The sequence below is a fragment of the Glycine max genome, chromosome 9 (genome assembly GCF_000004515.6).
Source record: "Glycine max cultivar Williams 82 chromosome 9, Glycine_max_v4.0, whole genome shotgun sequence".
Taxonomy (NCBI): domain Eukaryota; kingdom Viridiplantae; phylum Streptophyta; class Magnoliopsida; order Fabales; family Fabaceae; genus Glycine; species Glycine max.
Genome location: NC_038245.2, coordinates 43,143,350 through 43,214,451, shown reverse-complemented (window position 1 = coordinate 43,214,451; position 71,102 = coordinate 43,143,350). Strand labels below are relative to the sequence as shown.

Genomic DNA, 71,102 nt, shown 5'->3' with positions numbered 1-71,102 from the left:
ATGTATGATGAAATTAGTCTTATTTTGCACCACAATAGTAAATTCATACAAAATGTAAATGAGACACTCGAGTATGTCGACGGTGAATTATGGGAAGAAGTTGAAACAAATTTGGTTAATGTATGGACACCCCAAGAATTATGCAAAGCTTGCCGCAATTATGTGAAATTACTGACATTGTAGTAAAAAATTGGTAACTATTTTCATCCAAATGACCAAAATATATCACAAAATTGACATTTTGTTCCAAAAGAAGACACTGACATTTAAGTCCAAGTAAAATTACTAACAAATTTCTCCAACAAAAAAATACTGACAATTTGATCCATAAAATTTTTATTGACGTTTACGTCCAAAAATGATTTCTTATTGATATTTTTGTCCAATCTAGTCAGCAGACCACGTTGGCAATCAATATTGTGACAATTTGTCCATCTGTGCCACGTAGGCAACTTTTTTAACGGTAACGGAAGAAAGTTGACTACGGAATATTTTTGTCACACTCTTAACATTTTCGAGGACTAAATTTTGCATTTAAATCTTTAGGGACACATTTGTCAACAAAGTATACTTTCAGAATAAAAATGATTATCTACGCATTCCTTAATACTATATTTGATTTTCTACATGCAACCAGTCAGTCAAAGATTTAAACATTAGAAGCTTTGTTTCATCACGTGCACCCAAATTGAAGGAAAGAAAATTTTGATTAGGCAATAAAATAAAATTAATCATGATTTATCTTCTATTATTTGTAGTTTTTACAAATCAAATATGAAACCACTTTCCCTTTTACTCAATATCTCATCGTTCTACTATTTACTGCTAATCCAAACTAATCTTAATAAATATTTAACTTTTTTTTTCAAATACAATTACTAACAAAATATGAATAAACATTTTAAAAAAAAGAAAGAAGAAAAAACAAGGCATGAATAAAACCTATTTTTTTATACATGTATTTTAAGGAGAGAAATTGATGCCTATTTCGCGATTGAGAAAACTTTTCTAATACTATTGTATATATGTAAAATTTGGATTTGCTTTTTTAAAGTGACTAAAACACTTCAAAAAATCAGTCAAAAAATCACTTTAAAAATAAAATAATAAATCTCAATTATTAATAGCAAAATTAACTATTGGTATTATTATTACTCCACTGGGCTAATCACTTAAAATTTATCTGAGATAAACGTTAGCGTGTAGAAAAAATCGTAATTATGATCAACTACCCCTCGTAAAACTTGCATTTAAAAGTCTGTCCACGTCTACTTTTTAAAAAATGTGAATTAAGGTCAGATGTGATTTTCAAAAGTGAGTATAACCATGCAAACCAGTTTAGTGGTGAATCAGAAAACAATGACAAAATTCAAAGTTGCCCACTCTTAACAGTAATATATAATTCAAATGTGTTGACTAAGAAAAGGAAATTCTATTACGAAACTTTGATCATCCTCTAAAATAATCAATTTGTTAGAGACTGAAATAAGTAATTTTAATCAAGCTTAAATAACCTTCTTATCCCTATAAAACAGGATTTTTTTTATCTAGTCCTTTTATTATTTTTTTATAATTTAATCCTTTAAAGATTTTTTTAGTTCATATATATTGTTAAGTAACATCATATGATATACTAACAACCAATTTTTATTAATTTATCATGTCATCAAGAAGTTTAATAGATTAATCATGTATAATTTTTTTTGGATAAAATGTGTTTTAAATTTATAATCAACTAGTTTGACGTTGTAAACTAGTTTGAATAAATGAAGATTTAAAAATATTTTTTTTCTTCAAAAAAACATAATTTAAAAAAGTTAAATACGGTTATCCTATCAAACTCATTAATCTCATTAATGACCTGGTAAGTCAATAAACAGCCAATATCCTTATTATTTGATAATAAAAATTAAAATAAAATTAAAATCTTTGAAGAATTAAAATCAAAACAAAAATATTTAAAATAAATAAAACATTCTACCTTATAAGGACCAAAAAGATTATTTAAGTCTTTTAATTATTTATATTTAAGACAATGTATAACTAAAAAATGTGAGACTCTTGCCTTTCATAATATCACTAAATTACAGCACATCATTGATCAATATTTTACACATTGCTTTTAAAAAACAATTTGTTAATCATTTATAATAATTGTTGATCCAATCCATCTATTCCATTAAGTTTTATTCTTATAATTAGTCAAATTGGTTTGATTTATGATAGTGAAAAAATAGATGCAATTATCACCGCTATTTTAAAAAGAGTAAATTACAATTTCCATTAAAAGGGGAGGGTACAAAATCCTTTCAATACATATTAATTAATATTAGCTACCTTTTAGACGAATGGTGTGAAAACTACGACCTAAAAATTGGATGATCGTCTGGATGACACTTTTCTACATTTTTATGGGGGGAAATGCTGCAGAATGCCAATTTTGACCAAAGTTTAATTTCACATATAAGAGGGGTGACAACACTAATCTGAATAGACCCGAGTGTTTGTTTGTTTTGCTTTTCTTGCATACTTTCACATCCAATGCAAACTTGAGTTCATAAATCATAACAGGAACAATGATGGTGGCCAGAGCGTGTAAATTACTCGTTTGTGTCAGATTCAGATAAAATTCAAAACACACAAGCTTCAAATGGTTGGTAAAGTAGCCGAAATAAAAACAGCAATAAAAATAGCTTAATTTTATATATTATCAGTATAAAAAAATATATATTAATAAGAAAATATAATTTTTAAAATAATTATTATAAAATCAATAAATTAATCTTATATAATAATTTTAATTAGATAACAATGTAAAAAATGTCTTATATTATGAGTGTGAATATTATATTTTTAATTTACACCAAGGATATCTTCTCAGCTGAGGGTGGAAAACTCCCATCCAATAATCTGAGATTAATTTCTTTTAAAGTGTAAAAAATCATCAAAATAAATTTTGTTCCTCCGGACAAATTCTTCCATTCACATCATGAGAAATGGAACATTTTTGTAACATACTTATCAAACTCATCTATTTAATAACTGTACTGGATGGTGGATGTATATGCCATTTATACACAGAAAAAGAGTTAATCGTAAATATGAAATGACATAGAATGGGTTTGTCTATCCCATTCCCATTCCCATTCCCACAAAAAGACGGATGAAAAAAATGAAACTCAACTTTATCTCTATTGAATTTTATTAAGTTTAAAGAAATCCGCGAACAACCTATTTCACAATTGTTTTAAAAATTATTTGTTCATATACTTTAATAAATCATAGATTAAGTTATTAATTATATTTTAATAAATTATTATATATAATTTAATAAAAAAATAAGTAAACGTGATTAAGAATTATATTATATTTTCAGTTAAATATATAATTTTTAATTTTGTTATAATTACTAATATAATTATCATATTATTTATTTAACTATTAAAATAATTACATAATTAACAATTATATATAATATATAAAGAAAAATTATATAAATATATGATTATATTATTAATAATTATAAAAATATATGTAGTGGATGCGGAACAGGAAATAACACCCAAATTTAATCCTGATTCTGTTTTTCCAAGTCGGAAAAAATTCAACCCCAATCCCAATTAAATCGAATTTTTTCCATCAAAATCAGAACGGAATAGAACGGATATTCATAGGTTGATTTTTATTGCCATGCCTAGTCTTGGGTGTCCAGCGTGAGCATATGAAGTAGTATAAAATATGTAATACTTTTAATAAAATATCTTAAAAAATCATAATTTAATACTGTATCTTAAAATATTTTAAATGATCAAGTATAATTTTCATATTTATAGTGCATTCTATCTGATAAGACATCATTGCACAACACATCAATATTACATATTTATAGTTTCAACAACTCTTTTTATAAAAAAAGAAGAAGCAAAAATTAGTCTTTTTTAAATAAAGAAAAAGAAATTGTCATCACATGAACTACACTCAAAATTTTGGCCAATAAGGATACAATTAAAACTGTTTCTTTTTCTTTTCCAAATAAAAATGGTGTCTCTGAAAATTCAATACTGCCCAGACCAAGTGTCTTAGGCCTATTTCAGGCCAAAGTGCAGTTGGCGCATACAAAGGGCAGGTACTAGTCTGCCAAAGAAGAAAATTGCTGAGTCGAGCCTCTCCAGAAGTTCGGATCAAGATGTCTGGGTCAGGTGCCACTGCCATGTACATGTGCTTCTCAATATCCACCAGTTTTATTAAAGGAACATCACCCTGCTTATACTTCCTCTCTTCAGTCATTTCAAACAGTTCATTGCATAATGTGATTTCAGCTTCACTATTGTTTTCGCTATGTTTCTCTACGGTATGCTCCAACATGCCATCTTTCTCTCCAGCACCTTGCACTCCTTTAGGTACACTGCTACAAGCTTTGGTTACATTTTGATAGTCTTTACTTGAATCTTGAAAAAGCAAATCAAAACCATTTCCTTTCAGGCCCTGATCAATTCTTGCAAATGCACCATTTGTTAGCTTTGCTTCTTTTGATGCTTGAACTTCATTCCATTTTTCCTTGCAGCATTCTTGAACGGCATGCACAATCTCGTGACGAGAAGTATAGGCTACGCAAATCAAAAGAACTCTCTGGTTGTTGTGAGCAGTAACTCTCATTGCTTTTTCCACAGAAGCCCTGACAGGCTCAGTCAATAGTTGCAAGTCTCCAATGAAATGTAATCTAACACCGTATTCATTGATAAGACTTTCTTGTAGAAGTAACTCTTCAATCTTTTCCCGCATCAATTCCATCAAGGACTGAACCTCGTTAGGCTTCCTTTTGAAGTTATCAATGCTGAATGCATAGACAGTGACATACTTCACTCCCAATTCATAACAGTATCTAAGGATGGACATGAGAGCAGTAAATCCAGCCTTATGGCCATCACCTTCTTCCATGTTTCTCTTCTTTGCATACCTTCGATTCCCATCCATGATGAAAGCAATATGACTTGGCACAGGACCCACAGATAAAATGGCAAACATGCATCTTCTTAGATAATAATATAAACCTCCAAGAAAATGGCCTATAATATTTCCAGAAGTTTTCTGCATTGAACTGTTCAGTTATGAGACTTTAAGAGTCTAATATTAACCTGTTTAAGAAGAAATTTTCATTAAAAGTTAGCACTAGGAAGAGTTAAAGCAACAATAGTTGAACATCAATATACATGCTCAACAAAAACCTCTGAAGTATTAAATCTGCATTGTTAAACAAGAACGTCAAACAGTACAGTAAATACTCCCACAACAAATTAAGCTTATATGATTAGTTGTCTCATGCCTGATCTAATTGTAAGAAGAAATTATGACCATATTGAGTCAATTCATGAATTTGTTAAAAACAGACCAAATAAAACTATAAAAAAAGGGTATCATAAATGGCATAGTTCATGCACTAAATGAAAATGGTGCTTCACTGCTACTACTTATATTCAGTAAATCAACGGTAATGCTTCCCCGTCAACAAATGATATCATCTTCTGTTGAGGGTTTAAGCGTCAATACTCCAAAATTGGATGGAACTATAAGAGCTAGGACTCCCAGCTACCTGTTCCTCCATCAGTTTGCAAAATTGCTGCTATAGAAAAATCAAAATTCTAAGGTGTTTCATGCATTATAGAAAGCAGAAAATATATATTGCTGTTTAAAAAATGTGTACAAGGTAACCCCTAAGAATAATCATATATGTTAACTTTCAAAGGCGGAAACTACTGTCAGCCAATAAAAATTCAAAACTCCTGTGTTTAGAATCATTGGCAAACAGGCAAAGTAGTACATGACAAGTTTGGCAGTGTTTTTAAGAAGGCAATCCAGGTCATTACAACGACAAAACTAGCAATCGCATTGCTTCCAACATTGTTGGTTTACAACCAATCACCCTAAGAAACTATAAATATATAGTAAAAAACCTTTTAAACCAGTACCAGTATACTGTACACTAATAAAAACCTATAAAAGGCTATTAAAAAAAATCTGCAGTCTACAACCAGACTATTAAAGAAAATCACTTTTTAGTTTCATTCATGCATTCCTTCGAACACTTGACAGGCGCAATAAAATCAACACCAAGTAGTTCCAAAGACGAAAATCAATCCCACAGGCTCTAGAAATATGTCTTAAGCAAATGCTAGTGACCTAATAATTGATATCATAGATCAAAACAGAAACAGCCCAATAATAAGAATATGCAAAGAAAACAGATCATAACATGCTATAGAAATTAAAAGGGAGAAAATGAAAAACCCATCATCAGACAAGAAAACATTTGAAATAATGTTTAGAAACTTGAAGGAGAGCAGTGGAAAATTCCTCACCTAAAATTAAAAAAGAAATAACAAAAAATAAAAATTATTGTCCCCTCTGTGTCATTTACGTGTGGTCTGAATTGAAGCAAAAGCCGAGAGATTTTGAGACCAATTGGCTCACTCCATCGTTTTAATTCCCAAAACGAAGTGAATAATTATCATAAGTGACGTGGCAATAAAAAAAAGTGTTTACGGTGGATCTTATTTGGTGAAAGGGAATAACATAAATTTGTTCAATGTGGAGTTGTTCGTTTGATAATATTAATATTAATAATACTAACAAAACCCCATCGGAAGTCAAATCAAATCCAACAGTGAAAGAATTATTAGATGTTGGTGTTTAGTTGACCCACCAAGCTGGTGTTTTTTTTATTAGATGTTTGGACAAATTATTTAGGTTATTTGGATAAAAGTAGTAGAAAAGTTAAATTAGTTTATTAAATTAAAAGTTAGACGGTGTTACGTGAAAGATGAAAAATTAATTTATTAAATGATTTTTTTAATAAAATTAACAATTAAAGTAGTTAAAAAATATAAAATGACAAAAAAATAATAATATCATGATTTAATAAAAAAAGATAATAAAAAATATATATATATTAAGAATAAGGGTAAAAGAAAATATAAAAAATTAGAAGTGAGAAACTAACATTTAAAAAAATTATGGCATTATTATTAAACATGTTTTCTAGTTTTTTATATTTTCTTCTATTTTTATTTTTAATATATTTATTCATTTTTCTTGTTATCTTTTTAAAACAAATTATAGTATTATTATTATTTTTTATCATTTTATAGTTTTTATTTATTTTAACCATTAATTTTATCGAACACTTCTAATTTAATAAACTAATTTTTTAGCTTTCAGATCATCTTTTATCTAATTTTACCAAACATAACTTTAACTAAATACCATTTTGTTGAACATGGTATTATGAATTTCATATTATTTTAATATTTTACTCTACATTTATTTAACTCATAGTTTTTTAAAAGAATTTGTGTTAAAGACAATTCAATAAGATAATATTCTTATATAAAAAGTAAGATATTATTCTTGTAATTGTATCATTGTGTTTAAAATTATTTATATTATATTTATCCTTTTTAATAGAAAAATTATTTTTTTAAAAGTTTTGGTGAGGCAACCCAATCCATAATTTATCATGGGTTGAGTTAGGTTGAGAATTTCAATCTTATTTTAAAATAGGCTCAACCCAATTCAATCCCTTTTTTAGGTTAAAGACAGCTTGAGTTGAATTTTATTGACCCATCTAACTTCTCTCTTTGTTTTATTTGCTCTTAGAAGATGATACCTCCATAAAAAGAAGAATAAGATTATCACATAAGTTATAAAGCATATCAAGAAAGCTTCGGATGTTTCATCCTTCAAGTTAACAAAGTCAAATATCTAGATTTACGTACTGCATCAACTGGCATGCAAATAAGATATTGAAAGCAACAGACAAGATAGCTTAAGCACTAAGTGATATTGAATTGTGTTTTGAAATAAGAGATATGCTCACGTACAGTTACATGTTGATACAAGAAAAGACAGCTTTAGCTTTTTTTAGTACAATAGTGAAACATAACCTCAATAGAAAGAAAATAAATATCGGATATCTAATTAACACAAGAAAAAGAAAGAAAAAATAGATAAACTTAAATATGGAAAGGGTGAGGAAAAGTTGAAGACTTGCCTGAACGGTTGAGGGAAGAGGAGTGAGGTGCCGAGCCGGAGAAACAGAGACCCATTCGGCAGTTGACTAACGAAATTGACCGCGAAAAAATGGATGTTGGACTGCTGGTACTGGTTATTGGTTAAAGTGTTAAACTTAAATAAATAAATGGAGAAAAATTTAGATAAATGAATGCTTGAAAAGTTAGCACTCAAAAAACACGACATATTTGTATAAAAATGCAAAAATTTAGAGGAAAAGAAAAATATTCACAAGTATAGTTCTTATTTCTCATACTGGCAATGGCCATTGGCCACACTACATTGCTTAGCACAATAGAACACTCATGCACTATGCAGGAAGTTGAGAACTGAGAAGAAAAAAATCAAATGTACTAACATGTATCATGACCTTGATAGACCACGATATTTTAGTTTTTGGCTAGGACTTTGGAAACAATTTTATACAAGACATTACACAAGGAGATGGGCCTCAGATTAAGCATAGCTGAGGGGTTGTCTTTTTTTGGTATTAAAACAACATCAATATTGTTCAAATTTGGAGGAACAATACCTTGATTAAGCCACATTGTTGTTGTTGAGAAAATGATGCAATCCTACCCCGCAAGGGCATTGGATAGAAAACTCCAAGTAGATTGGGCCAGAGATGCAAGAGAAGGCCCTAGGGTTCTTATGAGCCTTAGGGTAGATTTCGGGTCCATGTGCTAAGTACGAGCCCACTTATCTTTGTAAATATTATATTAAAGTTTCATTATTTTTGGGCCTTGTATTTAGGGCTCCATAATGTAGGTAGGGTACCCTAGAAATATAGGATTTTCAGCCCTTGTATTTTAGGGCACCTAGACTAGTTTTTGTATTAGGGGTAGTTTTGTAATTTCACATGCACTAAGTGGATGTTTGATGTGTGTGGTTGGAAATAAATTTAATTGAATTGGTAGAAGCCCAATCCAATTAAAATTTAGAGGGGGAGGTGAGCATTTGCTTACTACACCCCATTGCTACATCATATAGTCACATTTTGTGCATGTCCTTCATGCTTTTCATGCCTCATGACACCTAAGCACACTTAGTGGAGAATCTTGGAATTGATCTTGGATTAGTGGGCTGAACCATAACTAAAATTCACTAATCATAATTAGTGAAATTTTGGCTCCAAAGTTTGGCTCCACAAATTCAATTTCAAATTCAAGTGAAATTTGAATTTCCCTCCAATTTTGTGTGACACTTAGGCTATAAATAGAGGTCATGTGTGTGCATTTTTTTCAACTTTGATCATTTGAATATTAAACTTCAGATCTCAAAGCTCATTTAGAGCACAAAATTTCGTGCTCTTCTCTCCCTCTCCCTTCATTCATCTCCTTCTTCCTCCAAGCTCTTATCCATGGCCTCCTATGGTGGTGAGCTTCTTCTAGACTCATCTTCTCCTTGAAGTGGCGTCTCCTCTCTCTCTTCCTTTCTCCATTCCGCTGCCATTCATCTTCCAAGAAGCAAAGGAATCCATTGATGAAGAAGATCCTAGGCCTACAAGCTCCAATGGAGCTTGCATCATGTGGTATCAAGAGCATCTTCATCTAGGTGATGTTCTTTTGCTTCCTCTATCTTTTTGTTCGGTGAATTCTCTTTAATTCCTTGTTCTTCATCTTATTCTCCATGTATATCCTCCATTGTCTTGTGGTTTGGTGCTGTTTAGAGTATATTCAAAAAAATAAACCGATTAAATCTTAGATCTACAATTGTTCTTGCATTTCTATGGTTCAAATTTTGTAGATCTACTCTTGAATCTTGTTTTTGTGATTGATTTTAGGTTCTATCAATTTTCATTCATAATATTCTTGTGCTGAACCTTTAGATCTAAATTTTGTTCAAAAATATTGATTAGAAAAAAAAACACAAAAATCTAAGTGTAAATCACTTAATCCATGTTGTTTTAGAGTCATGTTTAGTCATAGTAATTGTCACATTATGTTCTAAGTTTGTGTTGAATTTTATTTTGTTGATTGAATTCTAGATACATTTGTTCATGTATTCTTGTCATTCTTAGCCTATCTTTTGAATTTTGAGTCTAATTCATGCATGTTATTTAGTTCATAACATGTTCTAAATCAATTCCTAGAGGTAGTCTTGTTCTTGAACTTTTTTTTTTGTTTTCTAAGTTTCCTACATGATGCCTATGATGAAGTTGAGTTGTGGTGCTGAGTTGTGGCTGGATTTGTGAATCAAAATAAGTCTTAAGCTCTCTTTAATTGTGTTACTCAAGATAATTGAGCATAAGCAAACACAAATTCTAACTATCCAAGCCTTAAGCAACATAAACACTACTCTTGATTTCTAGGTTGAAATCGCTGGTGCTGGCAGCTTGAACATACGAACTTGTATAAATTACTGGGAATTTGTCACTACGTTTTTTGAGCTGAAACTTTTACTGAATTTTCTAGACATCTGGAACAAAATTATAAAAAAAGAACCAAGCGATTTGGATTAAAGGAAAAAATAAGAAAAATATTACAAGTTGGCAGAAAAATCAGTGTCCAGGAAAAAAAAAGTGAAAGGAAAGTGTGCTTGTTGTTTTGACTCAAAATTTGTTCTATAATTGGTGCCTATTTTATATCAATCCTAGTTCTGAAATTTCAATTGAAAATTATTGTGAAAACAAGTGCCAAAACTAGAGGTTTCTTGAGTCTTTTTTTTTTTAGTTTTTCTACTCTACTCTAGAGTCATTCTAGGTTTCTCTTTGAGTCCTAGCTTGCTTTTTTGTACTTTTCATTGCTTTAATTGTTGAATAATCCTTGGAAATTTGTCTTGTTAAAACTCTATTGGTTTAGCTTTCATTTCATTTTTTTTTTGTCTTTGGTTATTGCTTGTCTCTTTGTTTCCTTGCTTGTGAGTTGCCATATAGGGAATTGGAAAGGAGGATTGGTGCCATATCTTGAAGAATTTGAGTCCAGAAGCAAGGGGCCAACCACCTTAAGAGCTATTGGACTAAGAAGCACTCCAAATTGAGTGAAATACTAAAGATATAATAGCCACCACAATTGAGGACTTTTTTTTTTTTGTAATTTTGTAATTGACAATTTGTTTTGCTTTCAAATTTTGTAACAAAAAGGCCTTTCATTGGAAGTAAGTTGGGAGCCTCCAATAGGTCACCCTACTTCCATTTGTGTGTAATAATTTTAGGCAATTTCCCCTTAGGATAGTGAGTGTTTTGTTGGAAACCTTAAATGAGGTCATCCAAACACTCTTAGGATCCGTCTAGTTTGCATTTCTTGCACTTTAATTTCTTGCTTATTTTCATAGCTTCTTTCCTTTACCCTCCATTGTCAAACCGCCTAGATAGCTTGCCTTTTACCAATTAGTTTTTACCTTATCTTTCACACCTCTTTTAGTGTTTATTTTGGCTAGTTTCAACCATAGTTTCTTTTAGCTTTTGTTTTCAAACCCCCAACAAGAAAGAACCATAACTTAGGAACCAACATGAGTCTTCATTCTTCATCTAGTGTTAATGGTGAGGGTTCTACTCCTAAGGACCCCTTGTATAAGATATTAGATGAGTTGAGATCCCTTAAGTTGTGGAAAGAAAAACAAGAGAGAAAAGAAAAAGGTAAAAAAAGAGTGGAAGAAATAAGTCAAGATGAAAGAGAGAAAATAAGAGAGGAAGAAAGAAGAAAAATAATGAAAGAAATGAAAAGAGAAAAACATGTCTCCTATAGTAGTCATAACTCTTGCAAGAGCCTAAGTGAAGAACTTCGTGACTATTATGAAGGAAGGCATAGGTCACATCTTAGACCTCACTCCCATAGGAGAGAAAATGAAAGAAAGCCTCAAGAGGTTAACATTAAACTCCCATACTTCCATGGGAAGGACAATGTAGAGGCTAATTTAGATTGGGAAATAAGGGTAGAGCAACAACTTAAAAGGAAGTCTACTTCAAAATCTTATGGCTCTCACTCTTATCCAAAGAAAGACCAAGGTCAAGGAATCTTAGGGGTGAGACCTTCTAAGCCCAAAGATGATAAGGGGAAGACAATAGAAAAGCAACCCCTTAAGGCTAGTATGCAAGAGAAGACTAGCTCCATGAAGTGCTTTAAATGTCTTGGAAGAGGACACATTACTTCTCAATGCCCCACCAAGAAAACCATGATTATGAGGGGCCAAGACATTTATAGTAGCCAAGATGAGGCTACTACTTCACCTTCCTCTAGTAAAAGTGAAGAACAAAAGGGGAAGAATCTAGTGAAGAGATCTACCCCCAAGAAGAAGGACAACCTTTAATGGTTAAGGAGGAGTGTAAGGAGGTAAGTGTTTCCTCCAAGAGGTTAGCTAAGAAGGAAAGACATTTTGAAATAAAGATAAATATTAAAGAAATTTCCCTTCTTAGACAACCTCCACATTTTCTCCTTTGTAAAAAGACACTTGTTAGCATTGCCACATCTCTTAGGCTTGAGTTTATTCCTCAAGTAAAGGAGTTGTTGGATGAGGGTTTGGTTCGCAAGAGATTAAATCCTTGTGCTTTGTTGGTGCCCAAAATAGGTATTATTAGGTACCAAATCCCAAAAATAGGTGGTGTGATGAATGCTTTGGGTGGTGCAACACTCTTTTGTAAAATCACTCGTGCACCCAACATCTTCATGATTTGTGTACATAGGGACTCGTTAGGTAGGATTGTTCTTATTTTTAGTTTCAATACAAACTTAGGCACTCATATGGGACACCTTAGGTTTGTCATATTTTTTTGTAGGAATAATCAACATGAAAATACAGAAAAATGTATGTTCTATTGCTTTACTTTTCTTAATTTTTTAAATTGTGATCAAGGGGTTCCCATGAACCCTAAGAGAATAAAGGTCATTCCTGAGTGGCCCGCTCCACCAAGTGTAAGAAAAATTTGGGGCTTCCAAGACTTAACAAACTTTTACAAAAGGTTTGCCCCGTATTTTTCTATACTTGTAGCACCACTCATTGAGTTGGTGAGGAACCATGTTCTTTCATGGGAAGATGCCCAGGAAATGAGTTTTCAGACCTTACCTTACTTCAACATACTAAACACCACTAATACATATGTTTTTGTTATTTTTACAGGTGTTGAAGGAAAAAGCCCAGAGTTTCAAGAACCTCGGGATTTGAGGTCAAATCCTTTTCAAGGGGGAGGGAATGATGCAATCCTACCCCGCAAGGGCATTGGATAGAAAACTCCAAGTAGATTGGGCCAGAGATGCAAGAGAAGACCCTAGGGTTCTTATGAGCCTTAGGGTATATTTCGGGCCCATGGGCTAAGTACGAGCCCACTTATCTTTGTAAATATTAGATTAAAGTTTCATTATTTTTGGGCCTTGTATTTAGGGCTCCATAATGTAGGTAGGGTACCCTAGAAATATAGGATTTTTCAGCCCTTGTATTTTAGGGCACCTAGATTAGTTTTTGTATTAGGGGTAGTTTTGTAATTTCACATGCACTAAGTGGATGTTTGATGTGTGTGGTTGGAAATAAATTTAATTGAATTGGTAGAAGCCCAATCCAATTAAAATTTAGAGGGGGAGGTGAGCATTTGCTTACTACACCCCATTGCTACATCATATAGTCACATTTTGTGCATGTCCTTCATGTTTTTCATGCCTCATGACACCTAAGCACACTTAGTGGAGAATCTTGAAATTGATCTTGGATTAGTGGGCTGAACCATAACTAAAATTCACTAATCATAATTAGTGAAATTTTGGCTCCAAAGTTTGGCTCCACAAATTCAATTTCAAATTCAAGTGAAATTTGAATTTCCCTCCAATTTTATGTGACACTTAGGCTATAAATAGAGGTCATGTGTGTGCATTTTTTTCAACTTTGATCATTTGAATATTAAACTTCAGATCTCAAAGCTCATTTAGAGCACAAAATTTCGTGCTCTTCTCTCCCTCTCCCTTCATTCATCTCCTTCTTCCTCCAAGCTCTTATCCATGGCCTCCTATGGTGGTGAGCTTCTTCTAAACTCATCTTCTCCTTGAAGTGGCGTCTCCTCTCTCTCTTCCTTTCTCCATTCCGCTGTCATTCATCTTCCAAGAAGCAAAGGAATCCATTGATGAAGAAGATCCTAGGCCTACAAGCTCCAATGGAGCTTGCATCAGAAAATTTCATCACCAAGAACATCCCAGATTTTTTTGTAAAATGCTGGGTTGAGTCCATCTGGACCTGCAGATTTGTCATTGTGCAACTGGGAGAGGGTTGTTCTGAACTCATCAATAACGAAAGGAGCCAATAGAGAAGAGTTGTCTTCGTCACTGATATTCCTCTCAATGTGTGAGATGGTGGCATGGGGTATCAATGTCTCCTTCGTTGGGGGAGCCCTTGCTTTTTGTCCAAGTGTAGGGATATCAACCATATTAGAGTCGTGCACTGCTTCTCTAAATACAATTATAAGAAAATTTGGGCTATGAAACACCTGCACGACACGTGGACATCTGTAATGTTCAAAATATAGAATGTAGTATGAGTGTCTGTCGGTGTCGAACATTGACACGGACGCGTGTCGAACATCGAACACGGCAAGGGACTGAAATGTTCGTGCTTCATAGAATTTGGGTGAGGGTTGAGACCTTTCTTTTCAACATGAAAGAGTAGGTCGTTGAAGTCACCCATGATACACCATGGGAGAGTGTTGTCACACGAGAGGGTTCTTAAAAGGTTCCAAGAGTCCCTCCGATGAGTTATGTCAAGATAACCGTAATAACCATTAAAGCGCCAACTAGGGCTACCAATCAAATGCTAAACTGTCGCTTCTGCCAAAACAATTTACAGAAAAGCAGTAATCGTAATTCAAAGATGATTTTATTTTTTCTATGTGACTGGAAAAAACAATAGTTTCATAAAAGAAAGATAATATCAGGACTAAAAGATCGGACAAGGTCACACAAAGAAAGAACTATCCGGGGGTTGCCCAGACTCCGACAGTTCCAAGCCATCAGACTCATGGTTCCTGGCAAGCCTGGATATCTAAGCTCTGGCAATAAAAAATGTTCATCAGACCCCCACTTTTTGTTCTCCTTTGTTTTGTTCCTTTTCTTAATAAATTGAGTGTTTGTTCGATGGTATCAACTTAGTTGAAATCATTCGACATATTATGATGTTGTTCAAACTCTTGCTTTATATATTAAAAAAAATCAAGGGATCTAACTTAATTGGTTAAATAGGATGCATGACTATTATAAAATTATTGATATCATGTTTAATTCATACCAATAAAAAAACTATATTAAAAAATAACTTGTATGATATATAACAATGCTCATATGACTCGTAACTATTCTAATATTAAAGATATACTTGAGCCGGCTAACTTTTCATTGATGAAAGAAAAAGAAGTCTCGAAAAAAAAGTGACATGTTAGCATCAAAACTATGTTCCCTTATGGCAGATAAAAAATATTTTCCTACTTTATAAAAATGTGAATAATTCAACAAAAAAATCATACATGTAAAAAGCCTGGTAAATCTCCCCTTCCAAGCAGCACAAGAAAAAAAAAATCACATTAGGTGACTGATCCAACACCCTATTCAATCTCAGATTCTAGTGGTATACAAATTTATTTATACTCTCACAACTCTCTGCCGAGGAGGTTGATAAGAATTGCAGGTTTTGGATTCCTTGGATTTTTCATGGATAGCTTCGATGGCTTCCAATCCCTCAAGCACTTCTTTCATAGAAGGACGTTGTTTGGGGTCATGTTCTAGGCATTTTAGAGTAAGTTGTGCTGCTTGAAACGCTGCCTTGGGTGAATATTGACCCACTATCTTAGCATCCATTATTGTTTTCAACTTTTTTTTGGAAGAGAGAAGAGGTTTGGTCCATTCAACTAGGTTCTGCTGCCCTGTTGGCCGTTTTGTGTCAAGTGCCCGCATGCCTGTCAGTATTTCAAGAAGCACTACACCAAATCCGTAGACATCACTCTTCACATACAAGTGACCTGTTGAAATATTGATACAATTCAAAGTCACGTTAGTCTATGGTCGGTTAAAGCATTATACTACATTATTCCATATTTTTAGTCCACCTTCCCATACTTCATCTTCCACAAACCATTGATTGCTTTAGAATTTTAAGGTCTGTTTGGTTTAAGGAAACTTTGTCTGTTTTCATTTCTTATTTTTACTGATAACTACAAAAATGTTGAGTATGATGTCTTATTTTCACTTTATTTCTAGCTTTTAGTAATAATAAGAACAACAGCACAATTTTTTTTTTCCTGTACAAGTCTTTGAAATCAAAAAGTCAAGTGCAGTTTTAGTAATTAGATATGAAAATAGAAAATAAAAACAAAAAATGTTTTCTCTAACCAAATAAGCCGTTCATTTTTTCCTACACTTTACTTCTATTTCCTTCTTAAATAGCATAGCATGTAAACCTTGGCTCCTATTATGTCTTGTGAGTCATTAAGAAAGTCAAAACATACATTTAAAGTTGCTTTAATTGTCAATTATGTGAAGATATAGTTACCTGTTGCTATGTATTCTGGAGCAGCATAACCATACGTGCCCATGACCCTGGTAGTTACATGTGATTGTCCTCCAGAAGGCCCCAATTTTGCCAAGCCAAAATCTGATATTTTTGCATTGAAATTCTGTAAGACACAAAACAAATTGGTTATCTAAATGATCTAAGGAATTTAGCAATAAATAAATATCAATTCTTACTTTAAAAACACATAACATCATGTAATAATATTCTTCAACTAGTCATCCAGTATTCGGGTCTATGTTGACAGCACTAAAAAAGAGACATTGCACTTTTCAGGTGATATTCAATTAACAGATAAAGTGAACCTTTTCAACAACAATGGGGTCCAAATTTGTAAACAGTCTGTTCATCCCTACTTGATACTACATTTGCTTTAGCTTCCATCTCTAAGGAAAAAGGGAAAAGGTAGACTAACAAATAACATAAGAAAATCAACTAAGAAAAAATAACTGACCACATCGAGAAGTATATTTGAGGCCTTGAAATCTCTGTATATGATTTGTTTTTCGGAGGCGTGCAAGAAAGCTAGTCCCCGAGCTGCACCGATAGCTATTTTAAACCGGGTGTTCCAAGAAAGTGGTTCTATGTTAGGATTTCCTGCTCAGGAAAATGACAAAAGAGAATGAATTAAACTCAAATTCACGAGGATGAGTTTTCTTATACTCATTTTAATGGTCTTTAATTTACATACTTCTGAATAGATGATTCTCCAAGCTTCCCTTTGGCAAGAATTCATACACTAGAAGAAGCTCATCATCGTCCCAACAATAACCCAACAACTTGACCAGATTTGGGTGAGAAAGTCTTCCTAAAAAGTTCACTTCTGACTGCATTTTCCAATCAACAGAAAAACATGTTAGATAATCAAATAACTATGCTGAATTTATCACATGGAAGGTACCATGTTGTGTTGATAGCAGTTACACTATAAATTTAAATGCAATATGCTAACTGAAATCACAACATGATAGAATGCCTTGTATTGATTTTGTAACAGAACGAGTTCATCTAATTTTGTATGTCCTTTAGAACAGAAAGAGTTATCTAATTTCAGATTCATTAGCATTGACTAATCCTGACAAAAAAATCTTCAACATAAATCCCAATTCACATCTCAGAGCAAACATACTATTATTAACTAGTTTTCATAAGAAATTGTTAGGCTGGATTACCTCGCGTATAAGAATTAAGAACTTAAGAAAAATAGTACCCTTTGCGAAATGGTAATGTGATGTCATGGCATCATACTTTTTCAAACATGATGCACGGAACATGAATAATTTTTTTCCCCTTATTTGAAGGGAAAAGTCAAGGGGAAAATAGCTAGCACAAACAGCCAAAACGATCCCAAATTTTTAAAGTGAAAGGTAAACGCCCGTTTTGAATAGTATATCATATCATGAGTCAAGCATTCAATAGTGTGGAATTTAAGGCACCGTATTTTAATAACCCATCTTCACTCGTGGATATCCAATGAATGGAAGAAAAACAGGTCATCTATGTGGGCCCCACAACAAAATTTCCAACACCCTCTTGCAGACTCGATTGTTTAATATTTAATAATTTTTTTTTTTGGGGGAATATCAAACCCCCAGCATCACCCACAGCTGTGACTCGACATTGCAGAATAAGATCCCCATCACCACCATCATATTAATTAACACTCCAATTCAAAACTACCTTCAAAACTAAGTCTTCAGTCAACAAAAAAAACACAGACCAGCAGATAATGATGTAAGGACATAGCATTACTAACTGTACAATATTGAACAGCATTAATTACTAACTAGAAAAACTTAAATTGGAAATTCTTCTTAATTTTTCTCAATTCTTCAACCACAAACAAAATTAAAAAATAAAGTACTACCAATTAGTCATAGAAAAAACAGAAAGACCCACAGATAATAATGTAATAACGTAGCATCACTGACAGTGCAATTAATATTAATTAATGAATAATGGTAACCCAGTTAATTATTAACTAGGTAAACTTCAATTGAAAAAAACAAAGATAAAAAAAATTACTACCGATAAGAAAAAAGATATAAGAATTTAATTAAAATATATCCATAAAAACTTTCAAGAAACATTTTCACTTTTAATCAATTAAAATGCAAAACTTTTGAGATATAACTTATAAAAGTCAATAAATTTATTATACGTATAATAATAATAATTTGTAACCAGATTGCAATCTTTAGAAGATCGATAGGAAAAGCAAATGAAAGAAAGTTGGAAAAGTTTGAATCAAAGGCGAAACATTTGAGTAATTTCCACCGATAACAGGTGTGGATTCACACCTCTTACAACTAAGCCATCATCTGTTATTGGGGCACAAACAATTTGTTTAGCTTTACATCTATCCTAAGAAATAATTTCTAATACATCTGTTGGGCAGGCTAAGATAGATAGAATACATCCAAGACACATGTATCATAAATTTGAGAGGATGAGATGAAAATATTCATACAATTGAGTACTGGGGTTTCTAAAACAGTGGAATATTTATTGTTGAAAAAAGAAAGTAAACGAAAGAGATGATGAAAAAAAAGTTATTATTACCTGCCACTCTTGGAAGCCTTGGGTGCTTTGGGGGTTCAACTTTTTGATGGCAACGACCATTCCGGAGCCAGCTTTAGCAGGGGAGAGGGTCTTCTCGTCCAACCATCCCTTGTAAACTCTTCCAAAGCCACCTTCGCCGAGTAATGTGTCGGACTTGAAACTCTTGGTGGCGGATTTCAGGTCTCCGAAGCTGAACACCTTGAGGTTCGGCCTTTCCAGAATCTGGCCATGAGGAGAAGGAAGAGGAAGAGAGCCTTGGCTGCTGTCGATGCTCCCGCTCGCGATCTCCGAGAATTGGCTCTTCCCGGCGCTGCTCGTGGTCGCGGAGAATCCCACGTTCTTGCTGTCAGTGCTCGCAGACCCTGAAAATAAAAATATAAGAAAAACGAAGCCAAGGAAAAGGAGAAGCTGCAGGAAGATGTGGCGTGTGTGTTTGGAGAAGACTTGCCTGAGTACTGCTGAGGAGGGTTGGGGGAAGAGGAAGAGAAGCAGAGACCCATGTGAGGAAGCTCTTCTCTTTGGCGTGGTTGCCACTTACTTGACCAACCAAAAAAGATGGGTTTTGGTTTTGTGTTGGTGGGTTGAATAAGAAACTAAAGAAAGAGAGATACAAGACAAGTGAATAATGAGTTAGTAGAAAGAGATAGAGAGAAGAGAAAGAACAGATGTGTCTTTGTCTATTTCGTTATGTCTTCTTCATTGGGGGCTATGATTTTCTGTGTTCGTAATTGCGTATTTTTCTTTTTGGCTATTTACTTGTGCTTCTATAGAAACTTCGATGTTATGACACTCAAAAAAAGATCTGCTTTGGTCATTTTAAGAAATCTCTTGGAATGAGTTTGGTTTAATAGAGTGAAGAAAAAATATTTAAATTAAAACAGTTAAAGTGTTAAAAGGTGTACGATCCAAACAATTTTTTAAAACTTTCTTTTCTTTTTATTTGAACTCAACTGAACCATACATTAATTTGATGCATTATCTATGATCAATATGCATGGACTGTACTTAATTAATAAGAGACGTATAAGAAATTTTTTTCATAACTTGTATGAACTTGTAAACATGGCGTTATGACTCTTACAGGTAATTTTTAGTTTATAATAATATGATTTTTTTTAAAAAATGAGACAAATTTTTATTATATAAAATTTATTAAATGAATTCATAATTAAGTCGTTTGCAATTATATAGAGAGAGATGTATTAATAAGATTTTTTAAGTGAGAATGAAATTTTTTTAATTTTATCTTTTTATTTTAATTTAAAGTTTGAGATTCATCATCATTATTTATCACATAAGAAAGTTATTTTTATATGATATACAAGATCAACTAAGCATAAGACAGTCCAAATTCTTACTTTAAGCCCCCGAAAAAAAAATTAATATTAATATTTATAACTTTTATCAAGTAACCAAAAGTGTGTTTTTTCCTTGGAAAATGTGGTTTGAATCCTACTCGAGAAAATAAAATTTTACTTCTTGTAAGGCCTTTAATTTACGTTACTTTTATTAGTTTTAAAAAAATTTCACCTCAAAATTCTTCTTAGGTCTAAGAATATGTTAAATCAATCCTAACAATACGTATATAAGAATATAAATCATATCATATAATCATATATGAATGATCAATATTAAAAGTTATTTAGTAATCATATAATTATTTTAAAAAATTATGTGTAATTATCTTAATTTTAATCTTGATCATTCAATTAATATTTATGATTTATGTTTATAGTTCTCATTTCTTACCACAAAAATTGTTTGATAGATGAAAAATGATAAATAAAATAAATAGAAAATAGAAGTCATTGTTTTTTTGGGTGGGAGGGGAGAGATTGGGACATAACCTTAAAAATCTGTCCATATAGTTAATCTCTGTGTGAGACATTAGTCGAGAACGGTCCCCTCCTAATTATGTCCACCCTTTAATTGGTGGGTAGGGTGTAAAAAAAACATATATAGATATATAAAGAGAGTCCTTATATTTTTTATTTTTTTTTTGGAGAGAAAGATTATATACCCATCTTTGACTTTTCATTCTGCCACCATTACAACGGTGAGGAAGTTTCACACCGATTAGTTGAATTCACAAAGTCAACCACCGCGTAAGGAAAGTTGGCTTAAGCTCACCTTCGAACACCTTCCTCGTTCCATGCAATGAATGAACAAAACCAATATACATCAGTGTGATCATCATTTCTACTATTTTATGCAACAAAATTATCATTAACTAGAAGGTGTGTAATGTATAAGATAAATTATTTATTTTTATATAATTAAAATTTATAATAAATAAATATAGTTAAGGTGTAAATTAACTGCTAAAAATAAAACTGCCATAAAAATGATATTTAGACGCCCTCCCAGTTACATTTCCACCCAATGAGTGAGGAAATTAAAAAGTGAGATCCACACTTTTTTCATTTTTCTTCCACTCTATTTTTCTCCTTTTTAGTTTAATTTGTTTGGATTATTGATCAAATTCAATAGGTTCAAGTGCCCATGGCTTTGTTTTGCATTCTATATTACTCTCTTTAAGACTTCTAGAATGTAATATAAAACGAAATAGTCATGCAGATAAGGTGATGGAAGATTACCTTGCCTAAGGCCTCTCTTAGGATTTATGAAAGATCACATTGTCTAAGGCCTCTCTTAGGATTTATGAAAGATCACATTGTCTAAGGCCTCTCTTAGGATTTATCAGGTCCACAACAACACTATTAATCATGATATTCTCCATCCATCTAATCCACTTATGGTCAAAACCCAATTTCAAGAAGACAACAAGCAAATATTTCCATTCTACATTGTTAAGCGTTGTGCTGATGTTAATTTTTAAGGCAAGCTCTTCATTTTTCCTTTTGTTTTACAATTCATATGATGTATTGTTTCCATGGCAATCAAAACATTATCTAATATGGATCTTCCTTCAATAAAAGCATATTGCTCCTAAGATATGTATTTTGATAATATAGGCTTGAGCCTGCAAGGACTTTGGAAACAATTTTATACAAGACATTCCACAAGGAGATGGGCCCAGATCAAGCATAGTTGAGGGGTTGTCTTTATTTGGTATTAAAACAACATCAGTATTGTTCAAATTTGGAGGAAAATTTATTAGAGATAAAATTAATTTAGTTAGTTACTAGAAGTTATTTGAGTAAGTTAGTGTTGGTTACTCAAGTTAGTTATTTTTTATTTTTGTATAAATACATCAACTTTGTAATACTTTGATGAATGAATGAATTGAGTGAATCCTAAAATTGTTTTTCATCTATCTTTCATTTCTTTCATTCCTAATATGGTATCAGAAGTTTTTGCTTCCGTGTCACTTGCTTCCTATTGAAGCTATTTATGGTTCTGCTTGGTGGTGTGGATAGTGCTGCAAGCCCTCGCTTTGTGGCGCTGAGTCTTGACTCGAGGGGGCGTGTTGTGAGTCTCACATCGGGTGGTTCACGAGGATGATTCAGTTCTTATATAATTGGGTAGGCCACCCCCTTATGAATCATTTTTTAAGGGGACCTTTCGGATGCCTGGTTGGTTCTTTTTTTTTTTCTCTCATGGCCCTGGATGTCATTGATGATTAAGTTCTTATATAATCGAGTAAGTCACCCCCTTATGAATCGTTTTTTAAGGAAACCTTTCGGATGCCTGGTTGATTCTTTTTTTTCTCTCATGGCCATGGCTGCCATTGATGATTCTAACCCCCTCATTCTTCATTCTTCTAACAATCTTGGCATTGCCTTAGTTTCTCATCCTTTCATCGTGTTCTCGACAAAGGCTTAGTTGTTGATGTGGTGTTGTGGATGAATTGGCGTGGAGCGGTTGCGGTGCTCATTTATGTCATCGCATTGTGGTACCTCTTCGAGTGTGTCGGTTACAATTTCTTGTCCTTCGTCAACAAAGTTTTTGCCAACAAGCTTTGATGCTTGCTTTGGACTCTTGGAAGCAGTAGAAGTCGATCGAAGATTTCTCGAAGTTTTTATTTTGACTGATGTATTTTCGACATATTTCGCTATATTTCATGTTTTCAGATTTTTTTTCTTTTCTCTTTCTTCTTTAATGTTGATGTATTGTATTCTCCAAGCTATAAGTGTTTTCAACACATTCCAAGTTGCAAGGGTATTAGAGAAAAAATTAATTTAGTTAGTTACTAGAAGTTATTTGAGTAAGTTAGTTGGTTATTCAAGTTATAGTTACTAGAAGTTATTTGAGTAAGTTAGTGTTGGTTACTCAAATTAGTTATTTTCTATTTTTGTATAAATACATCAACTTTGTAATACTTTGATGAATGAATGAATTGAGTGAATCCTAAAACTGTTTTTCATCTATTTTTTATTTCTTTCATTCCTAATAAAAATACCTTCGCTGAGCCACTTTGTTGTTGTTGAGAAAATTTCATCACTAAGAACATCCCATAATTTTTTGTAAATTGTTGGGTTGAGTCCATGTAGACCTGCAAACTTGTCATTATGCATCTGGGAGAAGGTTGCCCTAAATTCGTCAATAACAAAAACATCCAGTAAAAAAGAATTGTCTTCATCATCGATTTTCCTCTCAATGTGCGAGATGGTGGCATGGGTACAATGTCTCATTCAGTATAAAGTGTGGTAAAGTGACGACTAGTGTAACATTCTTGATTTTTGACTTATCGACAACTCACGCATTACGACACTTCACACAATGGTACTTTACTCAATTTCTTGTTGGTCAGAATCCTTTGCATGTAGTCCTTTCCAAAACCTTGACAATCATCATCGACTACTTTCAAGATCAATGATTGTTCCCACAAATCAACAAGAGACTTTTCAACGTGTTTTGTCTTCATTTACACATTTTTTGAAAAATTTTCTAGAAGTCCACTCATCTCATAACTAATTATATCCAAACACGTTTAACTGTAGAGTTTTTAAGTGATAGACTATCAAAAAGTATATGCATCTTGTTGATATAGGAAGTATCAATTAATTTCTTTAAATCATAGTCTCATATTTACATAATTTCTGGATCTCTCTCATTCTAATGTGATTCAGTGGAGGTATTACAACTAGCAACATTGCATATCTCTTCAGGAGTGTGAGCGGGTCTCCAGTGTTATGGTCAAGAAGTGTTCTGGTCAAGAAGTTGCGTCATCAAATTCCTCGTTTTCCTCACGTTCGTTGTCTTTTGGAAGTAGCTAGTGTTTGGAATCACCATCATGTAACCAGTATGCTTTGGCCTTTTGCTTCCAAAACTGCTCTTCATGATCAAGTAGTGAAGTTAGGTGGTTTTCCAACTCTAAATAACGTGCAATTAAGGGAGGGTCATCTCTCTCTCTCTCTCTGCACGTCTCCATCTAGACTTTGCAAGCATTTACGTCCCTCTTCCAACCAAGAGTTTTCAAAATGAAATCTTTTGGTTTTTCGAGTTCGAGTATGGCGGCTAAGCTTTAACAGAATTGGAGAGTGATTTGATCTGCAGCAAATGAGATTCTTGAGACAACAGTTAGGGAAGTTGTCCAGCCAGGTTGATGTTGTCATTGCACGATCAAGCTTCTCAAGAATTTTGTTGGGGGAACCTTTCCTTTTTGTCCAAGTGTAAGCACAAGCAGTCAAGGGGATATCAACCAGATTAAAGTCGTGCATTGCTTTTCTAAATCCAGTTATAAGAAAATTTGGGTGAGGGTTGAGACCTTACTTTTCATCACGAGAGAGTAGGTCGTTGAAGTCAGCCATGATACACCACGGGAGAGTGTTGTCACACGAAAGGGTTCTTAAAAAATTCCAAGAGTCCCTCCGACGAGTTCTGTAAAGATAGCCGCAATAACTAGTAAAGCGCCAACTAGGGCTACCAATCACAGAGATCCCAACGTTGATGAAGTTTTGTGAGTAGTTTATGAGCAAACAATCAAATGGTTACTTCCATATCAAGGCTAAAATGTCGCTTCTGCCAGAACAATTTACAGAAAAACAATAATCGTAATTCAAAGATGATTTTATTTCTTCAATGCGACTGTAAAGTACAATAGTTTCGGGGGAAAAAAAATCTAAGACTATAAAAGATCAAACAAGGTCACGCAGAGAAAGAACTGCCCGGGGGTTGCCCAGACCCCGACAGTTCCAAGCCATCAGACTCGTGGTTCCTAGCAAGCTTGGATACTTGGCTCTGTCAACAAAAAATGCTCATCAGACCCCTAATTTATGTTCTCCTTTGTTTTCTTCCCATTTTTTTCTATAAATTAAGTGTTTGTTGCTTGAGATCAATTTGTTTGGTGGTGTCAACTTAGTTGGAATCATTCAACATATTATATATTATGATGTTGTTCAAACACTTAGTTTTATTTATTAAAAAAAATACTAAGGGAGTCTTAATTGAGTAAGTTGTCTGAATATCGTGTTCAATTTCTTTGTATAAAAATATACATTAAAAAGTAACTTGTATGGTACATAACAATGCTCGCTCACATGACTCTTTATTATTCTATTATTAAAAATATACTTGAGTCGGTCAACTTTCAATTGATGGAAAAAAAAAGTCTTAAAAAAAAGTGACATATTAGTATCAAAACTATGTTCCCTTATTACAGGTACAAAAAAAATATTTTTCCACTTTATAAAAAAATGTGAATAATTCGAAAAAAAATCATACATGTAAAAAGGCTGGTAAAATTCTCTCCTTCGAAGCAACACAGGGAAAAAAACACATCTATTAAGTGACTGATCCAACACCCTATTCAATGGACCATATTGCTATTCAATTTCACTTTCTAGTGGTCTTTTTTGTATACAAATTTATTTATACTCTCACAACTGTCTCCCGAGGCAGTTGATAAGAATTGCTGGTTTTGGATTCCTTGGATTTTTCATGGATAGCTTCAATGGCTTTCAATCCCTCAAGCACTTCTTCCATAGAAGGACGTTGTTTGGGGTCATGTTCTAGGCATTTTAGAATAAGTTGTGCTGCTTGAAACGCTGCCTTGGGTGAATATTGACTATGTATCATAGCATCCATTATTGTTTTCAACTTTTTTTGGAAGAGAGAAGAGGTTTGGTCCATTCAACTAGGTTCTGCTGCCCTGTTGGCTGTTTTCTGCCAAATGTCCGCATACCTGTCAGTATTTCAAGAAGCACTACGCCAAATCCGTAGACATCACTCTTCACATACAAGCGACCTGTTGAAATATTAATACAATTCAAAGCCATGTTAGTTTGTGGTGGCTCAAAGCATAACACTACGCTATTCGTTATTTTAGTCTGCCTCTTCCCCTAAATTCATCTTCCACGAAGCATTGATTGCTCTAGTGACATTAAGACCTGTCCGGTTTAAGAAAACTATGTCTATTTTTCATTTCTTGTTATTAATAATAACATAAATGTTCTTAGATAATAACAGCAATGTTTAGTATGCCATCTTATTTTCACTTTATTTTTTAATTTTAGAAATAGTGAAATCATCACAAATCCTCTCTAAAAATAATAAACTGGAAAAATATTTTCTCAAATTAAATAAACCTTTTGTTTAACCCTTAGGACTAATATAGCATTGCAAAGCACAGTTGCATTCATATGAGAGAGAATAATTAATTTAACCCAAAATTTATGTTCAATTTCTACCATGTAAAATTCTCTCATATATATTATTTGCATGGGCTACTAAAGGGTCATAAAGTTAAATTTTGAGCCACCCATGATTCACCAATTACAATTGATATATTTTTTCTTACAAATCTCCTCCTCCTTCAAAAAGATAATTTTGTTTTATGCACACTCAGAATTAAATATAGATACTTCTTTCGACAAAATATTTATTCATTACGTTATAAAAGATTAGTCCCTTATGTTAGACTCAACTTTCATTAGTACCAAATTATAAAGGCTTAATTATCAATTTAGTCTCTAAATTATTCAATTTGATCCCTAAATTTTTAAAAAGTCCAATTTAATCCTCAAATTCTTAAAAATAAATCAATTTTGTCCCTAACTTTTAAAAGATTCAATTTATTCCTCTAATTTTTTAAAATGAAGTAATTTGATCTCCAAATTATTTAAATTATTCAATTCGATCCTTAAGTTCTTAAAAATTTGAAGACCAAATTGATTTATTTTTAAGAATTTGATGATCAAATTGAACATTTTAAAAATTTGGAAATCAAATTAATTTATTTTTAAAAATTTGAAGAACAAAATGAACTTTTTAAAATTTGGAAACTAAATTGAATAATTTAAAATAATTTGACCACAAATTGATATGTGAATTATTTTAATGTTTATTTAATACTTTAACATTTTACAATAACAAGTATTTCCCAATAATAGTAACGACTTTGTCCTGAGGAGATTACCCAAGTGACTCCAAAAAGCATCATCCACTCAGGACTCGCTTAAGCAGGAATCTTTCCACCGCACAACACTTCTATAATATATGAAAAAGATATTATAAAAAAATAACATATATACTCCTATCATTCCAACTGTATAGAATAGATAGGTTATCATTCTCATAGGACATGCAGTACAAACACTTCAAACCAAACGAAGCAACGATGTTCATACATTAGAGACGATTTTTTAGCAAAAGTTTATACAAGGGAACTTTCTAGCATTGTTCCAGAGCTAGAAATTTGTTAACTTGTGGAAGAGTATTTTGTCTTCCCTCTCTATTTTTATGGTTGAGAAACAAATTCAAAAGTGGGGAAACCAAGGCAGTACTTGACTAAAATTTGACCGCAATTGTGAGAAATTTTATTTGTCAAAGCTGGAGTGGAGTAACACATCAAATGCAGCACTCACGTTACTAAATCTTCTACTATGAAATTATTATGAAATGGTAGCTAGGCCTTTTTAGCTAAACGCACTTATTGAATATATATATATATATATATATATATATCCACAAGATGAAGGGACCCAAGGAATGGAATTGGATTATTGAATATATATATATGAGAGAGAAAAATATATTCTCCATTATTAAAGAGATCAGTAAGAGACAAATACTATCTCCTACAAGATTTCTCCCGTAAATAGAGAAACAATGTAATGAAAAATTGAAGAGTTGAATTTTGATATACCCGTGATGGCAACGATGTAAAGATCTTTATACTTCTAAATAATTAGAAATTATTTTAAATATGACCTTGGAAGTGATTAATTTAAAGGTTAACAGCTTTCAAACATGTAACAATTTATGATTGAATTATAATTTAAAATAATCTTCACACTATTTATTAATCTAATTAAATTCAAATTTTTAATACTTTTACATTTTGCACATTACCTGGGGGAGGTCCTATTAGGAAATGCTTTCATAAAGTTCAACACCAATTTATTTTTTTGAAAGGCAGAAACACCAACTAGTTGCTGGTTTTACCATATTTTCTAATTAGATCTGTTCGAAGTTTACTACCATTCTGATTGTCACCAGGTCAATACAAAGAAGTCTTTAAGTCTAAATTCTAAAATTAAAGCATACCAAAATGGAAGAAAGTGAAAGAAGACAATTAGAAAGATACTTTAGATTGTCGTGTTAGGTATTAATAATAGCTACAATGTGTAGTAAATTCAAAAACGACAACTTGACAATTAGAAGTAAAGCTGTATGGGTTCAGGGTCAAACACAAATTTGAAATTATTTCTAAGGTGTCAAGTGCAGTAGAACTATGCTTTTTCATTAGCTCTAACCTGACTCTTAGCCTTATCTTGAAGACGTACCTGCCTTAATCTCTTTTAGTCTCACTTTGTATGTCAAATAATGAAGGGTTTCCTCTTTGTGACTTTGTCATTGCAATGGCTGCAACATTGTCCTCCAATTGTTGGTGTTTTGTCTCTTCATTCAGGCGTCCACCCTTTAAATCAATGCTCCAAAAATTGTTTTTATGTGCAAGAGTCCCTCACCCGCGATGAAGTTTTAAAGGGAAGAAAAGCTAAGAGCGAAGACTTTATATTGACCACATATGGAAAATATAGAGAACACAAATACTGAAAGATTTGGTTTAAGAATACACCTTCCAAATGTGAAAGTTGAAACTAAGCATTAATTAAAGCCTCTCAAATACTATACATCAATAAATTTTAATCGAATATTAAAGTAAAATATATTCAACTTATGTTTAACATTTTAGCATCTTCAATGCATCCTGGCTATCGCCTCTTCATCGCTCCTTGTTCGTTTATCATTATTTTTCTTGTTATTTTCTCATTAAATTTTCTTATGGAAATATAAGGTATGCTAGATAGTTAAGGGAGAAGGGGGAAAAAATCACTCTTCTCTCTATTAATAAGACTAACATTCTAATAAACTAATCCAGATTTAAAAAACTTGAATCTTCTTGAACTGTGTTCTCTCCGGCATCGTTCCAGCTCCTTAATCTCTTCAATTTCTCTTCTCCCTATCATTTGGCGTCCTCTCTCAATTGTGTGTCCTTCACCTTTTTTTTTAAAATCTAATTTGTATTTCTAACTGTATTTTGTAACTTTATAAATAAAAATTGAAATACTATAATAATAACTAGATAAACTATAACCTTTTATTATTACATTTAAATAACTCATCCTTATTTTTAAAATATAAGTTCTCTATTGACATTTTAAATTTTTATCATATAATATATAATAATATTATAATTACGCCTTAATATTTGTCATGTTTCAGTATTCATATTATATTTATATCGTGGGTTATAACCATAGTAAATTAGTATATCAAAATTTATTTACTTTTACCAAACACTTTCTATAGGTCTGTTCCTTTTGAGTGTTTCTAGCACACATGACTTACAAGGTAATAGTAACAAGACTAGTGAAAATCTCTCGCTCAACTATCAAGGAAAAAACTTCAAAATCAATTTTAACCAAACCAAAATCAATTGTGAAATCAATTTTACACCAATACGTTCAAACACACACGAAGTTAATGCGTGTCTAATATATGCGAACGTGAAACCCAAACATACTAAAGACTATAAAGCAAATAAAGCAGGTTCTGCTGCCTCGTTAGCGAACTTTCCACGGAGTTGAATAATGACGAAATAGAAAGGGATTAGACTACACTATTGTCATGAGACATGACCTTTTCCCCAACTTTCCACGAAGCAGTGACTACATTGGTCAAGGGTTGGATCTCAGTATTTCATCTCCACTTGGTATCAACTATCAAGGTACCCAATGAAGGCAGTGACAATTTTATCTATCAAAATCCAGACAAGCCTCTGCCTTGACTGATAGGATCCTTCCTCACATGCACCGAACCATATATTCAAAGGCCCTTTCTATTAATTAATTTAATGCATCCAGTTCAGACATGCAAATATAACAGCAAGTCGAACTAGTAAAAATAAAGTACATAATCTAAAATTCAGAACATTATAGTAGCACCAGAAGGAACAAGGTAAAAGACCTAAAACAAGGTAAAATACCACGATTACTGCCTTGATCTTGACTCTGCCCGTCTAGCTTCATCTGGTGTAGAAGGAAACAGCTCCACATACCTTGATCCTATGGTCATTTTATCCTTGGACATTGCCCTCTTAGCCTCCTCAGCAGAAACAAACTCCACATATGCCTCTCCAGTAGCTTTCCCATCAGGACGACACGCAATGTGTACCCTATCTTCTATCAGCTTGAAATCTTTAAAGAATTCAACAATTTGAGATTTTGTCACTTGGAAAGGAAGGCCGCGCATCTTCAATATTTCAGTGTACTCCATTTGGTCTTTATCATTGAACCTCTTCAACCGGGAGGGTGGAGGGCTACTACCATGGTAGTCATTATCATATATTCCTTCGTAATTGATCTCACCAGCAACAGCATTATAATAATCCTGCTTCTTACACCTGAACACTTCAACATATCGGCGACCCATGTTCTGGCGATCTCTCTGCAACGCAAACTCAACCTGCATTGCTCCTGCAAAGACTACAAAGGCCTCACCCGAGAACCGTCCACTCTTGTTGACCAGCAACACATCCACAATGGTCAGTCCAGCAAAGAACTTCAAGATGTCAATGTCAGTGCAGTTGAATGGAAGCCCCCTGAGACGAACCACAGGAAAGGGAGGGGGCTGGAAGCCACCAGCATATCCATAAGGTAAGTTGCCTGTTCCGCTGCTCACTGCGAAGTATGGATTGGATTCCATCATTCTTTGTCTCTTTGAGCCAACCTCGTACCCGTCTGAAACCCCCCCGCTTCCCAACATTGCCCTTCAAATTTCCATACCCAAAAAAAAATCCCCCACTCAACATACGTTAATAAAGCCAAACCCAACCCTGTTTTCCCTGACACTTAATTTTAATTCCTATTCTCATAAATCTATCATATTCATCACAACTCCCACAACCAAACAACATATAAAAAAAATATCAACCAGACCGCCTATAACAACAGAGAGTATGACAGATGAACCACAACCATATAAAATTCTATCCAAGACACAATCCATTAAGCCGAACATATATAAACAAATCAAATAGAGAAAACGAAAAAAGCCATACAAATTAAAAAAGATGCAGCTCAAGATTAAATAGTGGAGCAATATACCTAATGCTTCACTAACATAACTCAAAAGATTAATTAATTAAAGAATAAAAAATAAAGCAAAAGCTTATGGGTGTGCGTAACAACACAGTACAGACCCTAGTCACAAGGTTGAAAGAAAATTAGGCATGCTCACAGATACCCCATGTTTTCTCAGCAAAACAAATTATTCAAATACACAAACTTAAAAAAAAATAAACATAAATTCATACAATAATCAACCCCGATTTGTTACACGCAACCCTAATTAAATGTTAATCTCAAACGAATTTAGACGGACACACGATTTCTAATCATAAGCATCACCACACAGAAACCAAACCCCAGAAAATTACGAAAAGGGAAAAGAAAAAATTGAAGGGAAAAAAGGAATAAAGGAGAAAGATGAAGGTGCGTCGACATACCCTCGGGGACCGTACATGCTTCCGTGTTCAGCGAAGGACCGAGCAAAAGGCGCTTCCGTAGACGGAGGAACACGGTACGGATCCAGCGCTGTGATTACGCGAAAGGTGAATCTCAAATCGGCTTCCAAACCCTAATTAGGGTTACACGCGCTTCTGCTTCTGCGTGGGTGGGTGTGGAACACTGCGCACCCGTTTTTCCGTTTTAACGTTTCGTTTTTTTCTTGCTTTACTCGACTTCGAATTTATTCATGTTTTTCTTTCTCGTGACGGGTTAATAGTTAATACTAGAGAATATAGTGCTGGGATATGAGGTCAATGACGAATTTGTTCTGCTGTGTGGATCCCTGACCGTTCGATGAAAGGGTATTTTAGGAAACATGTATGCAGCTTCTTCCTTTTTTTGTCAAAACAAATACTCTTTTATTTTTATTTTTTTGCTGAATATAAATACCCTTTTATTGTATCACTTAGTTGAGTGAGAGATACCAAAAATATATTCACCCAAAAAAAAGATACCAAAAATATGAGCCTGACCCAAAAGAAAGGGTCCAACCAAACACTGTCAGTCTGCAATGTTGTGTGGGTGTTTTTTTCTGTACTTTCAAAATTATTTCCTATTTAACATAAATATTTCTAATAAAAAAATATATAAAAATAAGATATTTTTGTATTTTCTTATAGTATCACATTTCCCTTCGTGATTTTAAAATTTGTGGGTCCCATACCATATACTTTGGGACCTTTCCTTCTCTTTTTTATGGCTTCCAAACGAAAGGAACACAATTTTCATTCCAAAATCTTTAGTCCCTCTCAAATTTTCCATTTCAAACTGACCCTTAGAGAAACACAAAAATTATCATTGAATGAAGTTATTCAAATAAAAATAGTATCTAATAATAAACTAATTTCATCCCATTATGCTCATTTATCATATAATTTTGGATACTCATTAAGGACAAATCATTCAGGGTACTTATAATTTGTTGCGATTATGTGCACTCTATACAATATTTCTCGACATTTACTTATTTATTTCTTCCACAAGCTTAGTATTTAATTTTTTTTAATTATATTTAGAATAATTACAAATTAATCATAAACATTCATCATTTTATGCATTTTAGAATAATTAAAGGAATTAAAACAGATCATTATAGTTTAAAATAAGAGTATATCCTAGTAAATTGGATATTGTATCAGTATACATAGAAGTAACGTCATGAAATACTTGTTACGCAATTGTGCATTGCACCAAACCTTTATCTTTAGGTTATAATGGAAGCAAATCACAATAGCTCTAGTCTAAAGTACAAATCACAGATGCTCAAAATTTACAAACCCATTATTCAACACCAAAAATAAATGAATAAATAAATATGATTAATCCATAAGCATTTAAAGACAAATTTCCTTAATAAAGACCAAAACTGAGGGTGGAGGTTGTAAGAGACTTAATGCTATCATATTACAAGCATGAAATTTTGCTTGCATATGCAGAATGGATCTTACACGTCTGTACTAAAATAAAATGAAACTCTAAAAACTTATCAACCAGACATGGAGCGAAAGAACGAATTTCAAGATGCTTCATATGTCCCTTCCACTTTAAATGCAGGATACCAACCCAAGCAGCTAGCAATTTTATGTCATTCTAGATGAAGAATTGAATATCATGACAATCTATTTGCCATAGGTGAGTCTACAAATAAATCTGCTAACCCTGGTAGACACTATCAGCCAAGGTATTATCCCAACCTGCAAAGATATAAAACAGTTGTAACGACATTCATAAACTGTTAGATGCTTCATATGTATTTATTTAATATTTATTTGTTTATTTATACTAAACATTATTTAATGGGGGCAAAAACAGTAGAGTGCGCTGTATAATCTATGTAAGTATAAAAAATATTACCAATTTTCACCTGAAGATTAAGGGCCAGTTTGTTCAAACTTAAAAAAAGTTATTTAAAAAAATTTCTTTTTAAAAAAGTAATTTTTTAATAAACAGATAGGATTTGCTTCTTAAAGAAGCATAAAACTGTTTTTTTAAAATAAAAAGAAAAACAGTTTAGATAAATACATTGAAAAAGCATAAAACTAGTTATTTTATTAAAAAAACGCTTTTAAAAAAATAAGCACCAACAAATGGGTCCTAAAAGTAAAAACTGAGAGGTGAAGAAGCTAAACTTAATGTAGTCTGATTGCATGTTAAACTTGCTTCAGTGCTTTGGATAAGCACATTGCCTCCACAATTTATTGAAGTACTCAAGCAAGACACCAATTTAAAATTACCTCTCAAAATCAGGAGATCATGATTTCTTATTTTCTTTTGAAGAGTATTTAACATATTTTCTAACCTACACCTTCTAACACACTACTATTGGTCAAAAACTCAAAATTGATTGGAAACAACAAAATCATGAGTTGGGACTTGGGACATATTAAATAAGAAATGCAACTTACACAACTTTATGATTCCTAATAAAGTTCAACCAATAATTAGAAAATGTGCTACTAGTATCTCTTAATAATAGAAAGCTCCGGTCCTTCAACTGACCTACTAAGTTTGTTAAATGCACCACAGACATTATTATTATTATTATTATTATTATTATTATTATTATTATTATTATTATAACATGACATGCATCAGGAGATTGTACTACATATATCCTCACTCATCCAAATTGAAGCAAGCAGCACATTCAGTGTGTTTTGGTTAAGCATTGGAACCCATGTTCAACAGAAAAACATGCATTCCAAGGCACAAAAGCTAAAGCAATGTGAGGGAAGCTTTTTTTTCAACGTCAATTGCATTGTTCGCAAACACGTCCTCAATAATTAAAACCTAATAAGTGGCATTTGCTTTTGGTATATCTTTTTCTATACAGAATTTAAAATGTAACTAGCAATTGTTTACCATAATATTGCTATTTTGAACCCCTCCAGTCCTCCAAGATAATAATCTCCCTGCAAAATAATGTAAAATAAACAATTAATAAGAGGCAATGAGAAATGCATTTGTCTCCTAGGTCCTTATTTAGAAAAACTAATGTATTTTTCCATGCAACACATGGTTTTAAGCACATTAAATGAAATAAAAATTACATTTATTATTAAAAAATGGTATCAAGCCCTGGTGCAGCGGTAAAGTTGTGCCTTGGTGACTTGTTGGTCATGGGATCGAATCCGGAAACAGCCTCTTTGCATATGCAAGGGTAAGGCTGCGTACAATATTCCTCCCCCATACCTTCGCATAGCGAAGAGTCTCTGGGCAATGGGGTACGAAGTAAATTTAAATAAAAAATATAAACCAAAAAAAACTGAATACTTATGTCTATTCAACCAAGACTTCTAAAAATATATCTATAACTACAATTCATTTTGTGTCTATCTATAATTAAAAGTAAACCTAACATATCCATAATTATAGCCAATAGAAAAACTATATCTATAGCCTATACCTAAAATGAAAGGTAAGGTACCCGAATGGTACAAGTTAACATTCTCAACTAGTAAGTATAGTAGAATACAAATATCCGAATCCAAAAAAAAAAAAACACACAAGGCAGATTTTTGTACAGCAAGCAACCCAGCAGCCAAATCCAAATGAGTGAGAGTTTGTAACGTAATCTAATAAAATTAATGTATTAATGATAATTGCATTACCAAATGGTTGCACAAGTTGTTGAGATATGCTAGAGACAGGAACACTCCAAAACCAGATAAGCAGAATTAAATATGTTAAAACCTGCATCACATAATCATATCAGTATCATACCAGCCTCTGCAAAGAAAAAAAGTAAACCTATTACAAATTTTCGATCAGGAAATACCTTTGAGATGAGCAGAACTTTTGAATACAAAGCATCATCCTTGTGATGTAAATTTTGACCTGCGTGTTAGTTTAAACTATAATTTTTTATAAATGCTAGATTTGTTAAATAGAATAGGCAGATAAACTAGAATAATGCTACTTTCACCATAACCTCAGCACAAATAATACATAAATTCTGATGTGACTACTTCTAATTCTACCTACTTAAGGATCCAACTTAAAAAGATCTAATTCAGAAGCAGTCTCATCTCCAACCATTAGGAATCTGTATTGCAATGGATTAAGTAGCACTTGCAATATTTTGATAAACGATTATTGTCTCTAAGTTGCATTTGTACAGATATCAGATTTATCTTTATATTCATAAAAATTAGGTAAAATAAAAGTTATCTACAAGTGGTTGCATCACTGTCTCAACCAGAATCCTATGCATTCTATAATCAAAGTTTAGTGAGGGTAAGAATCTGTTACTTTAAGCAGTACAGTTTTTGATGCCATCATGCCAAGCACCATAATATTTGCATGCCTAAATGTTTGCATTTGATATATGGGCAATTAAACTTCTCATGCAACATTTACAAAACTGACACAAGTGTAAACTTTTTATAAAATATGGAAAATGTTTGTAAATCCATGTGCTCTTTAAAAAAAAATGTGCTGTGCTTAATTAGTTGTTTTTTTTAAAAGAGAGGAAGGAAGGGAATGGAGTGGGATAATTTTCCCTTGTTTGTATGTTTAGTTTGACCAAGGAAATGAGAACTCTCTTTCCCTTATTGGTTGTTAAAAGTTAAAGCAGAGGAAATGAAAGTTACTTCCTCTTATTTAAATTGAACTAAGCCATTTACTTTCATTTACATCAAATTGAGGGGGGGAAGGATTGGGGTCCTTGAGGGTGAGTACATTACACTTCTTACCTCTTATCCAAATATATAGCATAAGCCTAGGGGCAGAAAAATATTAGCAAATAATCCCTTTATATCACTCTAAAGATAGTAACAGAACTATTTCGTGAAAGTAGATTGTTATATACTCTACTCTAAAAATACCTTTCATTACTATTAAACTTCAACCACATTCAACTTCTTTTCCACTCTTTTCCTGTATTTAAGGGTGAGTTTTTTATCCTTCTCTTTTTTTGTATATACCCCTATAGCATTTTTGGGGTCAACCACTATCTAAGATTGATAATTATGGTAATGTGATTTGTACACAACATGTTCATATAGGAGAGACAAATACACACAAAAAATACTTTATTGAGATGAATTGAGAATACAAAGTGATGGTGACTAGGATAAGAATACTTGGAGAAGTGATAGGGATAAAGGGATTACAGGAGAAATATATTTAATTAGCAGCAAATTAATTGTAAATAAGATTTTTAGTGTTTTTTCATTTTGAAACTTATTAAATATTTTTAAACTTGAGTTATTTGGGAAATCCTAGAAATTTAAGATGGCTTAGTTATCTAATTGGCTTGGTCTATTTAAGGCCTGTTATTTACATCCAAATTATCCAATTGCCATTTATTTAGAAATAAGAATTTAGAATTAGAATTTTGAGTTGACATGAGTTGAGTTCAGTTAACTATTTTTTTTCCTCTATTCTCCTGTCTATATTTTTCTCTCCCCAACTCTTTTTCCCTTTCCCTTGTTGTACTGTTTGTCCAACATCTCAGAGACAGATGATAAGATATCCTCCCAAAACAAAAACAAAAAAAACAAGACAGCAAAAGGATAAGAGACAAATAACATCAAAAGTCAGCTCAAGAGGACTCTCTTTTCCTTTTCATGGTTGATAAGGAAAACATTACACAGAAAAGCACGATGATCAGCTCAAAAGAGCTTCTACTCCCCAGGCTTTTCAATGATATTACTTTCTCTGGCTCAGAATTATGTAATACTGGGGGAAAACACAAATAATGAGTTTAAAATAACACTTTTAAAATTAATTATGAAAAGAGCACTACAATTCGGATGACCTAGTTAAATTAAACAGCAAACATTATTAGTGCCTAATCATCTTAGTTACTACTATTTGTTACTTCCTAAGTCCAAACAACTATTACATTTTAATTTAAGCAGGCAACAAATTTATTTTCAAAGCAAACTCAAAAATTTAAATTTGCAATGTCAGTCTAGGCTACATTTACACAGAAAGCAATATGCAACATGAGATGACTCAAGTAAATAACTAACACTTTGCCAGTTCCCTCTCCTTTGCAGCTGCCAGTCTCTTGAGTTTCGCTGCTTGTGCAAAGGTTGATGGCCTGAGAGGACAATGAAATGACTCATGTACTCTATCTCTCTCACAAACATAAACATATAATATTCAAATTTTATATTAGATTTAAATGTAATATATTTCATTGCTCTTTAAACATTTTCATAATGCATCACATCTGCTCTGAAACCTTAGTTAAAAACTGGAAGTAGACACAAAAACATAGAGAAAACAAAATAAATGGTGGTTCAGGTTTCACCAAATAATTTGATTCAAGATGCAACTAATAAGGTAAAAGAATCCTTAGTTGATTGTAGTATGGATTGACATCAATCATTAGGAGAGTGAGTTCCTTGGCCTGAACATGAAAATTACATGTATTCTTTCAGTGTGTCAATAGAAAACATATCATTATTGTTGAAATTATGGTTTTAAGGTATAGAAGGAGGAAGAGAGATAAAAGAGAATAAAATACTGAATTGATATTAAGTATTAACTGAGATGGATTACAATGTATTGATAAGTTCAAAAACCTAGAGTACAAACCATTGTTTATACAAATAATAATCCTAACTAATTAGGGAAGCAAATCATGATAAGGAAACATGGTAACTAATTCTAAGATATAATGGAGACATAAGAAAACTATTCCAAGAGGATAAGCTAAGATATGATGAGATATTTTCCTATATTCTAAAAATTATGTAATATATTTATAATCTTTTTAATGTACATCTAACCAAAAGTATAAAACAAATTTTTGATTGAGGGGGTGTAACTAGCTTCTCCCCTCATGTAAAATGTATTGTAGGCCCACCCCTGTAAGGAGTAGTTGAGACAAAAATATGGAAGGACAGAATTGGTTCTAACCATAAATAGAAAAAAAAAACAATTGAATTTGTAATTCCAAGTAAGACACATTTCTTTTTCAGGGAGGAGAAATTGGCCAAAGCATGAGTAACTTACTGTGACAGTGAGCTTGCCTCCTTCAAAAGCTCTTTTATTTCTCCACGCAACTTAGTTTCTTTTTCTTTGTCAGATCCACTCTGAAGCAAAAGCATAACACTAAAAAACTTAATGTCATAATCAATAGTCAATATGTTAGAAAAGGTAATGAACATTGAAAATTATCATAGAAACAGAGTGCAAAATCACTGGGCACCATGCAAAGGGTCAATTTTGTGCAAGAAGAGCCAGCAATCTTTTAATGGATAGATTAACAACACTTGGCCCAAGTGTGCTTGCCATTATCATAAGATTTGGTGACACAGCAAAATGATGAAATTATAAACCATACATTTGGATGAAAGTAGTGAATTTAAATTGGAGTCCTAACAAACTTACCATTAATGCCCTTAGTCTAGAAAGCAATAAAACATTCCCTAGTTATAGCTATATTGCATTCTGAAATTAAAGACAGCAATCCTACAACAGCCTCAAAACTGTCCTACTGACGGATTTACTTTCATGAAAGTTTTCTTCATTCTTGGACATGGGAAAACAAGTAGAAATTTCAAAATGAAGATGAATCTTAGTCTAATGTCAGGTCATCCTACTCCACTGATACGGCCCATGAGCAAATGCTGGACCAGAATCACTGTGGTCCAAGAGATTGGAGGGCATATCAAGAAGAGGGAAGGGGGCATGTGGCAGCCAGTCAGCGGAGCAGATGGTTACGCACATTGAGGAATTTGTTACTAGGAAATGAATCAATGATAAAGGGGTGCATAGGAGAGATGCGGATAACAGAGGGAATCATGGGTATTTCGGGGGTGAAGGTATCTTTGCTCCCTGTTTCTGACACCTATCTATCTTACTAGATTTCTGCATCTTCCGTGTGAGTGTTATGGTTTTATTTTTAGTTTTTTCTGGTTTGGTGACCTATTATCCATTTTCACTAAATAAGGTAACCAAACATGGGAATTTAGAACCCAGTTACCCATCCTATCTATTTTTTCAAGGAAACAACTGCACAAAACATGGAATTAGACAAGTTTTGAAAAGTCAAAACTATTTTCCTTAAATGTTCTGTTTAAAAATACCAAGAGCATATAAGTAAACTGTTTTCCAATTCCCTATTATAAATGTGAAATGGATGCCACATATCTTTACCATTTAAAGAAATTAGCATAAAAATCCAATAACCAAAGTTCCAATTGAGCAAGGTGAGCCAAATAAAATATATCTCAGGACTCAGACCAGTCATCCAATCAATAATTAGAGGCATTATCTGAATCATGTTTAAATTGTTAGAATATTGAAAAACGAAAAGATGGAAGAGGGAGATGACCTTCTTAAAGTGATCAATCCAATGAGAAGCAAACTGAAATGCGAGAACCACGAAAAATATGAAAGGAGCTGCTAGCGACCTTTGATGCTCTTCACTTGCTTCGTCTCCCATCCTCGATTCAATTTAAAAGCCACAAAGAGCTATTCTACAGGATTTTGTTTACTTTCTTCCAGGGATAAATCGATGCTATGAAAACCAGACCAAACCACAAAATGGTAAAGTTTCAGGGTCAACTAATAAAAACAATGGAAAACAAAATAGAGTAACATTAAAACATCAAGCAGTCAAAAGTAAAGGTAAGCCCAAGCTCCATTATGGATGAGTACCAAGCTGATCCACACTGCAAGCACAACAATCTTTGTCATTGTTATTTTACATTCAATTTAGTGTCAAATAGTTATACTACGTCGTACTTAACTTATAAAAGCCCCAAAGCAAAAATTATAAAACAGACTCGCTATTTCACTTTAAATTGACAACATGCAAAGACACAAAATCATGCCCCTAGTGTTTATCCTAGGAATGAAAGATCAAGTTACAAAAGAATATTATGACATAAGAATCTGTTTTGACAAAAAATAAACAACAGCCATATACACATGATGTAATAAAGAAACCCAAAAATTTATTTCCAGCTTGATCTTTGACGTTGCGATTTGAAAGCTCGAGGTACTTGTTAGACAACTGAAATTCTATTTCTAGATTTTGCGGGAGAGACACTTTTACTTCAGCATTTAGCTAGTCATACAAAAGGATTAAAAACATGGCATTCACAACCCACAACAAAAGGTATTTCTAGATAGCAAACTTCTATACATCTCTGGATTAACACAAAATAAACATAGAAAACAAAAGCATCTTGAAGTATATTCCCCTTTGCCAATCCTCAAAACAAATTTCAATTAACCAGTCCAAGGTGGGTATCAAAGATGTTTCCTCACTTCCTCTCCCCAGGATAACACAAAACTTCATAGCTCACACAAAATTCCATTCAAATGCAATCATAATACTTTTGGCTGCTGATCTATTAGAAAATGCGTGTTTCTCCACTAACATGAATTAATACTAGTAAAGCAGGTATAATAAAAAAATTCCAAGCACATAGGAACAACCTAGTTACATAATCTTAACTCACACCAATTAGCACTAGCAAAGCAAGTATAAAAAAATTCAAAAATTCAAAAGCAAGCAGAAATTACTATATAGTGATGTGAAATGAGATGGATCTTACGGGATTGAGCAGGAGTTCGGGGCTGGTCCTGCACATAGACCAACAAATTCAAAAACTCACGCGAGAGAGCGAGAACGAACGAGGATCTGCAACAACGCGTCCACGAGAGGGGGGTTGCGCGAGAGTCTGAGAGTGAGCGAGCTACAGCAACGCGTCCGCGCGAGAGAGAGGTCCGTCTCCGTGAGATCGAACGGGGATTTTAGATTTCCTTTCTTATTAGATTAGATTAGATGTGTGTAGAATTTACAATTATAAGTTTTTAGATAATTACAAATTATAAATACTTTAAAAATGCTGAGATTTAAAAAAAAAATAAGTGAGCTTTTATTCATTAAATTTTTTACTTTTAATCTTTAAATAAATGGTTGACTCCTTAAAATTCTTTAAAAAAATTTCATTCATAACTTTTAATCCCTATTATTAAGACTTACAGTGTGTTAAATGATATGTTGTTGTGACCGTCACAAATCTTTTTTAAATTATTTAATGCAAATCATGTGATTTATTTTTCGGTAGCTAAAAGTCATTAGAAAAATTACTTTTAAAAAATTATTCATAATAAAAATTGCTTGTAAAAAAATTAAAAAACATTTTATGACAATCAAATTTGTGTTCTTTCCAAACAAACCCAAGAATAAACAACAAAACTCAAACACTATGCACCACAAATTCATTCAAATCAAACTCGCTTTCAATTAAAAAAAAAAAAAAATAGAAACACATAACATATTCATATCAAATCCAAATCTATAGTTAGATCTAAGCTCAAACCCAAAAGGAAAAGCAATTCAAAAAATTAAAAAATCTCATATCTTGTATCACTAGTGACAACCTTGATCCAAAATCATTGGCAACGTTAGTCCATATTTCACGAAAACAATACAGTCGTTTAAGATGTCAAGTTGATGATGATGTTTAAGAAGGACATTGGTGGTGGTTTGTGGATGGAATCCTCGAAGGAATATCATGCATGAAATAAGAGACCTTTGAGATCTAAAAAAGGAGATGGAAATGGAAAGGGCGAAGAAGGGGTGTGTTGAGAGCCTTGAGGATTTCAAAGACTTCGAGATGAGTGAGGGAGAGGGAGGATAAGGGGTCTAAGAGAGTGGAGGGAAAGGATAAAAGGATATGGATGGCCTTGCAAATGGGGTTGCACTAGAGGAAGTAATCACAAGGGTTCAAGGGAAAGGGCGACGAAGGGATTTCTTTGGCCGCAAGGGAGCGGCTCGTGGGGGAAGTTATCTTGGTGGTACGGTGGCAAAGGTGGAAGATGTGACGACTTCACTTAGCATTGTCATATCCATATATTATTGTTGTATTATACTGATGTCATAACCCATATCTAAACTTCATATATGTTAATTAAATTGTAAAAAGATAAAAGAAATAAATGTATGTAAAGTTGAGGATTGGACTAAAATCATAGATCTTAAAAAATGGGATACCAAAATCACAAGTTTTATACTACATGTTTTGATGAATTTGTCACACAACCCATGGTAGGACATCACTTTGAGTTTGTTAGAGGCCCAATTTGTGGGTTTTAGTCTACTACACGAGTAATCACACATGTATTACAGGAATATACATAAATATATTATCCTAAGATACATTGGTCAAAATAAGAAGAAAATTAATTATATAGCATACATTAGCACTTTAATTGTTTAAACATACAAGTAAACCATACATGAAATGTATAATTTTTGTTATATTTTTTTAAATTATAAAAATCATTTATACTAAATTATAATGTTATTTTTTAAAATAATTAACACATGTTTCGATTAAAAATTGTAATTTTAAGTTTAAAACTCATACAAACTAATGTAGCTCCATGTAGAACTTGTAGGCCTTGAATTTTATCACCAATTGAGTCTTTTGCTTCTTAAAGATCAATGATAACGGGATGGAGAATGAAGAAAGGTGATTGGAGAAGCTACTCTAAAAAGAAGACAAGTGAATAACAAGTTCACCACCTTAAAAAACTATGAATAAGAACGGAAAAGATGAATGGAGGAAAAGAGAGAAGAGATGGAGAATGAATTAAAATCTAATTTCTCACATGATCAAAGTTAAAAAAATGCACACATTTTTTTATCATATTATTTAATAAATAATTCAAAATTCTAATTAAAAATAATAAACTTTAAATTTCTCTTTATATAAAAGTTAGAATAATTATCTTAAACAACAAGGTTCTTGAGTCACTATTATTCAACAAGAACATTTTTAGTTATTTTTGTTTTACAAGAGTATTTTTAGGGTTTTTTTCAAACCTCTTATTTTTTTCAACCTATCATTTATAGCATATTAAGTTTTATTTCAATATTTTTTAAAATGAAATTATCATTGAATAAAAATAAAATTGTATCACAATATGAATATAATTATTTATTATAAATCTATAATATAATTTATATGTTTAAAAAAATATTTGGTACACATTTTTTAAACATATTTATATATTTAAATATTTATTTTGTGTAATATACAAACTTAAATAATATACTAATCGTATTAATTTGTCAAAAAAGCTCATGTAGGGGAATAATAAGATATGGAAAATGTGACTCAAATATAAATTAACAGTTATCGTTATTATTTTATGGATTTTTTTTGAAATAAATTCTATTGATAATTTTCATTTTAAATTAAATAAAAAGGATCCAGATTCTAGAAGCGAGTGAGTACGACCATTAAATAATTAAATTAAGTTAAAAATTCTTCAGAAAGTAAGAAACAGGAATTTACGAACATACCCCTACGAGGTCCAAAATATATCCACACCAACTTCGCGTGGCGCGTCGCTCATAGTCTCGTGGCATCTTGGTAAAATCCCAAACCCTCACAAGGCCAAAACAGTCATCCTACTCACCCACAGCCACGTGGCAAGAATTTCCCGAAACACATTGCACAGGTCCTGGCGCTCCAAAGGAACCCGCCTCATCTACGAAACACACACACAGAGGAAACACAAGCGAATCGAGGGGTCACACGAGAGCCAATGCTTTCTCAGCACACGGATCGCTGACGTGGCGCGAGATCGTCGAAATCCCGCGTAAACCCGAAACTTCAATTTTTTCGCGAAGCGATTTTTTGTTTGCGTTTTCTCTACACTGCCCTTCCCGCAACCCCTTCTTATCCCCTCGCTCGCGCGCTCAAACCTCACAACACAACGCAACACAACGCGCACTCTCTCTTTTCTCTCTTAACACAAAAACCCTATCGTTCTTCGCGGTTTCGCCGATTCTCGCCATGCCGAAAGCCAAATCCGACGCCAAAGCCGCCGATAGCCGGTACCGTGTTTCCATCTCTCCTCGAAATCACCTATTTAAATATTAATATATATTTTTTAGATCTGGTTTTTCCGATCTGTCATTCGTCGTTTTGTGTTCTGCGTTTTTGTTTTTTGGTTGTCGCTTAACGTTTTTTTTTTTTTTTTGCGATGTGTCGTTTAGGTTGAAGCGCAAGGGCGCTGGTGCTGGAAGGAAGCAATCGAAGAAAGCTGCTAAGGATCCTAACAAGCCAAAGAGACCTCCAAGCGCTTTCTTCGTTTTCATGTACGGATTTTCGTTTGCTTTTGATACCGAATCTGTTTTCGTTTCGTTTCGTTTTGATTTTTTTTTTTTGTGTTCTGGCGATTGAAGTTTTTGTGATTGTTTTTTTAGGTCCGAGTTCAGAGAGCAGTTTAAGAAGGAGCATCCTAACAACAAATCCGTCGCTGTTGTGAGTGATTTCGCCTTACTTTCACTGTTCGCGTGAAAATTTGACGCTATTTTTTTGTTCTTAATAGAATTTCACTGTGAACATATTTTAGGTCGGTAAAGCTGGTGGTGACAAATGGAAATCGCTGTCTGATGCTGTGAGTATTAAGATTTTGAGAATTCTTTTTCATTATTAGTTTTTGCGTATGGTTCTATATGATTTAATTTATTGACCATATCTACTTTTTTGTAACCTAGTTTGCGTTCATTTAATGTTTCAGGAAAAGGCCCCCTTCGTTGCCACGGCCGAAAAGAAGAAACAAGAGTATGAGAAAACTATTTTGGCTTACAATAAGAAATTGGTGAATACTTTTTACCCTATACTACTTACTCTTATTTTATAGTATAATGTAATGTAATGCAATAATTGATTGAGCTTGTTATTTTGATGTGTTAGGAGGGGAAGAATTCAGAGGAAGACGAGTCTGACAAGTCAAAGTCTGAAGTCAATGACGATGAGGAAGATGAGGTAGATGGAGATTAACCTGTTATTATGATTTGTGTCTTGTTTAACTAGTTTGTTCCTTTGTATAACTAATTGTATAATTAATGTGTTGTTTGCTGTTTATTCTGTAGGAGGAGGAGGATGATGATGACGACGAGTGAAGATGGTGATACAAGATGAAGCGTAGGAGGATGTGGGAAAAGAAAATTGTTTTGCATAGTAGTTGTTGGGTTTAGAATTTCATAGGATGGTTCCCAACCCACATCCCTTTATGATAATTAGTTTCTGAATTTTTATTTTGTCCTCCCTTACTAGGGTTAGATTAGCGCACAATCGTAATTAGGGTTCAGTATCATGATCATGTACTTAAAAGTCAATGCTATGATACGTTTCAATTCTATTCTCGAAGAAATTCCACAGCCTCTTTCAACTTTATTATTTTGTTTGTTTGATGTCGTTACATGTTTTTACGTGGCATCGTTTCTTGGTTCTGCGACAGCGAAGAATCTAAACTTCTGTTGACTTTTTAAAATGTGGAAGCGTTTGAACTTTTTGTTGAACTCACGCAATGTTACCAATGTCCCCACCTTGTGGGATTCGCGCGTGCACTGAGTAAATTGTCTATTGCAATTTGATTCGAGTGTTTTGTCCTTAAGAAATTTCATTGGTGTTTTAACTTTGAACAATGTGTATGGTCAACTGTTCTATCGTCATTCTTCTTTGGTTTTTTTATTTACGAGCATCGTGCAGTGTAAGCGTAAAGTAAGTGGTTGATTATGCTAATATATCTGTCAGGGGGCTTGTGTATCTTGAACTCCGAATGAAGATGTAGTCGATTCCTCATGCTTTCGTTAGTCATTTTGAACTTGTCTTTTGCGGCTCATTTTATATTTTGATTGATGATTACGGTGGAAATGGTTGATTAATGTTTATACTTGACCCCTTCTGTAGTAGTGCTTTTCACTTCATTCTCGGTAGAATTATGTAATTGGCAAAAAAGGGAAGACATTGTTCTTAATTTACTTTCATTCAATATCAACCCAAAAACTGAGATGAGAATCCAGTCACAAAATAAAGAAGCATAAGTACAAGAGGGGTAAAAGGGGGGCTTTGTAATTTTTGGTGTAATCCATGAGGTTGGTGCTTCTTAATTTCGCCTTTCCTGTTCTGCAGTCCACAGCACTTGGTTTGCCAATGTTGAAAATGATTTTGCTTTATCTTGCATTTCTGTGGTTCGAAGGTTGATACCCTGCCAAATCCGAAGAATGATGTGTAGGTAAACAAACAATATACCAACTCAAACTCTAGTGTTTTATCAATAAGGATACCTGCAGTTTTTTCATGTTCTCCTGTAGCTTGCTTTCTGCCAATTTAGCGACGCTTGTTTCCTGCATTCACGATTGAAGGATGGTTTCACCACATTAAAAAACAAATAATGGATTCCAAAAAATGAATTAACAAAATGTCAAAATTTTAAATAATTGCAAAATTGTATCTAGTCTGCATTATTAGTTATTACTATTCTGTGGTATCGTTTTATTTTTATGGAAATTAAAAATTGATGTTCGAACAAATAAAATGATGAATGGGTGTTAGAATATCATTTTTTTAAAAGATCGTTACAGTGCTGCAATTGCTCTGTCAATTCTTATTTCCTGGCATTGAGTAGATGGCATGCTAATTGGAAAGTAACATCAGCGGATAATGAGTAGTAGATTCAAGATCCTAGATGAAAATCAATCTTAAATCTGAAATTATTTTTGACATAACTAATCCAAGTAAGAGAAGCCGGTTTTGGTCCTATGCAACATCTTTCACCTGTACACCAGCAAGGATAGTTCCATGCTTGTGAAATTTTATATAATGGAAAGCAAGTCAAGCATGATACTGAAAGCATAATTGGATATATACTTACATTGGAAGAAGAAAATCCATATTTCTTCTTAATTTGATCGACTGAACCAGCTTGCTCATCTTGTTGCTTTTCCTTGCTTGATGTTTTCTGGATGTTGCCCTTCATCTCTTTCAATCTACCTGTATATTGCACACGCTACTAATTTAGCTGGCAGCATTTAGGGAAAGCACTTTGATCATCTTCAGCCTATTCAGGTAGCATATAGGAGATCAAAGGTTCTTGAATGTTAAAATTTATAAAGCAGAGTTTCATGCTCCTATTTTCTCGTCAGTTGTAGTTCACTAAATTTTAAGAATGCAGTTTTATTTGCCAGAGTTACTTGGTTGTAGGAAGGTGGTGTTTGAAAAAAGGGAATCGAGAAAGGTAGCAGCATGAAGGATTTTTTTATGAATTTTTCTTTGTCTTGATTTTTATGCACTGGGGTCCAACTTTGAAGTCCAGCCACAATCATGTTACCCTATTCCTTTATGCAAGGCAATAATAGGTGTCTGCTAGTGGGTTTGAATAGTTTGTAGGAGGTTATAGCTTCAAGCCTCAGCCAGCACTGCAATTGTTCCAAATTAAAAAAGTTTATTCCTTTTTGCAGGGAAAATGCAGTGTCCACATGCAGAAAAAGAACCAGAACAGTCTAGAAGAAGACAAGCTATGAGAAGTCTTGGACACTAAATGCAGGGTATTGCATTTTTCCATTATTCCAATATGAACATAGTGCTGTTGAGTAAGAGAATCTCATTACTGATAAGTATATTAAGCATTACCTGTAATGTTTATGCTAAATAGAGAGACGATTTTAGCCTATTTCCTTTTGTTACAAATGAAATGTTAAAATGAATGATCATATGAGCAAATATTATCTTATTTCATACTTCACCCCAATCCCAGTAGTTCAAGTTCCTATCTTTTAGCTTAACTATTGACCATGAGTAATTAATTCTCTTACAAAAGTAAAGTCACTAACCTTTTAGAACCTGAAACTTCCCAGTCAATTTCTTCTTATTAAGAGCTCCCAATATACTTTGATCTTTGCGTTTTTCTTCATGATCATCCAGGTCAATGTCATCTGTACAGGATGAGTAGAACACCACAAATTGATTGTCTCAAACTTAATTATCCATATGATAGAAAATGTAATATATGCAGATAGATACCCACTTAAGATATGAAAACCAGAAGAACTGTCTTAGGAAGCAGTCATATTATATAGCATTTGTGTTTTGTGGCAGAATCTGGCCACTGATAAAAAGACATCATATTCACTAGGGGAAGGGTGCCTCTCTAAATTTTTAAATAATAAAAAAACACAGTTAAATGCAATTAATTAAAAAAGGAAATAATAAAAAAAACTAACAATATAGAAGTAGTGGGAAGTTACTGTAAGGTAAAACTGTCTAATGAAATGTGGACACCAAATGGGGGGTATTCCCTTTATCATTAGTATAGATTAACTCAAATAGACAAATTTTATGTTTCTTACTTGAAGGCTATGTAATATTCAGTAGAAGACATCTAAGGCACTTTCTTACCTATGTTTAATTCAATCTCATCTTCATCAACAGTCAGATTATCATTATTATCAGCATCACATGGAAAATTTTCATTTGAGAAGATAGCTGAGAGTTCCAGGATGCTTTCTTTAGTATCTTCTGTTTCCAAAATGGGAGCATGCTTTTCTTTACTGCCAGTAAAATCTTTGATAACAGAGCTGAATATACCCTGAGAAGACAAAAAACAAGATCAAACACCTTTTGCCACAAAGATAACGGATATGTAATTTAAGAATTAAGAAGTTACTAAAAACTGCTATTTACCTTTTTCTTTTCCTTATGGATGACTGGGCTAGGGACAAGCTCTTCTTGTGACAGCTTCATTTCTTTCCTGTAGATGCAGCTAATAGAGTCCAAAAGCCTATAAGTCAAGCAAAATGTAAAAATGAGGCTACTTATCTTGAATATTACTACCACTTTTCATCTTGTGAGAAATATTATTCCAATATCTAAGTAGTTCTCAGTAGAGGAGCAAGAGACAGATAACAAGATTCACAATGGCAATCTCTAGGTGCATTATGTATATAGTTATATACCTGAAAATATTTCTTTGGACCAACAGGGAGACGACAAAAATTTCTTGGCCACCATTCACCTGCAAATGGAAGTTGAGCTTATTCAAAAATCAAATCAAATATCTAAAGAAATTTGTACAAGTGAAAAATATGTTCATACCAAAACAAGATCTCCTTTGGATGAACAGCATATCTGGCTGTAAGAAAATGACTTCAATTTTGGAGGAGAATAATTAAAACCTCTAATTGAAGTCTCCACAATCAGGTATAACTCTGGCAAAGACCTATCATTCAAAATATATGTCTATGTATTAAATTCTTATAACAAGAGAGAAAAAAAATGAAAGTACTTGACATGCAATTAACAAACTAGAAATCTGACTTTGATTGCCCTGCAAAACACATTCTTGGTTGACCTCATGCTATTTGTTGGACTACTTTCTTTTTCTCCAAGACAAATAGAAGTAACAAAAAACTTCAAATAAAATTTATGCATTTTGCTTGGTTGACTTGAAAAGCACACTGGGATTATGCCAGCAAATGGTGGGAGATTAGCATTATATTACAAACAATGATATAAAAATTTCCTCTTTTTTGTCACTGATACTATCCTCAAAAGTCAAAATCGGCATTGAGTCGTTATTTTAACAAATGATGTTAAGTCTTTTCATATGTTTCGCACCATCATATGTTCTCAAATAAAGTGCAGACTGAGAAAAACACCACCTTAATTCTACTTTTCCACTAGTGAAAATGAGTATAAGGCCAACATCAGAAGGACTGCAAAATGTTGATGCCCAGCAACACGTAGAGGAATGAAACTTTTTCTTGTATAGCACCTTTTTAACCCCCTAGAATAAATCATTGGAAGCATCAGCTGATTTTTTTGTTATTCATGACGCGTGATTATGGCTGTAAGGGATTCATGCATCACCTGAATCGCATGCACCAATGAATAGACATATAAAGCTTTCTCAGAACAAAGCAAAATGTACAGTTGCTTTGTTGTTGCATCCTCAATATGATTCCTTTCACTCAACTCTAATCCATCTTCTGTAATTGATCCATTGATCGGTTCACCTTGTCCATCTGTGTACCACAAAACCGCTGTTACCATTTTCAATAATTTCCTTCAACATCAATCAACAATAGTACTGAAATTTTGATCCTCAACAGAAGAATGAGTATTTGGATTGCTTATATCAGTTTTTTTTTGACAATTTGTTGTTGTGCTAACTATGCAAACTCTTACCCAAAACCTGCATAAATAGAGCTTTAGAGGGCTTCTTAGGATGAATAGTTCCCGTGCCCAGTGTGTTTCCAGTTTCTTTATCTAGTGCAAGAACAGATGAATCTTTTGTTCCAACTGCTAAAATGTTTGTTCCAAAACCATGTAAACTGCTGGTTAGGAACTGCAGAGAAATGATACCAGCAGAAATTTCACTTGCAATATGTTTCTGGTATAACAAAGTTGGGCCATCTATGTTAAAAACTGAAACCTGCAACAGATTGGATTAATATTTAATATACATTACTGCAGAAAATTATTTAGCAAAGACAATAAACAACCATAACCTCAAAGCACAAGGAACACAAAAATATCTAGTTCCACTCAATATCTGATAATCATTCATCAGAGCTGAAGTAACAACACATTTAGAAAATACCACCCAAGCATATGATCAGGGATAGAACGTAACTCTCAGACTTTCGGAAATCTATTAGAAAGTTGCTCAAAGTAGAAACAAAATATGCTTTTTTATTATGCTAAATGATCCTCATTATTTGTAAATGTGTTTCATGGAAGTTCTGTAACTCAAATGATCCATGGTGTTTATAGGCGGCCCCTCCTAGCTGCATTAGTGCCCGAGGGATTAGTCTGGCAATGATGATTGTGGAATACCCTTGCTGGAGTCCAATATATTCTTCTACTGGCCTATAAATAGATGACTTCTATTTCTTTCAATCTAACTTCAAAGCTGGAATTTGTACCTCAAATACAATTCTTTGAATACTTGGAATAGCAATCTAAAAACACATTTCTAAATTTTTTAGAAAAAGCTAGAAAATCATCTCACATGTCCCTGATCAGAACCAACAGCAAGATGCATTGAGCTGGGATCTATGTTCAAAGAAAGAATGGCACCATTACTCTTTACACGTTTCACACTTTGGATTATATGATCAGTCCCTTTCTTTGTACCTCCTGTAAAAAAGGAATGGAAAAGGGAAGTATTGACTAAAATATGAATCATACTAGCCTTTTGATAACCAAGCAAAAGTTATGCAACATACCAGTAAGAGACAAGAAGCTGTTGGTGGCATATGGTTCAGGTTTGAATCTAAAGATGCAAACCTGTAAATCATGTTTATGTCAGACATACTATAAATATTAAAGGAGAGAGGGAAATAAGGAAATTATCATGTTTTACCAAATTCGAAATTGAGAAACCTCACCATTCCACACTGGTCACCAGAAACAAGAAGCAGAGAGTTGCTATTGAAGTATAATGCCGTCAAGGGTATACCACTTAATGAACAGTCATTTTCGCTCTGCAATGAGATGAAGGGAACAGATAATAAAATTTACATGAAGAGAAAATAAATGCTAAGTAAATTTTTTAAATACATGGAAAACAAAATAAATGAATTTAGTTCACCTAGAGCTTGCTTGAGCTTAAAGTTAATAATGTTTTGATGTCTAACATACTTGGTTACACAATATGTATGTAGTTATAGGGACTTCTAAGCACATTTAAAAATTTATTTATTAATCCAATACTTGCTTGAATGACACTTCAATGCAAAACATTGCCATGATTAGCCAATACAAATCAATTACCAAGACAAATAAGTAGACTGATGCTTTACATTTATGAAAGCAGATTCCTTTTGGAAAGTGTGAAATATATTCTAAAAGAAGACATTTATGAAGCAGTTTTTTGTACAAACTGATTGTTTCTTTCCACTCAATGTAGAGAATTTGAGAGCACAAAATGTGACTGATAAAAGTATTACCTGCTGTTTCAATTGCAAAATTGGAGTGAAAATGGGGCATGAAGCATCCCAGAAGGTTATGGTTCCATTGCTGTGACCAGTTATGTACAAGTTTTGAACATTAGAAAATCCAGTAAATTTTGCAGAACTGAGGCTAATCCCATCTTTTTGGTTTGTTTCAACTGGAACAAACAGTGGACAGTTTTTTATCAGCTGTCTGTAATACTGTGACAAAGAAAGACAAGGACCAAATCAACACATTTATGAAAAGGTGGATTGCAAACAGAATGAACATGGTAGAGTAAAATTACAGTTTCATGACCCTATTACCTCATCTTCAGAAGTTAACATGTTGGGATTGTTGGAGATGAATTTTGCTGTTGTGATGCTTGATTCTGCCAGTGGTAACTTCACAATTACTTCTTTTGGAAGTGAAGGTGTGGACTTAGATTGGCATTGTATCAGATACCTTTCAATCAAACTATCGTCATACAGATATAGATGGCCTGACTTCCCAAGCAAAATGAAAGAATCTTGTTTATTCTTGCTTTGCTCAGTTGAAGTTGATATTATCTCCATGTCAATACAACATTCAGACAAATGAAGTCCAAGCTTAATTGTGCGAGCTTCTGTTTGTTCATTCAACAACACTACCTGCTTTGTATAATCTCATAAGGTTCATAAGCTAGCATGATCTAACTGCAATCAACATCTAAAGGACAAGGCAAATTGCTTTGACATCTCATTTAGCAAAATGAGAGAACTTTATAGTGACAAATAGTACGTGTTAAACTAGCAAACTATACCTAGCTCAAACTCTATAAACATAGGACACAGTATGCTTTCTGAAAATCCCAAGTTCATGTAGGTGGTGATAGTGAATTTGAATTCTGGCTTTATGCTTTTAGAAAAGGTCAAAAGGGCTAACACTTCGGAATATCTCATTATAAATATAATGTTCAAATAGTTTGTCCTAGAACAAGATATTTTGTTAAATGATTTGAGCAAAGCATTCAAATACCTGCAGCAAGTTTGAAGTTGCAAAGTCAGAAGCTCCCATAACATATAATCGACTAGCTTTTCCTCCAGCATAAACCCATTTTATTGATCCTATGGAAATTTTGTCTGACTTGTATCCTAAGTTAAGTTTGAGCAAAGGAGTGTTTTGATTACTAGATTTAGATGCTGAACCATTTCCTATATTTAGAGAAGGGATGCTCCAAATAAAGAGCTCTCCATTGTTGTACCCTACAACCACTTTACTTCCGAAAGGACACACCCAACATGCAGAAGTCACTTTTTTTGTTTCAGTATGCAGTGGCTGCAACATATTTCCACCAGTTCTGAAAATAGATCTACTTTCTCGAATATCCCATAATATCATTTGGCCATTTCTAAAGACTATGAGAACCCTGCAGTGCAACACATAAGATAAAGAGTTTGAGTTTACAAATAAATGATGGTGTAAAAAATAGGAACCAAATTATTTATATAAAAACATCCTAAAGGATGGCTGTGTTCGTGGAGATAACCTCTTGCTATCAGCTGCTGGTTGAGGCAGTATATGCGTCACAGCAGTATCATCAGATGCTTCAGAGTTCCCTAAACAAAGATGATAAAAGAACTTACATTGACAGCCAGGTACTTTAAGAGAAAAATTGGGGACTGGGGAGGTGTGTGTGTTGAAATCTTAAGGACAATCATAACAATTAGCTTGCATACATATAATGCTATAATGCAATCGACAAACAAATGATAATTTACACTTCTTGTGCGGTTTCTATTTTGAGTAATGAGATACAAATTCAAAATATCCATCATATGTTACAAATACATGCCTATATAAAAGAAAACATTTGTATGTTACTGTTGAGTGCTGTAATCGTTCCTCCTGTTGGATCCACACACGCCAAACAGAACCAAGTCAATGAAAATGTATAAAATTTCATAAAGATCACGAGAATTAATATGCCTCAGGTAATCCTTAACAATGAAATTTTCCTTATTGTAGAACCAAAGACATGAAAAGAGGACATTGTTCATCCTACACAGTGCTGACATGTTTTACTTTTGCTACAGAAGTACTGATCAATGATCATATTAAGTATCAGCATAACATAGAATCATCCCTGTGTACTATTTTTTTCAAGTCCAAATTTGGGTTTAAAGTTTTACATGTAACATGTGAAAGAAAAAGAATATATCTCACCATGGGAAGCTGAGAGAGGTATGGTGTATTTCATCTGAGCCAAATGCCATGATGGTTCTTGATCAAGCTTAAAAACTGAAATATTACCATTTGAATGTCCAATGTACCTGCCAACACAGTTACATGCTCATAAGTCATAAGTTACGGAGCTTTACTTCATAGCTTGTTCTGAATTTGACTTACTACTTACATATAGAGGCTATGCTGAATGACTGTAAAGGAAGTGATTTCATCTTTAGCTATGTACACATCAGACAACAGTTTCTTCTCTATGTCCCAAACCTAAATGTGAAATTTCTTTAGGACAATCAATTATCTGAATAAACTGATCTTAAACATGACAATAAAATCATATTGACACATTACACAGAAAAAAAAAGAACATAACATAAAACAAAATAATTGAGATTGAAATATTACAATAAATGAGAGCAAGTCCATAACTTGCCTCAATATGGTTATTTGAAGTGACATTTATAAGGACGCCTTGGTTCTGGATGAACTGCGTTCATTAAATATCTTATCATTGTTAGTACACAGGCATACTTGGTATTCCTAAACAAAGGAACATTTTTCACAACAGCAAGAGGCTAATTGTCTCTTTTTCACGGATAAGGCAGTTAACCTGTAGAAACTTGCTAGGCAGTGGCTCACTAGATTCAAGCATGGCTTGAGCATTATCTTTTCCATAGAGTTTAATCTGGCCATCCCTTTTTTAAAAAACTCAACAAAATCAGTTTCAAGAATGAAAAGCTCATTTCTCTGCCATTTAGATGTCACAAAGGAAGGAGTGCAACACAAAATTGATTAGAAAGTACAACAACTATGAGAGTATATATATTCATGATATGCACTATAATGACATCTTATGTTGACTCATTTAACAGTTTGACACAGTGTAGTTAATAAAAAAACTCAAGAAATGGCAACGGCAAGGGGAACATACTTGGTAGCAAGAGCCAGTATCCTCAGAGTGGTGTCATAGGCGAACTTGGCACCACCAGATGGCACTCCATGATGAAACACCAACCGTGGATCTACATCACTAGCTTTTAATCCATCTGATGAGTTTCCACTAGTCTGCATGAAAATTCACAAATTCAATGTTTTTATTTTAATGCTGCCTGCCAAGGCAGTGCCTGTTTTTTCATATTTTGTAAATGAGTGACGTTATTTGCATATTATTTTGTTATAGTAAGATAGTAAAAGCAGCTAAGAATTTGAAGTATTTTATTTGTTCGTGTCATCTTCGTAAATATACCATGCAAATTTATTCACTTTCTGGTTTCTACGTATTTGAAATTCAGACTCAAACTAAGAAGAGAGAACACCCACTTCTTCCATTTACACGTCTAAGTAACAATACCTTAAAACCTTTTTTTTTTAGGATAAAAAACTAGTTACTTTAGAACATGTTTCAACTCTGATTCTGTTTAGTTTCGGTCGTTTACATAAAACATTCACATAGCAAATTAGCAACCATGAGTGATCTCCCTTAAAAAAAAAAAAAAACCGTGAGTGATCTCAACTTGTACGATTCCTCCGAAATCAGCGACATCTCTTTACAATGAACAGTTAAAATACTAAAATCAAATGTATTCATTGTTAATTTAATTTAAAGCATATGTAAATGTTAACTTAAAAATTCAAAGGGCTATTAACATTCGAGACACTTTCCTATTTTGGGTAACTTGTGAAATACTCCGTATTTACTAATTTAAAAGATTATTAATCTTAATTGAAAATTTTGACTAATTACTTTTAATAAGATTTTTTTAATAATGTTTTTCTATAGATAAAATTCAAAATTGAAAACTTATTTAAAAAATTTAAGTCTAATTCTACTCGAACTAATTACTTTGTTTTCAGACACTTTCCTATTTGCAACAGTTCACTGACTTTGATGAGTTTAATTCAGCAGAAGACAATGCATATTTTTTACCCTTTGCAAAAACGTGTACCCTACTACCCTCTAGGCTTTGGATTCTAGTGGCAGTCGCAGTGGGTTAACTGATTTTAACCAACATTAACGCATTCAAACATGGACCAACTCACTAATATATCACCGACCATAAACATCCATTGCTTTAAAACTAGATAAGGTATCTTTCTTTTTAATTGGTTCCCCCCTATCTCGGGTCAGCATTAAATACTCATTTCACTTTTCTGTAAGATATATCCATTTTTTATTTATGAAAAAGCAAAAATCCTCATTTCCCTGCTTGCGAAAATTAGCAAGTAAAATTTGCGCTTGAATTAATTTGATTTAAAACGAATATTTTTATAATTTTTAGTGAGGTTTTTTCTTTAAAAAAATTATATTTTATAAATAGTCTCAACATAACTTATTACCAAGTATTTCTTTAATCAGGTGCATCCCCTTCCCTGTACAAGAACACATGATTAAAGAAATACTTTCGAATTGAAACTTAATTTGTAAGTTATCATATTTCATTATCATATAATAAATAAATAAATAAGATTTAGGTCCTAAAAAAATTATTGAATTTTAAATGAACTTACTATTTTAAAATATACCGTACAAAAACGATTTATACCTAATTAACGTTTGTTGCCATAATATCGTTTAGTTTTTGGTTATAAAAACTAAAAATTGAATACCATTTAATTTATGAATTCAATGGCTGTGCACTCTTAATCAATTATAAATCACAATATAAATTTTAAGATAATTATTATAAAAGTAAGTAATTTATCGTATATTTAGACCGTATAAAAATATTGGTGCATAAGTGGTTTTCTCTTATTTCAAACAATATGCAAGTATGAAAAAAGTATTGAAATGCACAACTGAAGAACTCAACCGACCAAAAACGTTGGCATGTTTTCTTTAAGATTCTGCACCATAAAAGAATATCCAGATTCTTTGAAAACCAGAACTGGAATATCGTAAAAAGTAAATTAAATTGGACAAAAAAATAAATGCGCACATAATAAAAAAGAAGCAATAAGAAATGATGTAAATATTTGATAAACCCAGTTTTAGTATCCAATATGCTCATCATATCCGTTACATCATTCTTAAACGTTGAGCTATAGAATTTTAATAAGTAAAATTAACGTTAGAGTATGGATAAAAAAGAAATCAAGCAGCGACATCCAAACAAGGTCTATAAAATATTACTTATGACAATCATAGGATCCACGAATTTGTCTTTTAAATTGTATTGCTACGATCGAAGCCTTTTTTTAATTTATTTAAAATTTTCAAAATCAGAACCGAATATCGAAGTCCAGAATCAAAAGAAAGAAAATGAAAATCTAGACTGGAAAGAGAATTGATGACAAAAGATGATGGTTTGAAACTTTGAGTGAAGACTTAATTTAAATTGGTAGAAAGAACTGATGGGTGTTTCAGTTTTAAGCAATTAATGAAGCAGAGTAAGTAATGATGATGATGGCATGGAAGCAATGAGGGAAGAGAAGAATTCTGATTAGCAAAAAAAAGAAAAAGAAAAAAGAGAAGAGAGAAGAGAATGTTGGGGTACCTTCTTTATGGAAGCTTTCTCCACGAGTTTCTTCACAAACATTTCTTGTTTTGGAGGATCTGAGACTCAGAATCAGAGATTCAATTGCTGAAATCAAACAGAGAGATGAAGAGAGAAGAGAGAAAACTGGGGAACGAATGTTGTTTGCTTTGAGTTTGTGATAACTGATGTTTTCAGAAAGAGTTGCTAATTACTTTAGTTTCTTGCAGTTTCTTACTTTGTTCTGTATCTGATGATGGTTCGGTAATGAGAAGAGACAACCAAGAAAGTGTCTTTTATAAGGGGAAAAAAATCAAAGGTAAGCTGTGTGTATTTAATAATACTTTTTTTAAAGTATGAGATCTCAAATCTTAATCTCTCTTCTTCTTTTTTTTCCCTTCAAATATTGAATGCAATTTTTTTTTATGTATCATAAATATAAATTAACATCAAATGATATATATTGTTATGTTATTAAAATAATTTAATTATAATTATAATAGCATATAATTTAGAGTAAATTTTTTTTCTATCATATGGTTAAAAAAAACCTTTTATATTATGTAGTAATATATTGTTAAATGATAATAGATTTAATTTAATAAATAATATTTATGGATTAAAATCATATTTAATTAAAACCTCTTTCTTCTTCTGTTATATCATTAAAGAAATTGAAAAACTTAAGAAACCTGTAGTCGATAAGATTTGTCCAATAGACAACTGTTTGACCAGAATCTCAATTTGTCTTGCTTTTGTGATCAACAAAAGAACAAACATAAAAGATTTTTTTTTACTGCAACATTATAGATCATCTTTTTACTGCAAAAGAACCTGTAGTTGATAATTATTTTTTTTACTGCAACATTTAATGCTAGCCACTTCTTTGGACAAGGTGGATAGTAACACGTGTCAGGAGTGAATTGCAGTGTAAGACCCTACTCATGGGCCCTGATATAATTGAAAGATACGTGGCACCACAAAAAGGAGTTTGCTTCATGGGCTTGAATTTTCTTTACCCTCCCTACTTTAATTTGTAGAAACTTTACTTTAATTTGTAGAAACTTTATTTTCTTTAAATTACTTCTTCATTTTAAATAAATATGACGTATCAATCACTTCATTTATATAACCTAAGAAACAAACAAAAATCACTTTATTGATTAGCAGAATTTAAGGAAAATATAAATTCGATGTAATACAGTTTTATATAATTATTTAATCATAATTTATTGTGTAGGATAAATTTATTAATTTTTAAAATAATTATTTTAAATAATTTAAATAATAACATATAATTAGATGATAATACAAAACAATTTTACATCAGTATATAAACATTAAACTTTATACTTTATATAAAAAAACACATATCATGACCCAAAAAGCATCCCTGTTGTCTACCGTGGTGCATGTTTTCAGTCGGCAAATACATATGTCTTGAGTAATGATATTTTTTTCTCGTTCTTTTTACCATAAAAGGTGGGTAATGTGAAAAAAAGGTTAAATAATTCAATAGGTAATTCAATACGCAGTAAATAAAATTTTAATTGAAACTGAATTAATTAAGATAAAATTTATTCTTTTGAAAAAGTTTAAACAAAAGGAAATAGTATACTTAGCAGAAAAGAAGGTGACATTAACAATTCCCTACATTGGTTTCACCATGTGGGAACCTTTTTGGGTTTATGGCCCAATAAAAAAGAGTTGAGTTTTAGCTACATTGGTACAGTTAAGTCAATCAGCCGTGGACCGAAAAATCCAATTAGTTAAGTTTTTGTTTGGGATGATTGTCAGTTTGTAATTTATGATTTTGAAATACTATTTTAAAACCAAAACTTGTGGTAAAATTGGAGTTGAGTTGGTTTTTTTAATTGTTTTCAGAACAATTTTACTCTTGTTGGTAAAATAATAAAAATTGGTTTATGGAGTTTTGTTGTGAAATTACTCTAAATCTCAGTTCCCCTTACATTGTTATCTCTCTCTCTCTCGATGACTCGCTCTCTAGACGTGGCTTTATCTCTCATATGCTCTCCCTCTCATCCGATGGTCATATGATGGTGATATATTATGTTTATTTTTTAAATTAATAAAAAATGAGAATGTTTTTGTCACATGCTTGAAAGACTATGTTGTCCCTACTTAAAGTCATTAACAAAAATCCAAAACGCATCACCATCCTTATCCAAACACCTTATGACCCATCAAAACACAACCACAATAGCGACGACCCACTACCTCCGACTTGAAGTCGCAAGCTTCTTTAGCGAAACCCCTTACCACCAAACCCCGATGCACAAAACCCCTTTGCCATTGTTGTGCGTGCGCACAACCAACCCATCCATCATTGTGGGCACAAACTTCAAATAGGGTGACTTTTGGGTCGAAGATGGTGATGACTCTACAATGGGTTGGTGCGTCGGTGCTAATGGTGGCGTTAATGATAGATCTGGCCACACCCTCGTATATGAAATCATCGCCCTAGTGCTTCCTAAATCGACGCAAATACAACTCCAAGGGTGCATGTGATTCGCTAAAAAATAAGGCACTGGACAACACAAAGATATTTGTCTAACGTTTGATTTAAAAAATGACTTAGGAATAAATGAAAATAAAGAATGATGAATTAGACAAATATCCAAAAACTTGTAACTCACTAAATCTCAGTATAATTTTTTGTTCGGTGTCTAACAAAAGTAAAAATACAATTTTATTCCTATTTTTTGACTTTTCATTATCCCACACATTTTATCTTTTTTCATATGCGTCTCCTTCTCTAAACCTCCCTCTCCGAATGTTGTATCTTAGTCGTCGGTTAGGGTCGCCTTGGCTGCCGATGTGGGTACCTTGGCAGCGGGCGAGGGTCGTATGGACTGTTGCTATTCCTTTTTTGCTAATTATTTCTTTTTTTATTGTTAACTTATTCAAATATTCCCATTGTCATCTTCCTCCATCTCACTATGTTGTTTTTTCTTCTTTTGGCCAACTCTGGCGAGGCCGCATCGCGCCACCGTGTTGTTGCTGGCATCGCCTTGATCCTATGGTGGCCTCACGCTGCCAGGCCCTGCATCCGGTGTCGTTAGGGGTCGTGCTTCCTCCGTGGAGGTGCCTCTCCTTTTTTGCATCGTCAAAGTACTGTTAATGCACCTAGGGTTTTATAATAAAATTTATATTATTTTATTTAGTATATAAGCACATCAAATAAGATACAATACAAAATTACTTGTACTGTGCATCGACCACCAAATAACACACGATACAAAAAGTTGTCTTGTGACTTAGTTACTTGTCCAATGGTGTTTTATTTGTCCTGTCTTTTTAACAAATCAAACGCACCCCCAAAAAAAAATATGAAGACAACTTCTTATTTATTTATTTATTTTTTATTTTTGATCATTCATTCATAGTAAACCAATGCAGACACTTTTACGGGGCACAAACAACATTTCAATTATATTTACAATGGGCCAAATGGTAACTTCAATTTCCGAAATTAAATTAATAAAACATAAAATAATATTTTAATATAAACAAAACACTTTGTCAACTTTTTTTCTTCTTCACCATGGTGGACCATTTAAATGCTTCTTCACCGTAGAAGCGCCCAGAATAGAGTTAGGATGTTACGGTCTCGAGTTTTGTGGAAATCCAATAAACAAAATTGCATTTTTGTTGAGTCCATTGCCACCCTCCACCCCTTTCCGCTCTTCCTTCTTCCTCCCTTAACTCACACATCCCGCACCCATCACCAACAAAAGGGAAAGTTAGGGTTGGGGTTGGGGTTGTGGCTGAACATGGAAAAGGGAGGGGAGGGGTGTGGGGAAATGAAACTAAGGGTAACCAAGTAATTGCAAACGTTTGGTAGTGTCAATAAAATGTTTTTGGTAGTGGCAATAGTAATCCCTTATACAAGTATACAGCGGATTTTGGATCATTAATGTGGTCCAATATAATGGACTTAAATTGGATTGGTTGAGGACAAATATGATAGGTTTTGGCAAGTTGGATTTTTTGCTTAGGCTTATTATATCTTGTATACTACTACAATTTTATTAAGAATACTAGATTTGAATTAAATTTTGTGCATGACTAAATTTTTGTAGACTATTTTTTTATATCAAGAATACTAGATTTTGATCCCGCGGTGCATGGAGGAACAAAGTGTGTGAGCTTAAAAATTAATTTTGTATTTTTATTTGGAATTTTGTTTACATCTTAAAAATTGTAAGATTGTTAAAAAATATTGAAAATGAGCAATTAAGGAACATTCATCCGGAACATGTTTCATGTTGTGCAAAACTACAACATAATGAATATATCCCTATTTTATGGAGTAATTTATGCTTTTTATATCATATTGTGATCCGTGAAGAGTCTAACATTTAAATGTTTGTGTCATTCCTATATGAACAACTAAGTAATTTCCTCGCACTTGATTTATTTGCTTGATTTATGAAGGATTTAAGGCATCATCGAGTAAATTTGTGTAGCATTAAATGAAGTCATAGGATCGTATTAAAAAAAATGTCATAGGATCGTATTAAAAAAAATGTCATAGGAGCTTTAAGGTTAAAAAAGTAAATAAAAAAACCACTCTAAAGGAATGTCAAGAAGAAGACATTAAGCATGCATAGTTTGCCTTGAGATAATCTGATAACTAAACAAGTATGCTCATGGGAGCAGCAAGATACATCACCTCTTTGTATGACTTTATAAGATTTTGAGCATGCAACTGTTTGCATAGATATGAAACGATTATTAGAAACGAAATTGTGGTATCTAGAGATTTTTCAAACGGATATGCAAGCTAGAAATATGCTATTTGCTGCTATTCCATCTATTTATGCATTAAGTTTGAAGAAGATCTCAATCTATAATGAAGAAATGATAGTAGCTCGTTGTTTTATAGGCTTCATCATATTCATTCGGAAGAGTTTAGGTAAGACTTTCAAAGTGACTCTCGACGGGAGAATCCATGCTATTCAAGGAGAATCGCAGCAATTCCCCAATCCTAACGAAGATTATTGTCGAATCACATTTGCTAACATGCATTTGAATCCTACACCTCCCATTTTATGCGTGTGAGCAAAAATAACCGGTTCATCAGGAGTTCCTAGTTAGACATGGTCATTTTGAAAGTAATTTTAAATAGTTTTAGAACATTTGTTTCTATCCTGGTCATTCTGAAATGATCTTTCCACGAGCCAAAAGTTCACTTTCAAAATGGTCATTCCTAAATTGTTGTTCCACAATAGATGTCCCTCCCCACATTAGAAACCTGAAATTCATCCAAACTTGAAGATGAGGACATGCAAAGGAAGGAGGGGGAAGGTGGTGGCATGACATCTTGAGGAGGGTGGAGGATGAGGTTGCTGTAGTCGTGAAAGGGTGAAGGAGGTGGTGCAATGTGGAGGACAAGGTTGCTATTGTCGCGGATGAAGAAGATGCCGTTGCGATGGAGTATGCATGCTTGTGAGGGAAGTGCCATCATGGGTGTTAGGTCTGAGGGAGGTGTTAGAATATTTTAGCCTTTTCAAATATTTTTGGGAGATGCAAGGATTCAAATGCTTCAATTTTTTGGTTAAGGGAGTTGAGGCAATTCACCCTTTGGCCCATAGTTTAAACCAAATCTGGAATTTGGTCACTCCTTCTATGGAAGCACACGTTTATGGAGGCGAATGCAGTGGCTGATGCCCTCGCCAATCATGCTAAAAGCCTAGATTTCTTGGGTTGTTGCATTTTTGTCATCCTTTATTTCTTTGGGAAAAAAATGTAAATTATATTAAACACAAAATGATACAATAATAAACGGGGCATACCCCGCAGTTAAAGAAAATCAAAAGTCTCCCTAATACAAGAAGACCTATATCAAGATGCTAAAACAAATGCAACATATTACAGAAAATTGATAATCTTCAAAAATCAGCTTGTTCCTAGACAACCAAATGCAGTAGATTGTAATTGCTATAGCCAGACAATGTAATTTTCCTTGAACACCTGATGTGGATCTGCCCCTAATTAAAGAGTCAGTAATGCGCTGTAAAGAAGTGAAACGCCTGCGGAAAGGAGCCAAATCACGAATGTGAGCCCAAACAACTTGGAGAGATTTCCTGCAAGAAAAGAACAAATGAGCATTTGACTCAGACTCATTTGAACATAAAAGACAGAGGGAACTCTTGTTCAAAAAAGCAACTTTGTCAAGAGTAAACAGCCGATTCCTTTTAACAAGCCATAAAATAAAAGACATTATTTCTGGCAGTTGATAGTTTGCATTTTTTGGTTTAGGCCCTTTGGGCCCGTCTTGAATAAAAAAAAGACATAAACATATTCATTGATTCCTGCATTAAAAATAATATCAGTTAGTTACAGAAACTATGCCTCCCTCTTGATACTTTTCTGTGAGGCTTTTAAGGAAAGGCTGGAAGGTAAAGTGTGAGCCACCAAATTTTTTCTTCTGGAACAAATAAAACATATAAACATGAAATTATCATTTTAAATACCATTAGTGATATCAAATAGTGGAATGTTGCATGTAGCTTATCCATTATAGTCATTTGAAACTAAAAGATGATTACTGCCTGCAAATAAAATAAAAAATTGCTAAAGGAAGGCACTTGTTATTGATGTGTGATAAATAGAAAAACTAATGAAATACCATTGGTTCCCAATAAAAAACTAAATAGAAAAATTTAATAGAAAAATTTAATAGTGAACTAAATCTAAATAATAGAAACAGATACTCTAACTCTAAATTTTTTTTTTAAATTTTCCCGTAAAAAATTTACAAAGTTTTCTCATTTTTTTTTGCTTTCCCTTCTCTTTCTCATTTATTTCTCTCTTTTTTTTCTTCTTTCTAAACCAAACATACCATATAAGAACGAGAACTAAGAGAAACACAAGACAAATAAATAAAACAAAAATTCCAAAGTGCCATGATATCTACTATCTAGGGCCAAATGGAGGCGTCGTGCGCGAACAACTGCAAAACCACAGAACCTCTGAGCTGGTGGTTACGTGATCTGAAAATGCAATCATATGATGCCAATTTATATTCCATAATAATATACTATAAGTCATGTGAATATTTATCGTTACGTAATAGTATTACATTATTGACACCTTTTATTCCTTTGACTTTCACCTCTCATGAAGCGGTCGCTTTTACTTATGTTATTAAGCTATGGCTGGTATGGATACTTAACTTAGCTGATAAGGATTAAACTATTATTTTCCCCCCAAAATCTATGTTTCATTCCTTGAACATTATGCATAGAGATTTATTTCTTAACTACAAATTTGTTTTTTTAATAATAATAAAAATTATACACTGCAAAATAATCTTACCTGTCTATGAATTATTTTAACAATTATACCAACGATAGTTTATAAATAAATTACAATATAATTATTTTATTATCAGTGCATTATTATTAAACTTTAATAATGATACAATAAAAAACAAACCTCACGAGTGACTCCTATTTGATTGTGAACTTGGCTTCTATTAATAAGTAACCGTCCTATATTTTATTTACATGAATTTTTTGTTTGAAGATGTACGAATTTGAGTTCCAACGTAGTCCTTGGGGTTCATTTTTTTTTTCTTCCGGATTTCACTCCCTCAATCAACGACATATCTAATAACTTTACACTATTTATTCTAGCTAACTGCTTAATTCAACTAAACTCACTTTCATGACTTGGTAAAAACGTTTCACTCACATGGAAATCACAAAACTCACAAGAAAAGTGATAGTACGAATTAAGAAAAAACACGAACCCACGAGTCTAATCACTAGACCAAAACAAAAAAAAAAAGGTGAGCAATTGCTCAATAGTACAGCACGAGTGACAGCAGAATTATCAAAAAAGAAAGAATGAAAAATACGAGAATGAATGATTAACCAATTCACTAAATAAATAGCAGAGAGGGAAGGAACCTTCGCTTTCATTCATTCATTCACTTCCAGCAATGGAATTAGAGGACTTGTTCCCTTTTGCTACACTTTGAAATACTATATAGTAGCTTTTTCCTTTGTCGTCATCATTATTAACTCATTATGATCAATCAATACTTTTTCCAATGAAGTTTTCATCGTTGGCTCTCTTTCTTAATACAAAATCCCAGTTCAGAAATTCTCTACTTTTTATGCCACACATATACACACTTCTCTCTCTCTCAATCTTGGATTTGCTAGTTTTGTTCCACCCTTTTCAGTTTTCATGTCAAGTTTGAAGCTTTGATGCTTTTCAAGCACACGCATATTCTTGTTTTGAATTCATTCATAGCTGAAGTTTCAGTTGGTGGATACGGAGTTTGTTCTTGTTCCTCTCATTGGTATGTATGTATATGTTGGTGTAACATGTTCTCCGTTTCTCACTTTTTTCTAACTGGGCGTTCAGGTGTTTATTGAAGGAATCCTTTGTTCTGTACGATGTTTATGGTCTTGATAAAAAAATGGGACAATTTTCTAGAAAGATATTTTGTTTACAGTGAACTCTAATAACTGGTATCGGAATTTTGAGGTTCAGAGTTTTTGTTGCTTCTTGCTTTTCCTGCATTTTCAGAAGCCTGTTGTTGGGTTTTCTTTTGACTCTGATTTGATTTTCCGTGAATGGATTCTGAAGTTGTTGATTTATGGGGTGCTTAGAAGCTAAGGTTCTTCTTTCTCTTCTGGGTTGGCATGAAAGCCAATGTTTTCTGATTTTTCTAATAGGCCTATCCATATCAATCTTCAATCTCTTTATCATTTTTATCTAAAAGAGGGAAAACATGGTCAGTTTTCTTTTCCTCCCTTTACTACAATGTTATTGTTTATTAGATTTCTGCATTATTATGGTTTACATAGGATGCAATACTATCTAAAAAAAATTAGTCCTTAAATTAGCAAGGTTTAGTGGCTCAATTATTACACAATTCAAAATGTAAATATGCTTTACTTTGAAGGAACTGATTGGTTATTCCTTTCACTTAATTTATGTGAAAAATTAGTAACTTGTTTGCGTCAAATGTAATTTGGATCTTACAGATTAACAGATTTAATTGAAGTTTAAGGTGTTTTGAATTTTATGTTATAAAATGCTCTTGTGGTAATCCAGGGTGTGGAAAAGGAAGAGTGCTGGTTCATTTCGCATCATATAGAGGGAAAGGAAAGGACCTGAAATTTTTATTGGTTGAGACATGAATCCTGAAATTGATGACATGAGATTGTTCTGGTAGACCCTTTGATATATGGGAGGCTTATTGGCTTATTGCAAATGTTTAAGTTCAATCAGGGTAGGATGGCCAAGAAAGTTCATGCACATAAAAACAATAATGGTGTTAAGTGTTATTTTATATATTTGAACAGAGACTTCTCTCTTGCTACGATAGACAGCTTCAAGGAAGCTAAATTGAGCATTTGTTCACTAATTTCTGAGCATTCCTTTCCTAAAATGATAGCTTCAAGTGACTATTTGCTTGCCAAGTTTTGTATTAGTTAATGACTTAAAGGTTATTGTGTTAAATGTGAAGCAGTGTAAATATCGGTGCTGATTAGTTTGTTGCATTTTCTAAGATATATTTCTCAGATTATTGTTATTAATTGTTGTTGTTATTTTGTATTAAGTTTTTTTTCATCCCTCCTCTACTAGATTAATTTTGTTAGGTTAATTCTTATTTGTTATCATTCTGTGTGTCATGCAGACCTGGAAACTTCTGGAAACGGCATGGAGCTGCAAGTAGAAACATCTCAGGTCCACTGTTCAGAAGGAGAATTACCAGTAAGTTTCTCTTCACATACCTTTATGTGTTAAGGGTTTCAAGACACCGGCGTATGCTTATACATCATGTTTCTCTTATCTTTCTTAAATGGAATGTACTGTGGTGAATTTTCAGTACTCTTGTCAAGTAGAAGATGGCTGGTCAAAGACAAATAGTTACTCAAATGTGTATTCAGTGAAAAAATTGAACAAAGAGGATTTTTCCAAACAATCAGGCACCAGAAATAATGCACCAAACCTTGTGGCAAGGTTGATGGGGATAGACACCATGCCATTACCATTAGACACTAAATCTGTTGTTCCATTGGATGAAAGCAAACATGGAAATATGGAGAGGAAGTTTTCAAAAAACGGAATGAATCCAAGGGGTTCTGTTGGCAGGGGTTCCTCCAACTTTAATTCTTCTAGCCATATGGTATTTGATTCATTTTATCGAGACATTGATGTTGGTGATGATCAATGCGGACAGAATTTTGGAAAACCAAGGCCTAGGGAACATCCTCAGGAAGAGGAACTAAAAAAATTCAAGAAAGAATTTGAAGCATATCAAGCGTCAAGGTTTAAGGAGGGGTCAAAGAATGTTGAAATTGGAAGTGGTTCTGGGAGAATGCTTTCTCAAGAGAACCTGAGCAAGGAAAAGATGCTACAGATTGCAAGTTCAAAGACAGATAGCCACACATTTAAGACAAAGCTACTTAATGGTAATATGATGGAGCCAATCTCAACTAAGAAAAACGAACCCTTTCCTTCAAGAAGTAAAACACCAAGTAGAGACTTTGAGGAGTCTTTAATGATGAAATCTAGAAGCAGATTAGATATATGTGCTTCTTCCACTCAGATAGTTATCTTGAAGCCTGGTTCTGATAGGATTTGCAATTGCAACCATGAACAGAATTGCATCAGTTTATCAGGCACTTTACACGGGAGAAAAGGTATAGAAGATTTTCTTGAGGAAGTGAGAGAGCAGTTGAAATGTGAACTGCAAGGGATTAGAGCTAGTGGAACTGAGACACCTCACAATGAAAAACTATCTGATGCTAAAGAGGTCAGAGAAAGTGTGACTAGAGATGCTGAACCAAATTTACTCCGCTCGGAATCAACAAGATCATACAAAAGTAAATTGCAGTTCAACGGACCAAGTTCCCCAGAATTTTTCAACATAGATACCAGGAGATTCTTGTCAGAGAGGCTAGGAAATATTGTAAAAAGTGAACTGCATTTGGAAATTCCTGAAGTGGCTTGTTATTTAGACAATGGCAGGATTAGATTAAAGCAGGATACTGTAAAGTTTGCAAATGACAAGAGTCAGTGGGGAGTTTTGAAAGAGAAAAAAGAATTACAAACAGGTTCCTACAGACACAAATTAGATGACAATGTATTGTTCCACAAGGAGTTGTCTCCTAGAAACCTTGAAAGATCCTTGTCTGCTCCTGCATCAGGAACATCATTTGGAAGGCTTCTTCTAGAGGACCGCCACATATTAACGGGCGCCCTTATTCAGAGGAAGCTTGAAGCTGTTGAAGCAATGCCTGTGGATGTTAAAAAAAAGAAGAGAGATGGATTTAATATTAAAGAAAAACTTTCCAATTTTAAATATACTCTTGGTCTCAGAGGGAAGCTGTTTGGCAAAAGGGTTCAGTCAATAGTAGAATCACATGGCAGTGAGCATGGTCCAATTTTGAGAGATATCAGAAGTGGACCAACTGTTCTCATGAAATATGGTGAGAGACATGTAAGTTTGCTATATACATTTTTCAGCATTCTCCTCAATGACCTTTGTTTTCAATTATGTTGCATATATATATGGTTTTTATCTAATCATCAAAGTTTCATTCTTACATGATCTTTAGGAGAACTCCACTGAGGTACCTCCTAGTCCTGCATCTATGTGCAGCTGTGTTCATGAAGAAGATTGGAGAAAGACTGGATATTCAAGTCTAACATCAACTCCAGATGCATCTTCATTAGATGATATTTTTATTCCCAAGGTTTTCAGAGATATCAGCTCTGGTTTGAATGGTGAGACAAAATTTCAACTTTCAATTTGATGCAATGATACCACAGAAAGTTCATAAAAAGAATGTCAATGCCATTTCATTGTTGTTCTATTTCATGTGCATATATACTTAAATATACTTACAGCATTTAGTCTGTTCTTCAAATGAATTGTGGCCCTGCTTGAAAGAAAAAATCATGTTAAATTTACTTCAAATTTTATCTCTAGATAACTTCTTTCAAGGGCTACACTTTCTGTCATAGAAACTATATAAGAAACTTAAGTTATGCGTTAATATTTCTACAAGTTTCTGCCCCTTTCATTATCCTCCTTAACATGCCTTCTATGTTCGGATCAATTTCAATATAGCTTCTGAAATCTTCACACTAATTTAGAAACTGACTATTCATTAAGTTGGTGTTTAATAGAATGAAATTAACAATAGAGTTCAAGCTTTTTGCTTCTTCTGCTTGGTGACCAATTCCTTAGTAAAGCATTGTTCATATTAATCTTACAAACTTGTAAACAATTGAACAATTCTGCTTGGTGACCAAATTCTTTCTGACAGTTATCTGCTTGTTGATTTGGCAGAGCTAAAAAGGCAACTCAGTCAACTTGATTCCGATGGCTCTGACGACTTCACCACAAAGCCGGAGCCTTTCGAGTCTGAATTAGTTCACTTGGATGATCCAGCAGAATCTTATGTAAGAGATCTGCTTGTTGCCTCTGGTTTGTACTTTGGTTCATGGAATAAATCTCTATTAAGAGGGGACACATTTGCAAAGCCCATTGGCAACTCAGTTTTTGAAGAAGTGGAAGAGTCTCATAACAATTTGATCAAGGAGGATGAAAGATCCAC

General features: G+C 33.1%; 7 protein-coding genes across 16 annotated transcripts in view; 2 read left to right on the top strand and 5 right to left on the bottom strand.

The window, feature by feature from the left end:
• Positions 1-3,920: 3,920 nt before the first annotated feature.
• LOC100794720 (dehydrodolichyl diphosphate synthase CPT3) lies at positions 3,921-6,588 on the bottom strand. Its single transcript, XM_014762295.3, has 2 exons — positions 6,357-6,588; positions 3,921-5,135 (listed from the first exon to the last, which is right to left on the bottom strand). The coding sequence occupies exon 2, from the start codon at positions 5,092-5,094 to the stop codon at positions 4,006-4,008; it is 1,089 nt and encodes a 362-aa protein (XP_014617781.1). The 5' UTR covers positions 5,095-5,135; positions 6,357-6,588; the 3' UTR covers positions 3,921-4,005.
• Positions 6,589-15,446: 8,858 nt separating this feature from the next.
• LOC100794193 (probable serine/threonine-protein kinase PIX13) lies at positions 15,447-19,948 on the bottom strand. The gene is made up of 6 exons (XM_003533367.5): positions 19,556-19,948; positions 19,108-19,469; positions 17,237-17,372; positions 17,000-17,142; positions 16,525-16,648; positions 15,447-15,994 (listed from the first exon to the last, which is right to left on the bottom strand). Exons 1-6 carry the CDS (start codon positions 19,605-19,607, stop codon positions 15,618-15,620), a joined length of 1,194 nt encoding a protein of 397 aa, XP_003533415.1. The 5' UTR covers positions 19,608-19,948; the 3' UTR covers positions 15,447-15,617.
• Positions 19,949-30,336: 10,388 nt separating this feature from the next.
• On the bottom strand, positions 30,337-32,287 carry LOC100816391 (heterogeneous nuclear ribonucleoprotein H3). Its single transcript, XM_003534188.5, has 2 exons — positions 32,021-32,287; positions 30,337-31,282 (listed from the first exon to the last, which is right to left on the bottom strand). Exons 1-2 carry the CDS (start codon positions 32,035-32,037, stop codon positions 30,505-30,507), a joined length of 795 nt encoding a protein of 264 aa, XP_003534236.1. The 5' UTR covers positions 32,038-32,287; the 3' UTR covers positions 30,337-30,504.
• A 1,092-nt stretch (positions 32,288-33,379) lies between these two features.
• LOC100815853 (protein GET1) lies at positions 33,380-41,853 on the bottom strand. 4 transcript variants are annotated; one of them, XM_006587505.4, is made up of 9 exons: positions 41,606-41,837; positions 40,701-40,714; positions 40,375-40,560; positions 39,051-39,149; positions 38,060-38,130; positions 35,860-35,918; positions 35,693-35,774; positions 34,944-34,993; positions 33,380-33,775 (listed from the first exon to the last, which is right to left on the bottom strand). In XM_006587505.4, exons 4-9 carry the CDS (start codon positions 39,143-39,145, stop codon positions 33,701-33,703), a joined length of 432 nt encoding a protein of 143 aa, XP_006587568.1. In that variant the 5' UTR covers positions 39,146-39,149; positions 40,375-40,560; positions 40,701-40,714; positions 41,606-41,837; the 3' UTR covers positions 33,380-33,700. The 4 variants fall into 4 exon arrangements, with proteins under 4 accessions (XP_006587568.1, XP_006587567.1, XP_006587566.1 ...); XM_006587504.4 differs by having other exon boundaries at positions 39,051-39,130; positions 41,606-41,836; XM_006587503.4 differs by lacking the exon at positions 40,701-40,714 and having other exon boundaries at positions 39,051-39,130; positions 41,606-41,853.
• A 2,924-nt stretch (positions 41,854-44,777) lies between these two features.
• On the top strand, positions 44,778-46,183 carry LOC100305957 (uncharacterized). The gene is given in 7 exon segments (NM_001248570.2): positions 44,778-44,904; positions 45,067-45,168; positions 45,277-45,334; positions 45,426-45,470; positions 45,594-45,674; positions 45,770-45,841; positions 45,949-46,183. Coding segments are annotated over 7 exon segments (429 nt in total). The 5' UTR covers positions 44,778-44,863; the 3' UTR covers positions 45,979-46,183.
• Positions 46,184-46,825: 642 nt separating this feature from the next.
• LOC100793138 (uncharacterized) lies at positions 46,826-58,768 on the bottom strand. 4 transcript variants are annotated; one of them, XM_041005054.1, is made up of 24 exons: positions 58,507-58,767; positions 55,944-56,077; positions 55,623-55,707; positions 55,446-55,499; positions 55,188-55,279; positions 54,998-55,104; positions 54,321-54,390; positions 53,810-54,200; positions 53,119-53,442; positions 52,810-53,013; positions 52,249-52,344; positions 52,087-52,147; positions 51,870-51,997; positions 51,044-51,290; positions 50,726-50,898; positions 50,518-50,642; positions 49,952-50,075; positions 49,813-49,871; positions 49,541-49,637; positions 49,256-49,445; positions 48,691-48,792; positions 47,733-47,851; positions 47,146-47,205; positions 46,826-47,066 (listed from the first exon to the last, which is right to left on the bottom strand). In XM_041005054.1, exons 1-24 carry the CDS (start codon positions 58,546-58,548, stop codon positions 46,965-46,967), a joined length of 3,186 nt encoding a protein of 1,061 aa, XP_040860988.1. In that variant the 5' UTR covers positions 58,549-58,767; the 3' UTR covers positions 46,826-46,964. The 4 variants fall into 4 exon arrangements, 3 of the variants coding, with proteins under 3 accessions (XP_040860988.1, XP_006587562.1, XP_040860989.1); XM_006587499.4 differs by having other exon boundaries at positions 50,726-50,880; XR_005886396.1 differs by lacking the exon at positions 46,826-47,066 and adding an exon at positions 48,189-48,276 and having other exon boundaries at positions 47,159-47,205; positions 58,507-58,768.
• A 7,548-nt stretch (positions 58,769-66,316) lies between these two features.
• Positions 66,317-71,102, top strand: part of LOC100792608 (uncharacterized) — a 5,416-nt gene continuing 630 nt past the window's right edge. Inside the window, exons 1-6 of one of the 4 annotated variants that reach the window (XM_006587497.4) lie at positions 66,321-66,823; positions 67,585-67,762; positions 68,171-68,247; positions 68,363-69,979; positions 70,098-70,266; positions 70,835-71,102. The exon at positions 70,835-71,102 is cut by the window's right edge and continues 630 nt beyond it. In XM_006587497.4, coding sequence (XP_006587560.1) covers positions 67,744-67,762; positions 68,171-68,247; positions 68,363-69,979; positions 70,098-70,266; positions 70,835-71,102 — 2,150 coding nt within the window. In that variant the 5' untranslated portion in view covers positions 66,321-66,823; positions 67,585-67,743. Of the gene's footprint in view, positions 67,763-68,170; positions 68,248-68,362; positions 69,980-70,097; positions 70,267-70,834 lie in introns of all 4 variants that reach the window. The other 3 variants (XM_026123822.2, XM_014762292.3, XM_006587498.4) reach the window with 3 other exon arrangements.

Bases quoted from the DNA above. Each gene is read 5' to 3' on its own strand.
- LOC100794720 (XM_014762295.3), bottom strand. From the start codon at position 5,094: ATGCAGAAAACTTCTGGAAATATTATAGGCCATTTTCTTGGAGGTTTA.
- LOC100794193 (XM_003533367.5), bottom strand. From the start codon at position 19,607: ATGGGTCTCTGCTTCTCTTCCTCTTCCCCCAACCCTCCTCAGCAGTAC. The intron at 19,470-19,555 runs GCAAGTCTTCTC...TTTTATTTTCAG, and splicing joins CCCTCCTCAGCAGTACTCAG to GGTCTGCGAGCACTGACAGC. The intron at 15,995-16,524 runs GTAACTATATCT...ATATTTCAACAG, and splicing joins TCCAGAATACATAGCAACAG to GTCACTTGTATGTGAAGAGT.
- LOC100815853 (XM_006587503.4), bottom strand. From the start codon at position 40,485: ATGGGAGACGAAGCAAGTGAAGAGCATCAAAGGTCGCTAGCAGCTCCT. The intron at 38,131-39,050 runs GTAAGTTACTCA...TTGTCCTCTCAG, and splicing joins GAGGCAAGCTCACTGTCACA to GCCATCAACCTTTGCACAAG. The intron at 33,776-34,943 runs GTAAACAATTGC...ATATCTTTGCAG, and splicing joins TTCAAAATAGCAATATTATG to GTTGGGATAATACCTTGGCT.
- LOC100793138 (XM_041005054.1), bottom strand. From the start codon at position 58,548: ATGTTTGTGAAGAAACTCGTGGAGAAAGCTTCCATAAAGAAG. The intron at 53,443-53,809 runs GTATTTGAATGC...TATACAAAGCAG, and splicing joins CAACTTCAAACTTGCTGCAG to GTAGTGTTGTTGAATGAACA. The intron at 47,206-47,732 runs GTAAGTATATAT...TCGTGAATGCAG, and splicing joins ATGGATTTTCTTCTTCCAAT to GAAACAAGCGTCGCTAAATT.